Source organism: Nannospalax galili, unplaced genomic scaffold, assembly GCF_000622305.1.
Source record: "Nannospalax galili isolate Female #2095 unplaced genomic scaffold, S.galili_v1.0 scaffold104, whole genome shotgun sequence".
Classification (NCBI taxonomy): domain Eukaryota; kingdom Metazoa; phylum Chordata; class Mammalia; order Rodentia; family Spalacidae; genus Nannospalax; species Nannospalax galili.
The window spans coordinates 959,056-1,031,144 of record NW_008353596.1 but is presented as its reverse complement, the minus strand read 5'-3'; the positions used below and the strand labels follow the sequence as shown (position 1 = coordinate 1,031,144).

At 41.1% G+C, this 72,089-nt stretch overlaps 1 protein-coding gene and 1 pseudogene across 2 annotated transcripts; both read right to left on the bottom strand.

The window, feature by feature from the left end:
* Positions 1-33,711: 33,711 nt before the first annotated feature.
* Positions 33,712-63,291, bottom strand: Gabrp (gamma-aminobutyric acid type A receptor pi subunit). Of its 2 annotated transcripts, XM_008850750.3 has the most exons (10): positions 63,150-63,291; positions 57,038-57,131; positions 55,041-55,159; positions 50,038-50,105; positions 49,105-49,322; positions 44,894-44,976; positions 39,458-39,595; positions 37,061-37,213; positions 36,383-36,570; positions 33,712-34,277 (listed from the first exon to the last, which is right to left on the bottom strand). In XM_008850750.3, exons 2-10 carry the CDS (start codon positions 57,088-57,090, stop codon positions 33,975-33,977), a joined length of 1,323 nt encoding a protein of 440 aa, XP_008848972.1. In that variant the 5' UTR covers positions 57,091-57,131; positions 63,150-63,291; the 3' UTR covers positions 33,712-33,974. The 2 variants fall into 2 exon arrangements, with proteins under 2 accessions (XP_008848972.1, XP_029410728.1); XM_029554868.1 differs by lacking the exon at positions 57,038-57,131.
* On the bottom strand, positions 45,926-46,965 carry LOC103748228 (annotated as a pseudogene).
* Positions 63,292-72,089: the final 8,798 nt, after the last annotated feature.

The following is a 72,089-nucleotide window of genomic DNA, read 5'->3' as shown; positions in this document are numbered from 1 at the left end:
AAGCACAGTCTGGGGCTTGGGTCTCTCATCACTCCAGACCTGCTTATTGTTCTTGGCCTTTTCATGGCTCAGAGCTCAGAAATGCTTTTATTTTAAAGCTAAAATTAAGTTACAAATTTATGCTGGTATTTGAAACTCAAATTCATCATTATAGGGTTTTTTGCTTATCAATTTTCTATTCGTTTTTTTTCCCTTCAAAGTAGAAAATCTTAATTTCCAATGAAACTAATATAATTACTACTTGATTTAGCATATAGTATAAATTTAATTGTTTCAAAACTGTACTAGTAATAACTTTACAAACTATGATTATTAAATACAGTGTAATCCTTCTTTCCTTTTGTCAGTAGAATATATCCTACTGAGGATTACAGTTGAATAATTGTTTTCAAAGTCATTTTGAAATAACTATTCTGAAAATTGACAACTACAAGGAAGTAATTTAGCATTTATAGTTCCTTTCCTATAAGTGCTGTGTTTCAGGCTTACCAAAGAGACATGATAGGCAAGGACACATTTCTTTTCACAGAGATATGCCAATTCATACATGCATACAAATTCTAGAAATTAGAATTTCACCATTTGCAACCCTCACTGAGTTGCAGAATTGATTCTGACAATAACCTTCAGTTGACTGAACCGATTAGTTGAAAGTGATAGGAACTTGATCATAGATGAATCAGATTTTCACTATCTGGAACACTGGCCAGTACTAATTAGCATTATTGAAAATGAGACAGGTAGGCCCAGACTGTAGGAAGTAGGAAGCCCAGAGCAGTTACTGGCAAGGGCTCTTTCCCCCAATGCTGAATCTGAATCTAAACATGTCTTCACAGCAACCATCTATGTATATGAAAGACTGAGGAGCAAAAATGATAAATGATCAGCCTACCTCTGAGGGCTATAGACAAATCCAGAATGTGATTTGAACAAATTACCTTGTTTCTGCATTATCAATGGCATAGAAATCAAAGATGGATGAAGATACCTTTCTAGATTAAAGAATGGTAGGGCAGAGGAAGCCTGCTGGTTGAGTTTCTCTTCCTCACATATATATACTTTCTCCCCAAATTTTAAAGATTTGTTTTATTTTTCATTATGTGTGTATGAGCACCTCAGTACAGGTACCCATGAAGGCCTGTAAAGGGAGTCAGATACCCTGGAGCTAGAGTTACAAGTGGTTGTGAGCCACCCAACATGGGTGCTGGGAACCAAGATCAGGTCTTCTGCAAGAGCAGTATGTGCTCTTAACTGCTAAGTTGTCTCTCTCCAGTTCCTACCTATCTCAATTTATTTTTGCTTATGTCTGTGTATGATGTGCATGCATGTGTATATGTGTTTTCATGTGAATGGGCACATGGGCATGGATAATATACATATGTATGTACATGCATGTAAAGACCTGAGGCTGATGTTGGGAGTCTTCCTTGATTACTTTCCAGCTTACTGATTGACATGGTTTCTCTCAGGTGAATCCAGAGCTTGCTGATATAGCAGGTGTTACCAGCCAGCTTGCTTCAGGGATCCCCTGTCTCTGCCTTCTGGAGGCTGAAATTACAGGTGGGCAGCCACTGTTTATTTTATTTTTAGGTATGACAAAAATATTTTGCTTGTTTTTAAAAGAGTATAAGTTAGCATTCTACGGATGCATTCACAAGTATTCAGGGTGGGAAAAATAGCCCAAGGAAGTCAGAGATTATTTAAAGATATTTTGGCAAAGAAACAAAAAGGAATATTTTCTTTAAACGATTGACAGTAAGGGGCTGGAGAGATGGCTCAGCAGTTAAGAGCACTGGCTGCTCTTTCAGAGGACCTGGGTTTGATTCCCAATACCCACATGGGGTCTAACAGCCATCTGTAACTCCAGTTCCAGGGGATCCAAGGTCTTCTGACTTCCAAGGGCATTGCACGACATGGGTACACTTATACACATGCAGGCAATACACTTATAAGCATAAAATAAAAATAATAAAATATTTTTTAAAAGATGGACAGTAAATGTAGTGAAATATTGATAATCACTGGATCTAGGCTTCATTTTATTGTTCTCTCTACTTTGAATATGTTTGAAAGGTCTTATAACAAAAAAGTTATTATTTGATAGCTCGTGTCCAAACCCAAACTATGTTCTGAGTTTTCTCTCTGTCTAGCCCACTCCTACCTTCTAGATTTATTTATGAATACTCCCACACATGCATACTTTACACAGCAATGGAGGATAACTAGTGTAACAATGATCTGTGCCATGTTGCCTAGGTTTCTACCACGTCAATGTCTTTTCACCCATTATTCCAAGAATGCCCCAGAGACATAAACACACTGATAATAGTAACTACCATGTAATTCAGCACTAACATGGGAATATGTTGACTGACTGACACATTCACCATTAAATAACCCTGAGATAGTCCTCGGCAGGTAAGGAAATAGGACAAAGAAATGAGGCGATTTTCTCATCGTCTATTTATTTTGAGGCATGTATGCTATCTGTTTTATTAACTGTCCCACTGGCTTCAAACTGAGGTTATCCAGAAAAGTTATTTTAACATGCAGATTTGTGAGGTCTGCTCCCTGAATTCAGACCCTTTGGGGTTGCATTTGAACCCTGTAACTGATCTTTTCACCAAGGTGCCAAGAGCTCCCTGGGATCGAGGGTCTTGGAGCCACATTTTGAGCAACACTTCAGTACAGGAGGCTGCAACTTAATGGCATCCCTGGTATCTCTCACCACAGGCATCTAGATTGTAGTGATCAGAGTATACAAAAGAAACAGCTCTTTAAATCTTCTGTTGTCTTAAATATGCAAGGTTTTATATTGCTCAACATGACTACAAAGGAAACATTTTAATACTTCAAACTTGAAGCATTGTCGAGAGAGAATGTGATCTGGATAAGAGACGTCATTAAAATCATTAGTAGGTATATTGAGTGCCTCTGTACATTGTGCAGATGATTCACATACTGAAACTGAAAGACACCTATCTTCATGGAAAGGAATGTTTCATCTTCTCTTACCTTCCACTCCAGATGTTATATTGGATAAACTGAGACATCACAGCACAAAATGATACAAGTTCCAGAGAAGCTCTCTGTATTTTGAGGAGGCAAAGATATAGCATACTTATGACAAAAATGGCTCTCATACCCAAAGAAGTATGTGTGCAGTTTTTCTTTCTTTCTTTCTTTCAGACAGGACTTCTAGTATCCCAGGTTGACCTTGAACTCCTTATATAACCAAGGATGACTTTGAATGTCTGATCGTCCTGCCTCCACCTACCCAGTGCTTTAAGGAGGAGGGAATTGGTGGAGGGAGATAAGAGAGGGTAGAAAGTGTGAGAAATTAGAATGCATTACATACATGTATGAAACTGTCAAAGAACAATTTTAATTAATAAAAAAGAAGCCATGAATAATGTATTAAGTTGGATGAGGGATGTTGCAAAGGGGAACAAATAGGAAAACATGATTAAAAAACAAACAAACATATATCTAAGGGACTTCTGCCTGGAATATATAAAAAGATTGTTACAATTTAAGAACAAAAGGATAAGTGGTTCCTTTAATAATGGAGAAAGGAAGGCCGGAGATAGCTCAGCAGTTAAGAGCACTGGCCACTCTTGCAGAGGACTCCCAGGTCCCAGCACCCACATGACAGTTAACAACCATCTATAACTCCAGTTCCAGGGGATCCAACACCTTCTTTTGGCCTGCATGGAAATGCATGTGGTACACTTACATACATGCAGATGAAACATTCATACACATTAAATAAAAATAAATCAGCTGGGCCTGGTGGCACACAACTTTAATCCCAGCACTCAGGAGACAGAGGCAGGTGGATCTCTGAGATTGAGGCTAGCCTGGTCTACATAGTGAGTGGTTCCAGACCAGCTGTGACTACAGGGAGACCCTTGTATCAAAAAACAAAAACTAACAAAAAATAAATAAATAATGCTTTTTAATGGACTAAGGGTCTGAATAGGTATTCTTCCAAAGAAGGAATAAAAATGGCCAATAAGCACATGAAAAAAAGCCCAATTTTGCCAGCCAGTAGGAAAAGGCAAATTAAAACCACAATGAGATGGTATAATTTCATATCTACTTGGAAGGCTCTAATGAAAAAAAAAACAGAAAAAGACATTGCTAAGTGTGGGTGAGTATGTGGAGAAAGAAACATCTTCGTATACTGCTGGCGAGAGTGCAAATATGTGCTTATGAAAAACACAAATAACACAAAAAGAAATGTTTAAAATGCATATAAGAATAGTCTGGGGGCGCTGGAGAGATGGCTCAGTGGTTAAGAGTACTGACTGCTCTTGCAGCGGACCTGGGTTCAATTCCCAGCACCCACATGGACTAGCAACTGTCTGTAACTCCAGTTCCAGGGGATCCTACACCCTCTTCTGACCTCTGCGGGCATTGCAGAACACTGGTGCACCTACCTACATGCAGGCATTACACTCATATACATCAAATAAAAATAAAAAAAAAATTTAAAAGATAACAAAAAGAATGTTTGGAAGTTTCTCAAGCGATTAAGCAAAGAATTACCATATGATGCAATTCTGCCTCTAGGTATACACCTAAAAGAAATCAAAACATGTCCATACAAAACCTCAAATGTGAATGAATGCTCATAGCAGAACTGTTCTAGTAATTTAAAAGGGGGGGGGGTGGAATCAGTTGTTCATTAACTATTTGGTAGATAGTAGTGTCCATGCAATGCAGTGTTGCCCAGCAATGGAAAGAAATTAAGTACTAACACATGGTACCTAAGGCTCGACTTTGAAAATATCATGTTAATATAAGTCAGTATCAAAGGACCATATGCTGATTCTATTTATATGAAATGTTCATGTATTAGTTTGTTTCCATCTCTATAACAAAATACTCAATGCTGAAAACTTTATAAATAAAAGAGATTCATTGCTGGGCATGGTGGCACACACCTGTAGTCCCAGCACTTGGGAGGCAGAGGCAGGCAGATCTCTGTGAGTTCAAGGCCAGCCTGGTCTACATAGTGAGTTCCAGGACAGCTGGGGCTACAGGGAGACCCTATCTCAAAAAGAACAAGAGAGAGAGAGAGAGAGAGAGAGAGAGAGAGAGAGAGAGAGAGAGAGATTTAGTTCATTGCTTTGGAGGCTCAAAGTCCAAGATTGAGGGGCTTTAGTAGGTCAGTCTCTGGTAAGGGTCATTTTAGCTATGTTACAACATGGTAGATGGCTTCATGATGGGATCTTTTGCATAGAAAGCAGAAAAAGTCACATACCAAAACAGGAATCTAGAGAGCAGAGAGAAGCCAGTCTTTCTCATTAAGTGAGATTGGCATTAATTTGAGTTCAACACTGCCAGGGACCTAATGACCTCCATCGAGGCCACCTCTCTACATCCCACCCTGGGAACAAAGCTTCCCATATACTCAGTGCATATCCTAACCCCAGCAGCTCAGAATAGGAAAATCCACAGACACAGGAGGTAGATTAGTGATCACAGAGCCAGGCAGGGTAGGAGAACCAGAAGGTAATCCTTAAGGAAAGTTTTCTTTTTAGGGATAATGAAAATGCTTTAAAATTGATTGTAGTTAATGGGCATGCAACTTCATGAATATATTTAAAGTCACTGTACTACATGTCTTAAGTGAGTGACTTATATGCATATAAAATATATTCCAACAAGGTATTACCAGAAAAGGACTTTATAAAAATTTTAAGCTATATAATATAATATAATGAATAAGAACAGTCATTAATCTAAGTTCTCATTGATAACAGAAACAAAAAAGACACTTTTGAATATTTATACATCAGGCTTTGTACAATTCTTATTTAACACTATCAGGCAGCAAGACGGGTGTTTTCTAATTTAAAAGGTGATTTCAAAAAAGTTAAGCACCTTATTCCAAACAGATTGCATCTTAAATGACAGAGCCCAGATTTAAACAAGGCATGTTTGTGCACAAAGAAAATATTTTTGTATTACACCATTTGGTCTCTGTATTGTAACTAGCTTTATAACTTTATTAATAATGAAACTAAATCTAAAGCAGGTGCTTTATTCAGAAATGAGAGAGGACTAAAAATATAGCGAATCCTATTTCATTTTTATTTTTAACCTTAAAAAATCATGTAAGGGGCTGGGGAGATGCTCAGTGGAGTTCAGATCCTCAGCACCCATATCAGAACCAGGTATGGCAGTGTGCTGTGGGTTGGGGAGAAGAGACAGGTGAATCTTGGGGGCTTATCTGTCAGCCAGTGTAGCTGAAATGGTGAGCTCCAAGTTTGATGGGAGACTGTGTCTCAAAAAAAGAGTGGAGAGCTGGAGAGATGGGTCAGTGGTTATGAGTACATGCTGCTCTTCCAGAGAACCAGAGTTTGGATTTCAATATTCATATCAGGAGGCATACAACTCCAGCTCTAGGGGATCCAATAACCTCTTCTGGCCCCCATAGGCACCTGCATGATCATGTAGCATACTTACATGCAAGCACACACTTATACATAAATACAATTAATTAATTTTTATGAAAGGTGGAGAATGATAGAGGAAGACACCTGACGTTCATCCACCTCTGGCCTTCACATGCAGGTGCCAAGGGTGCATGCATGTACACACACACACACACACACACACACACACACACACACGTTCTAACCATCTAATAGTTTCCCCAGAGCATATTTTTATTCATTTGGAGGATAAAATGCAAAATACATGCATATGCATATATTGAATTTTTAATTATATGTACTAAAATTCTTTCTGAAAAATGATAGGATGTATCGTTTCATAGTTCACTTTTATCATCAATGATATAATGTCTTAGAAATTGACTTTTCTTGTGCCCATATTTAAAGCAACTATGTGAGTTGCTTTGCTCACTCATTTAACTATTTATTTGTTGTAGTCTACATAGCAATTGATATGAGAGGGCATTGTACAGTTGTTTCACAACTAATGTAAAAGTAGATGGTATTTATGAATGTTATATGCCAGAGCTCCTATATCTTAATATTGAAGCTTTTTTCAATAGGAGTAACCTCAGAAAATCAGAACAGGTCTTCAGTAAATTTACATTATAAGAATTTTTAGTTTTGTCATGGGAAAGCCAGATGTTTAGGTCATGGGTTCTAATTTTTTAAAACATCATATAAATTCTCCTTTTCAAGGGCAAAAATACTATATGTGGCCCTTGAACATATTAGGTTGTCCATATCCAATGAAAAATGAATAGATATGATAATAATCAAACAAAAAGACTGGTATTAAATTGTTGTTTCTCAACTGTAGGGCATGTAGTTTTTACTGTGACACTCATAAAAGGCAGATGGCAGCTGAGCTTTTTTAATCACCAAATTTTTGTCTTTCCTGGTGTTAAAAGCTCTCAGTATTTGGAATTAGTTTTTTCTTTCTTTTTAAATGTTTCTCTTTTAGAAGACATTCTGTGATCACCAACAATGGTACTCTTTTGTTTGGCTTAAATAAATCAAAGCTATTTTTTTCTCTATCCTGAATTGCTAAAGGAAACTGATACCGACTTCATTGTTCAGCTAATACTATGTATCAATCAGACTGACCTTTTGATTTCTCTGCATATTACAGATGTAGTATCCTCATCATAGCCTGTTCTAAAACCACTCATGATAAATCTACCTGTTTTGTCCACAGATGATCTCCTAGACTTTCCAAAATCCAGCATGAACACGTTTAAGCCCAAGCCATCATACCATCCTAAATTACCTACCAAAAGCCCAAAGAAAATCAGATGCAACAAACTCTTAAACCATATTAGGCTTGTATTATTTAGCTCAGGAGCATTGAGTTAGACTTAATAAAATGCAGCCTTAAGTGTATTTTATGAGGATCTTTGCTCGTTGTTACGTGTGTGTGTGTGTGTGTGTGTGTGTGTGTGTGTGTGTGTGTATGTGTGTGGTATATAACTAAGTTCTTTCATACAAATGCAGGTCAATCATAATTACATTGATAAATTCATCACTTTGTAAAGTATGTGAATTGAGACGATTACAGAAAAGTAGTAACGTAGTTAACAGCAGTGGTTTTTGTTTTTTGTTTTTAAAGGCTTGTCACACACCCTATAAGAATCCTCACTCAATTAATTTTCTTCTTACTTCAATTTCAGTTGGCGCCATTATTACCTTTGTGGAAGCCAGAGCATAGAGGAGGTAATCAACTTGTGGTAGTCTGAATGTGAATTGTTCCCTATAGACTCATTTATTTGAGCACTTGGTCCCTAGTTGGTGGTGGTGTTTGGGGAAGTTTTGGAGCAGCCTTGCTGGAGGAAGTACGTCCCTGGGGGCAGGCTTTCAGGATTTATTGTATTGCTCCACTTCCTGTATTCACTCTATTTCCTGAATACAGATGAACATGTGATCATCCAGCATCCTGCTCCTGCCACCATGTCATGCTTTCCCTGTCATGAATGGACTCCATCCCTCTGGAACTATGAGCTAAAACAAACCCTTTCTTCCTTAAGTTGCAACAAAAAAGTAAACTGCACACATAAAGTATGGTAAAAAGCTATTCTAAATAGTTGCTATCACTGGTCATTTAGACTCATCTCAGTCTAAAGAACTCACAAATCACACTGAGGTTACATATCTATGTGTAGAAGTAATGTTGAAGATTTCTGAAAACTAACTTGGAGAACTTCAAAAGTGATCATGGAAAAACTATTATAAATTTTAAATTAAAAAAACAGATCCTGGCTGAGCATGGTGAAATATGCCTTTAATCTCAGTGCTGGGGAGGCAGATGCAGGTGGATCTTTGTGAGATCAAACCTAACTTGCTCTACACAGTGAGTTCCAGAACAGCTAGGGCTATGGGGAGACCCTGTCTCTGAAATAAAAAATAGAAACAGAAAATAGATCCTGAAAGGAAAACAGCCTTCTGCGTAACCATTAATAATAAATGTGAGAAGATCAGGGTCTCTGGGCTTACATGTTATCACTGTGGTTCTGTTTCTACGGACAAAATAACTCTTATTTCTTACAACAGAATAAATTCCTAGTAATAGGTTAAAGCTAACTGGAGATTTTATTTTGAACATGTGGATCTTAAATAAAAACATGCTCCCTGCCCAAACTATATAATTCTCTATATAGGAATGGTGGGGCATTCCTAAAGAGGGGACGTGTTGATGAAGTCTTATTTCATTCTGAGAATCTATTTCTTGGGGCCTCAAATGTTCACTTGTCAGACATAACTGTAGTAGGGAAAGTTGCACCCGCAGATGACTTTTGGAAACCAAGTGAAATGACCATATCTTGAAATATGCATTTTTTTTGTCTTTTTGACACAGAGTCTCCCTGTAGCCCCAGCTGTCCTGGAACTCACTATGTAGGCCAGGCTGGCCTTGAACTCACAGAGAGATCTGCCTGCCTCTGCCTCCGAGTGCTGGGATTAAAGGCATGCGCCACCACACCTGGCAACACTGGAAAATCTATAAGAAATTGGAGTGCCTTGGTTTTGAAGAATAAATTATACTAATACAGGGCTGTAAAACTCTCTCTGTGAAACTTGCTGTTATAATTGCTTTATTTTTCTTCATCTTTCCCAATGAGTATAGAAGTTTTATGTTTACTTTGACTTCTTTATCCTATCAAGGAAAATGTAGCCTTATGGAGAACTTTATTTTGTCTTGTTATGGCTTTTTAGTGCACCAAAATTAATGGAAATGATTTCCCATTGACATAGGAAGTCTTTTCTACTCACTTAGCAAATGATGAGGATTTACAACCAATATACATCTGCTTATTTCAAAGGATAGAAGTTTCTGGCTCTCGCACCAAAACAAACTTTCATCCAATTACTTACTTACTATGTCTGTAGTCTCTAAAATGTAAGGACAGCATAGATATAATCCATGTTTATTAAAGTGTTTACCTTTTACTGTTGCTTCTTATTTTTAATTCTATCTGAATATCATTAAATAAGATTTTAGCCGAGTTTGTGCATCTGTAGAAGTGGAACAGAAAATTCTGTTATTGTTTTAAAATGCAGAAACACAGAAACATTTCCTATTACTCAGTGAGGTCATACAGTTAGATCTTATTTCAATTTTCTGATCCCTGTATAATATTATCTATGGAACACTGAATCAAGCTCTGGACAGTTAACTGCATATCTGAATATCTGAGGATTTTAGATCTGCTAGAAACCTGGAATTTAAGCCAGATTATGATCATGTCATAGACAGTAGGCTTTTACCTCACTTCAGCACACATTGTCAGTGTTAGCAATAGCAATAGAGAAACACATGCAAAGAACTAGATACTTGATCATCTAAAATTCTATTTCATGGTGTGAGTATTGTAGATGAGTGTCAGTGTCCTTTGTACTTCATTCTGTTACTGGTACTCACTTGGGTGTCTGGCTCCTTGAATTCACAGACATTTTAACAGCTTTGCTTCTGTTTTGGTTTTTTCTTCGTTTGTTTGTTTGTTTTTTAATCTAGGTGACATAGATGGTTTCTTGGGACACAAATCCAACACAGTCCCAGACAGAGAGTTTGGAGACTGGAAACAAAGGTCTAAATTACACTTTGCAAATCATCACTCTTCCTCCTCCAAGTAATCTCAGCCAGTGCTGAGGGCACAAAGTGGGGGAGACTTTACAGAGCACTTAGCCAGACTGGAAACACTCTTATCTCACCACAGTCTTCATGGCCAAGGCACTGGATGACAGCCTCGAATATTTGCTTTTCAAAAAAGGGACTCATGTCTTTTCTTCTGCTCTTTTTTCCCTCCAAGACATTTATACATAAAAATACAGTACAATAACATCCAACAGAAAATTTTAAGTTAGTATTGGTATCAGATTCTAAGTCAAGAGATGATAAATAGCATATTTTAAAGCCCGTAAATGCTCTTCTGGGATGCAAGTTTTATAAGGACAGCTTTTGGGTTTAAAACAAACTGTACTCTTGACAGCGGAATTGTAATTTTTGCCTCCTGGGTGGTTTTGGAAGCCAAATCCCAAGACAGTTATTGTATGAGAATAGAATTGCTTTACTGCCTAATAGTGAAGCCTGGGAAGTATTAATGAAGAAAAATTATTTAAAGTATAAAGTTTATTATCATGTGTGATTAAAAAATTATTTTAAGGAATGACTTTCTATCTTCCCTCCCTCCCTTTTTCCCTCCCTCCCTCCCTCCCTTCTTCCCTCTCTCCTTCTGACTTAGCCATAAAACTAACATATACAATACATTGTATGAAATACTAGGGGTATCTATGGTCCAGCCTAACTAGCCTCTGTTTACCTGAGGATCAAATGGGGATCTTGGTCATTATTTAACACTATGTGATTCCAAGAGAACTACTAAGTAGTAATGAAACAGGAATTCTAATGAAAAGTGTTCTGACATGGATTTCCATTTTCTCCTCAAATCCCACTAAAATGACACTGAAGGAATTAGAAAAAACTAACAAGAACAAAAGAAAAAGACAGCTCTACTCCATGGTAAATATGGGTATTTAATACAGTGTTGGAAGCTGGAAAGCAAAACCCTACAAAAAGCAGATAGCAACTGAGGCGGGGGGATAAGGGGACCAGGGGGCAAGTCAAGAGGCCAGCTATATTGCACCATAGAAATCTAAAGTGCACTATATACAGTAAATAAACACACAGAGAAATAAATATACAAGCTATCTAGACTGGATTAATTATTTGACTTGAAGAAATACTAAAAACCTTTGGAAAAAATCTGAATGTGTGGCTGCTGGATTGTGGCTTGGGACTGAGGATGGGAACACTGCGAGTGTCTGGAGATGGAGTTCTGGCTTGGGACTGAGGACAGAATGCTTTGAAAATGACACTACAGAAAAGCAAAATCCCTCTATAGGCAGCTCATCACAAAATAAAAGGAAGACAGAAAAATAGGAAAAAAGGTGTCCAGGGATAAGATGTTGTTCTAGCAAAGTCAACCAAAGTCTGGGCACAGTGAGCAGGGCGACCTGTCTCTCCTTATCCTTCTGGATTCCCAGAAGGCTGCAGTAAAGTTTCATCTTCTGTGTGAAGAAGTGGAGATTCCTTTTCTGGGGACACTGAACTGTTGAGAGAGACAACCTTCAGATGGCACATATATTAATTAACCAAACAAAAATTTTACATTACATGTAATATAACAGGAAGGAAACAGGTAATCATTTATTTTTGGTTTGAATTTTGAATCTGATATCACTAGCTAGTGACTTCATAATTTCATCAACTTGATCTTAAAGTTTACTTTAAGTTAGAAAACCATTGCAGAGTTGTAATGAGGAGGAAATGAAATACATATGTAAAAGCTTCTAAGGGAGCTAGAGACACTTAATAAATAGCATCTTTTTTTCAGTAGTTCATGGCGATCAATAATTAGAGTAAAAGTAAGTCCTCTTGGAATAATTAACTTACTCTGGCACAGTAACCTTTGGCCAAATATTACTCTGAGAAGAATAATATATTGGCTTGCTTTAGACTCTTGCTAAGTGGCCTAGCTGTTGCCTGAGAAACAGTGATTTAAGCTAGACATATGGATTTCTGTCTAAGTGTGATAGATGAGGTAAGATAACGGAGAGAGAAAAAGAGGGAAGCTTGAGGAAGTGGGGGAGAAGGAATTGATTTTGGTTTCCTTCAAAGGGCTGGCATCATTTTTCTTAGATTTGCCATCATGTCTTGTTTGATCATTTGAGATCTAGGTGTCAAATACCACTGCATGCTTCACAAAAGCAGCAGGTTTTACAGAGGCATTTGAAAGGTCTGGACGTAGAGAGAAAAGGAAGAGGTAGTGCTTGCTGTGAGTTGCCATTCTGGAGAAGAACAGCTATGACATGACATGGTGCAGAATGAAGTTAGATAGAGGAGCAGGCTGCGTCAGAGTGGGCGGGGGTGGGGGGTGAGATGGGGACACACTGGGTTCTAAGTCTTGGCTAGTCAGTTTCCTTTGAAACCTCCCAAACCCAACTCTAACCCAAATAGCTAGCTCATGATGTAGCTGTTTATTTCCCTCATTTGACAAATGAGAACATACAAGCTAAGAGGCTAAATAATAATTTACCCAGGGTTGAAATCTTAGCAGGGCCAAGATTTGTACCCAGGTGAATTTTACTTCTAAGTCCGACTACTTTTGCATTCTTTCACCCTCTCTTTTCCTAGACATGACTCATTTTTATGAAATAAGTGCATGCAATCCTTTGTAAGGAATAATAGAGTGTATAAATCTAAGGCATTTTAGGTATTATCTCACACTTGAAAACCAAAAGGCACTTAAAAACCCAGGAACAGTGATAGACACGTAACTCTGAATGCATTTAGTTTGCTCTCTGTTGGTGGGGTAGGCTGGGAAAGGAAAAGAAATATTGAACCTGAAATGGAGACATACGAAGGTGGTGAGTTTTAGTATTTCAAGAGAAAAAACATAATAGTAATATTTCTTGGTACTAGAAATTGCTCCATTTAAGCATTTGCTTCCTACATTACAAAATTATCTAGGTATAGTGTGATCCAGTATTTTACAAGACCAGCTGTTGGTTAGAAATGCAGATTAGTAGCTCACTTGAGTCAAATGTTCTTTGGAAGTGATTCTTTGGGTGATGTGCATGCCCATTGTGACCTTGCCTTCTTTTAGGCTTTTAATAAAAGCTAATGGTTAACAGATAAAAAGAAGGGGTCATGAAGTTGTGTTGTCAGTGGCAAAAGTTAGGGAAGACTTAAAGATTCGGAGACTGAGCTCTCTACCCACTGTTTCCAGGTTCTTGTCTCCATCACTCAAAAGAACTGAGCAGATAAGAGAAAGTAAGGCATCAAGAAGAAGGAAAAAGCCAGGCATTGCAATTCAGGACTATATTTGGCGGGGGGGGGGGGCAGAAACAGAGGGGTTCCCAGGCTTTGCTGGTCAGTCAGCCTAGCCTGATTGATGAACTCCAGGTTCAATGAGATACTATCTGAGGTGGAGAGTGATTGAGGAAGATAGCCAACATTGATCTCTGGCCTCCACATGTACATATGGGCATATGCACATATTCACACAACACCCCAAACAATCTAGTATTTTACAAGAAAGTATGGCTTACTCTTGTACTGTAATCAAGATAAGGGGAAGAAACAGGAGAAACAGGTAGTGGAGGAGTGGAGTATCCTTGCCATGGGCTAAATGGTATTTCTACCCTCTCCTTAAGTCATCTGCACTTCTGATCTTCACAACTGTTGGTAGACCATTATGCTGGGAGCCACTGGTGAGGGTGTGAAGCTAGCAGGTAAAAATTCCAGGATTCCCAGCTATAGCTAGCTACAGGTATCTAAAGGAAACCACAATTCCTCACATCTTCAGGGAGTGAATTAAGAATTTCCACTCTTTCAATTGATTAATCAGCATGTATTTAGTAAATATGTGCTTTGTGAAAAGTTCTATGCAGTATACCAAAATGTAAGCCTTACATTTCTTTCATGATTTAAAAATCTGAACAGAACTTAAGTGCCATAAATAGTATTGGACTAAGGAGTTGGTGCTGCCTGCTGGGATAAGAGGAAGAAATATAATAATTCACTGCCTGTAATTAGAACTTGACAGTGGACAAACTTATCAGAACCAGGGGGAAGAAATCAGTTTTCTAATTTTAGAAGGGTGGAAACAAATTTGGAGAGATTTAATTACTCACCCAAGGTCACTCCTTGCTAGTAAACTGGAAGAGCAAGAAAAAAAATCTGCTGAATTCTATGGGGGAGAATAACACAGATGATAGTGATGGTGCCATTCTGCTGGTGGTGATCATAATGGCAGCTATGAGGATGATGGCACTGGTGGTGATGATAATGGTTAGGAAGGATAATGGAAGAGGAAGACAGAACCAGGTACTCTCTTCCTTAGCAAAGACCATTCTTTCATGAGTGTTGTTTGTTTTGGATGAAGGAGAAAAGTGAATAGCTTCAACCAACAGAAACTCAGACTGACAGAGGGGCTGGGGCATCCTAATGTGCTCTTAGCACATTTTGGGGCTTCCCAGTATGCCATAAAGAGGATGTGAGTGAAGAATCCACACTGTAACCCACAACTGAGGCACACCCCCCCACACGCACACACATGGGAGTTTCACTAAATGCATCTGGCAAGCATTTCGTCTTCCCGTAAATAAAATAAATTCCCTTAATAAAGCCAATGGAGGCAGAGTTGGTGGCGGGGGTGAGGGGTAGAGAGGATGGGCATGATTTATGACAAGGGGAGGAGAGGTCCTGGATGGCTCCGAACTGTCTATTTAGAACTGCTTGGCTCTAAAGACACGTTGTACGCTGGTTTCTCTTTTTGTGCCAATCTTACATTTTTTTTTAGAAATATAACTTTTATGAATATCATCATTAGGGCTATAAGCATAGGGAAGTATAAGTTAATTCTACAGTAAAGTGATTATTAAATCCATTAGTCATATACTGGGAATCCATAATTAACTTATTCTCCAGCATCAAGTAAATGATTCTACTGTGTGCTTTAAGAAAGCAATTGTTCACTAATATACAAAATACAGCAGAACTATTAGATCATAAAGCTATGCAATCTTATAATTAAATTATAAATTTTACATATTTTAATAATGTGCTTTATATACTTTAATTGTTTTCTACGTATGATTAAAAGGAGGTGCCACGGTTTTTCTCAGACATATTATATCTTGACCTGAACTGTGCAATACTTAATAATAATTGATGAGTATCTCCCAGGGATGACAGCAGTCTTTCAGCAACATCAGATATTTTTTTGGTTATAGTGGAGAACTGAAATGAAGGTAAGCATTAGTCTTAAGTGGAGTTGCAGCTATACCCTTGGGCTTTCTTTGTTTCCCCATTTTTTTTTTTTTTTGCTCTTATAACAGCCAGAGGCATCCACATTCTCTTTGCAGGCCACACAGATGGACTGGCCCCCATTCACACTGCCTTGGTTGTACATGTGGGTAAAGGCAACATGCACATTAAATTCTCTGCAGGGAACTTGTGCACCCACATGAGCAATCTATTGTTGTTATTGTATTCTAGATTAAATAATGATGCCATTATTTTCCATGTGCAGAATTAAATGTATTTGAAAGAACTGGGAAATAACACAGATCTGTGCTAAGGGGGGTTGCCTCTATTTTTCTAAATCCTGATTGCTGCAGAGGGAACTAGAGTGCTGGTTCTCCTTTCTCTGTCTTTGGATAGAGCTAAATTCCCCCTTGGTATGGATACTCTAGTCTAGCCTGCTTTCTAGTTTCCAGAAGTAATGTGCATAGAAGATGCCCTCTGCACACGTAGAATAAATGGCTCATTCAGTCCTCTGTTCGTTTAGCAAACACTTATTGAGAATATACCAAATGCTCAGCCCTGAGCTCAACATTAGAGGTGGAAAGATGAAAAAAAAGGATGATGTTATTTGACTTGGGTCCATGAATAGATATATCAAAAAGGCTTCCATAGCATGTTAAGCATATTAATTTCCAGGGCTAACATAACAGGATGATTTAGCAGAAATTCATCTTCACAGTTCCAGAAGGGCAAAGCATTGGTAGGGTTTCTCTTGAGGGCTCTGTTAGATGGCTATGTTTTCCTTGTATCTTCATTTGATCTTTCCATTGTATCGCTCTCTGTCCAGATCTTCTGTTTTTAGTAAGGAGACCTTATAAGGTCTACCCTAATGACCTCATTTTAAGTCATTTACTCCGTATGAACTCTATCTCCAAATACATGCCAAGGTAGTTGGGTTAGGACTTCAATGTAGGAATTTTAGGGAGCACCATTCAGTAGCTAATATTAAGGGATCAGCAAAGTAGAGAACTCAATCTAGCTTAGGGTATGAAGGTATGGTGGTTTGAACAAGAATGTCCCCCATAAGCTCCAAGTATTTGAACATTTTGTCCCCAGTTGGTGGTGCTGTTTTGGGAGATCTTAGAAGGTGTGGCCTTGCAGGAGGAAGTACATCACTGGGGGCAGGCTTAGAGAGTTTTTAAGCCTTACTGGATTTCCAGTCTCTCTCTGCTTCCTGTGCTTCAAGATCTAGGTGCTCCTCTGCTCCTGCTCTGGCCACCTCCTGCCACAATGTCTCCCTGTCATGACGGACTCTGATTCCTCTGGAGCTATAAGCTCAAATAAACTCTTCTTTTATAAATTCCCTTGGTCATGGTGCTTTATCACAGCAAGAAAAGTAGCTAATACAGAAGACTTTTAGAGATACAACTCTAGCCTGAGTATGTAAAGTGTGCAGGTGAGGTGTGGGGAAGGGGATAGGCATCTCCTTCCTGTAGACAGGCAAATGTGTGATTTGTCTTAAGTATGGTCAAGCTGATTGTGCAAGGGTTGGGGGAAAGGATTGACACCAGGTGGAGTCTGGAAGAGGGGGTCATTGTTTTACAGATGCAGTCCTCTTTATTTTCTTAATGGGAGTCAGTAGGATCTGCTATTATTCGATGCATAATTAAATAATATGGTCTATCCACTCCTTAAGGGCATGGCCAGGGTGGTGTGTTGACCTCTCTGTCTTCTACACCTAACACAATACCTCATGCATAGTAGGTGCTTGATGTATGTTTGTTAAAAGAATGAGTCATCTCAGTGTGGGCAACCCATGGCTATTCAAACCAATAAGTTGACTGGAATCGATGAAACTAGGACAGAGAAGTTTTAGTAGTGATAAGCAGAGAAGTGAGGCCAGTCAGAGGTGAAGGGAGGGAGGCCAAAGCAGCCAGAGGAGCTGCCAATGGCACTGGATAGGGGCGAGTGGATAAGGAAGGATCAGTTGAGGTAATACACACAGAAATAACTTACAAGCTATATCTGGAAGCTAGAGGACTATTGGATCTCACTTCTACCACTAGGTAGTCACATGACCTAAGGGAAGTGGCTTGTCTTTGTCCCTATTTCCTTCTCTTGAAATGAGTCCTTACCTCTTAGGTTATAAGGATTAAATGATTTAATTTAGCAAAATTTTTTTCAACAGAATCTAGCACATCATAAGAATGGCGTTGATCTTAGCAATTTTGCTATTCAGAGGAAGCAAGTTTAGTTCCTTGATGACTCTGACTCTTGCTTCCATTTTTATTTATATTTATTTATTTATTTATTTTTGATTCAGGGTCTCACTATGTAACCCTGGCTGACCTAGAACTCTATATGTAGACTGGGCTGGCCTCAAACTCACAGAAATTTGCCTGCCTCTGCCTCTCAACTGTTAGGATGAAAGGCGTGTGGCACCTGCCCTGCCCTCTTCCGTCTTCTAAGTTGCTCCTTTCTTATCCACAGTACTGTTTTCTGTAGTTTCATTATCCATAGTCATCTGCTGGCCAAAAATACTAAATGTATATTAAGATAGAGAAGGGGAGGGAGGGAACACATTCATATAATTTGTTATAGTATATTTTTAAACTTTCCCATTTTATTATTGTTGTTCTTAATTTTAAATTGAATTTTGTTACAGGTATGTATTGGAGAAAAATAGTATATATAGGTCCAGCACTACCCATGATTCCAACATCTTCTGGGAGTCTTGTAACATATCTCTCGCAGAGAAGAGGGGACTATTGCATTCATTTTCTAAAGTCAAAATCATGGTACTCCCCTACTTAAAAATTCTCAGACTTGAATAAAGGAATTGTGACTTGAGCTCAGATTACTGTACATATATGGCTGCCATGTTCCAGGCCCTGGAACTAGAGATGCAAAAACTAAATATTAAGTAAGTCCTTGCTTCTAGAAAAACATTCTACTGATGGTTCCACACTGCTGTGGCAGTGTTTCTCAGTGTGGTCCAGACACCTTTACTTAGCATTTCTGGTGCTAACTGTAACTAGGGTGATTCAGATGCCTGCATATTCAGAGAAGTAAGGCTGTGTTGCAAGGCCAACACAAGAGAAGCTTCTCAGGAGAGAGAAGGCTTTTCGGCTTTGGAAGTCCAGGGCTTGACCCTGCGCCGTAAGGGTGTGGAGAAAACTGTGGAAGAGTAGAAGTAGGATGTAGGTTGCTGGATACCGAAGTGCTCTTTTTGAAAGAATTAGTCATGTTATAGTGACCAAAAGAAAGCTACAGAGGCTGAGGAAGGGCCAAAATTTTGTCAAAAGGAAAATGTATGAAGAATTTAGGCCCTTTTAGGCTTCCTTACTTAGATCCTCCTATACTGTGGCTATCCAAACCAAACTTGGCTTCCCAGAATTGGCTGACAGAGCAAGAGCTTGTTTAATTTGTGAGACTTGGACACAAAATCATTCTTTGTGGCAGCTCCGATATTGGCACATAGGAGATTTAGTTCTGTCCTGTTTATATAACAGCAGTTGATAGATAGTGACTTCATAGTTGGATATTTATGAGAGATTTCATTTCAAATAATATAGCTTTGGCCCATGGCAATGCTAAGGCTCTTACCCATTATTACGGAGAAGCTAAATCTTTAGGATATTGTAACTATAACTGCAGGGTCCGTTTGATCTACCCGGAAGAACTGCAAAAGTTAATATTTTTCAAAGCAATGAAAGCTTTATTATAAAAAGTCTCATTAGGAAGTTATCTACCCCTAAAACATATAGGCTACCAGGAGGTCAGATATATAAAGAACAACTTTTCATACTTTTCTTTCACCTTATGACTTCTTCCCCATAACAAGGTAATTAAAAACAAAAACAAAACAAAACAAAACAAAAAACCAAAAAAAGTCTCTTGCCTTCCATTACAAAATCAGGTACCAAATGCCCTCCAGGTAGGTCCTAGTTCTAAGGGAAATTGGCAAAGTCCATCCTTCATAGTTTAAGGATGATAGCTCTTGCTGTGTTAGGTACTGAGGCCTCTGCCAGCAAATGCTGTCTTCACCCCTGAAGACACCCATCACATTATGGGTAGCCTTCCTTTGCTCCAGCTGTGAAAGACTGATTATCTTATTTAAGACTATTGGGTAGATCTTTGGGATTCTGTTACTTTAAAATCTTTTTAAAATGATAGGAGATCCTTGGCAGATGGGAAATTGCTGTGTCTGGAAAAGAAGGCTTGGTTGGATGTTACAAAGACCCTTTACTGATGGACTCTGGGAATCAGTAGAGAAGCAGCATGTTGCTCTCTGCAGCTCCCCTGGAAACAAAAGGAATGAAAGGACTTGAGGCACATGGGTGCCCTGGGTTTGGGAAAGAGAAAGCAAGATCTAAAATGGTTGGAGGAAAATTAGACAAGAAATGAGGGCAGCAGATAGCTTAGTAGAGGGCTTAAGCTTTTCTCTTTTGGTTTTATAATGCAGTAACCCCTTACCCTTTTGAGAGCTCAATGAGAGAAGTTACACTTATTGTTTGCGTTGAAGTCCTAACTACCACCACCTCAGACAGTGACTGTATTCAAAGATAAGGCCTTTAGAGAGTTGCTTAAATCAAAGTGAGGACATTCAGGTGGATCCAAATCCACAAAGACAGACTGTTGTCCTTGTAAAAAGAGGAAATTTGGTTGGGGCTGGAGAGATGACTCAGTGGTTAAGAGCACTGACTGCTCTTGCAGAGGACCCAGGTTCAATTCACAGCACCCACATGGCAGTTAACAACTGTTGGTAACTCCAGTTCCAGGTGATCCTCTGCAGGCACTGCATGACACGGGTGCACTTACATTCATGCAGGTAATACACTCATAAGATAAAAATAATAAGTAAATTTTTTTTTAAAAAAAAGAAGAAATTTGGACATAGGCACTTAGAAGGAGAAGGCCATGTGACAGCACAGGATAATGACAGCTACCTGTAAGCCAAGGACAGAGGTTTTAGAAGAAACCCACCCTGCCAACACCTTGGACTTCTACCATAATGTGGTAGCTACTTATCTCCTTGCTGTTACAAAATGCCTAACAAAAGCAACTAAAGGAAGGAAAGATTTATTTTGACTCACAGTTTGAGAATATAGAGAGTACAGTCCATTGTGGCAGAAAAGTCATGACACAGGAGTTTGAGGTAGCTGGTCATATTGCAGGCCCAGTCAGGAAGCAGAGAGAGATGAATGCTTGTGCTCAGCTCACTTGCTTCTTTTGATTTAGTTCAGGACACCAGCCTGGGGAATAGTGCTGTGCCCACATTCAAGATGGCTCTTCCAACCTCAGTTAAACTTATCTAGATGATTCTTCATACATGTACATAGGGCATAACCTAATCTAGATAATTCCTAATGGACATGCCCAGAAGCTTGTCTCCTAGGTGATCCTAGCCTCTGTCAGACTGAAAACCAATATTAACTATCACAAATAATGAGTTGAATTGTGGGACAATAAATTTCTATTTTTGGAGCCACCCAATCTGTGGAACCTTGTTGTGGAAGTGCTAACAAAGTACGAAGTCATTTTGAGGAAGAACAAGAGACAAGAACTTTAATCTGCAACTGTGCAAATCATCACATACAGGTGGTACCTCTTTTCTGTTCTTTTTCTCTTTTTTAAAAAAGATTTATTTTTTTTTAATCATGTGTGGGGGGTAATGTGCACATAGGTGCAGGTGCCCCCTAAGGTTAGAGGCATTGGATTCCCCTGGAGCTGGAGTTATAGATGGTTGTAAGCCAATTGACTTGGCTTCTGGAAACCAAGCTCAGTTACTTGGCAAGAGCAGCATGTACTCTTAACCATTTCTCCATCCCATGGTACCTGTTTTCAAAGCGTGAAGCACTAAGTGTTGAACATGTCCATGTCTTATGCTTGGACTCTTCAAGCTTCACCTATAGGATCCATTCTCTGATGCTACAAAGTCTAGTACCTCACAGTAGGTAAAAGGTTAGACTTTAAAGACTTCAAGTCAGACTTTTATTTTTCATACATCTTTTGTTTTATTAATTTGGTTTTAAGAAAGAGTTATGTTTTAGGTTTTCTTAATATTATACCTTAAGAAAACATTTGGTTCCAAATATATTTATATTAAAGAATCTATTTTAGTATTTCCCAAAGTATGTTTCATAAAGGATCTATGAGGTTCTAATATAATTTGCTCATATACCTGCATTACTGTAGTCGATAATATTTGAAGACTTGTCTGTTCAGGAAAGAAAGGCTTCCTTGGGAACTGGAAATTAAACTACAAGTAATTCTCTTAGGACCCAGCCTGGTGGATGACATTTAACAAAACCTTTCATAAAAACTTTCGTTTTAATTTTTAGTGCAAAACTTTATAGGGCTGCTTGGCAGCCCATGGCTTGTTTCCCTTTTCCACTTCCTTGCCCAAATGTCTTCCATTTATTTGTGCCAAGGTAGCTATTTTAAGGTGCGGCTATGCTTTGTAAATGGGTTAAATGTGGCTCCTAAAGGCTCATGTGTTGGAACCAGGTCTATCAGTGTGGCCATGTTGGGAGATTGGAGACTACCTTTGGAAAAGGATTAAGGAATATTATGCTCTCACAAGTGTGCATTTTAATAAGAATAAGCCCAAGCTGTTCATTCTCTTGCTTCCTGCTTTACAGTGTGATCTAGCTTCTCACGTGATCCTACCATGGCCATCTACCACAATCGGAGCATTCAAGAGGGGCCCTTGCCAGAGTTTCTCTTGCTGCTTGGATTTCTAGTATCCATACATGTGAAACCCATGTCTGTAACAAGTTAGTCTGTTTTAAATATTTTGTTATAATAATACAAAAATATACTGATGTATTTTCTTTCAAGGATATATCTGCATTTTCTCTTGGAGTAAACTATATGCAAAAAGACTGAAGGTCTAATAGACTTTCCTTGGACAGAAGATCCACATAGCGTTTATCCCCATCTCAGGTTGTAACCAGGCTGATATTTTATTTTCAGTAGTTCTATTGGGTTTTTGTTGTTTTGGGTTTTTTATATATAAAAAGAAGAGTTTGGGAATGGAGTTTGGGTGTAAATGAGGGTTAAGAGAATATTATCTAAAAATAAGTAAGTGTGGGATGTGCAATTTAGGGCCTGACATACTAATTAGAAATTCTAAGAACTCTTCACACTCTTAGTGGCACTAATTTTCTACTTCAACTGTCAAGAGGAAGCAAATGGGTTTTATTTTAAGCCATCAGACCAACTTTAGTGTTTGCTGAGCCTCAAGAAAAAGAGCATCTGTTTTTGGAAATAGAAACCTGGTGGTTGATATCCACTTTTTGTTTTTAAGACACTCTTAAATCAAGAGGTATAGAGCTATTAGGCACCAACAAAAACCAGTTAAACCAGAACCTGTGAGTTTTGCTTTGTTTTACCAATAATGTGTCTTTTATTTTTATATAGCAACTTCACAGCAAAAGCTACAATAAAAAGAGGTATCATTTACTGAGCATGCAGCAGTATGTAAGGCACCAAGTTGAGAATTCTGCATACTTTGCATCATTGTGTGAACTGCATACATTGAATCACTGAAGCCAACGAGGGTGTTTCCTCTGTTTTACAGAGGAAGAAATAAAGCTCAAAGAGATTAAATTAGGTCACAAAATTTTATATGATAAAAGGCAGAACTAGGCTTTAAACCCAAGTGAATGCAGGTCAATCCTGAACTCTTCCAGTATACAGCTTGAGTTCCTCATAGAGTCATTTTACTGCTCCCTGTCAGCCTGGTGAGTTATGTTTTGGAGATGGTGAGTCCGGTGGACATTTCCCAAGCAGGAAGGAGGGGACATGTTCTTCTTATTGTTTGGTTTTCTTTCATTCATGTTGTCTAACTCAGCTTCTGATTTTGGAGACTTCTAACACCTTTAAGAATGAGGCAAATGTACTGGAGGAAACACTGGTCCAAACAGCAGGTTTAAATCCTAGTTTTGCTGTTTCCCAAGTATATAATCTTTAACTGACTACCTAATCTCAGTAAGTCACTGCTTCCTCATTTGTAAAATGATAGTGTCTATTTTAGAGGGTTATAATCAGGACAAGAGATAGGGCAGATGAGATACATGGTATATGGTTGGCATTTAATAAATTGTAGCTGTTGACCAGCGGCTATGCACCCTGGACTCCGTTGTTTTATGTGACTCATAATGTCAAGTCTATCTAAATGATCAGAGAAGAAGCAGAATGAGAAAGCACTGATGGACTGCATTGTGGTGATTATTCTTAATGTTTTCCCCAAGCAAACTGCATAAAAGTTATTTTATGCTGGTGTTCTATTTGGAAAACATTATAAAACTTTGAGGAGACAACAGTGCATGATAACACAGTGCTTACCAAAGCACTGTATGCTTTTCTGATAAAGATATAACTTTATTGCCCTTTATGTACTCTGTTGGTTAATACAGTAACAAATAGAAGATAATTTGAAATACCTTTACTGTCATTTACAGTGTCAGAACATACAACCTGCCCTTAAAAATGCAAAGGATTCATTGCTGGCATTGTGTATATAACAAGTACATTTTAAAACAGTTACCTGTGTAGTAATTTTGTTCTAAGGTCTCTCCCTCACAGTAATGAAATAGGATGTTCTTGCTGTATTCTTGGAGCAGTTAAGCCAGGTCAAAAATATCTTTTGTCAACTCTGTAGGGACTTCCAGAAGCCAGGGATGAAAATCTGAATCCTCTATGCTAAAAAAAAAAAATTCCTTTTGAGAAGAATGCTCTGTTTGGTAACAAAGATTCCAGTGATGCTGCTGGTTTGAATTTCTGGGGATAGAACAGTGCTGGCAAAGTGAGAGAGACTGTTGAGACACAGATCACAGATAATTGCACTGTACCTCAATAGGGTTGTGACTTTCAAAAAAATATGGAGATACTTCAATATCACAACCCTGTGTTTATGTAGGCAAAGCTTGAGCTGAAGGAATGGAATCATTTTGGGGGAGATAAAGGGATCAATGAAAAGAATGCTAGGCTTGGGGGGCAGGACTTCCAGTCCTGGCTGTGCTCTGTGTTTGATCTTGGAGGTATCTTGTGGTATTTTTGACCCTCATTTACTGATCTGTCATATGTGAATTGAACTTCATGATGTTCCAGCTGTTTCACAATTTAGACTTTTTTTGAGGTGTGTTGCATGTCCATGATCACAAAACCATGTGTGTGCATGTGTGCACATCTAATTAATTAGGACCCATTTGTATGACTTATGTCAGGTTTCCACGATGCCTACATATTTTTAATCTCATTTTTAACCCTACTACAAACCTGTAAGGTAGGATGGGTGAATACTTTTGTTTCATTTGCCATATTAAGAAACTTGGGCAAATAGAGATTAAGTTAATGGCAGAGTCCAGGTCTCCTGACTCTCATTTCTGCGCTCCTACACTAAATTAAACTCAGATTAGTCTTTTGGGATATGTGTGAAAGAGTATGCAACTGAATTCTTTGTGGAAAAGAATAACTTGATAAATTATATTAAATTATTACAGTAGATAAAAAAACAAAACTCTATTTCCCTTGTTGAGAATTTGCCTTTGAATCCCACTGTGAAATAGATTAGAACGTTTTGTTAGGATGTAAGCAATATACAAACCCAGAAAAGGTACATCTCATATTCTTTTAAATGGATAATTTCTCCTGGGACTTCTTTACATTCTGAAAATTCACTTTATTATTGCATTCTAAGGTTTGTGGCTTTAAATGCCATGGCATCTGAGTCTAGCTTTTATTGGTGATATTTGTGGTTATCACTTTTCCACTGTCGTTCTCTCTGTTTCCTTTGCTCCATAGATGTGATTTGATTTATGAATGAGAGCTTTTTGATTCTTCAAGATATATTTTGGTGAATTGGTTCAATAACTTGTTATTGAAAAGCAAAATCCATCAGAGACATATCTGCCTACTTCCTCTAAAAAGAAATTTCCCATAGAAACTAGCTGTTTATTCATCAGTCATGCCACAATTTTGGATTTTAGGAAGATATAACCATATTTTTTGTTTATTAAAGATGTCTGTAAAAGTGTTCACTAAAAGACCAGCATCATGATTTCCTCTAATATTTGAAAAATTAAACTAATGTCTTAATTCATAAGATAATATGCACAGTACAGTCCAGATTGGCAAGGCCTTTGCCTTTGGTGCAGTACAGAATAAATTGGCAGGTCAGACTACAAGAAGACGTAAGAATGAGGAAGGAATCTGAGTTTGAAGATTCTCTCTTCTGTCACAACTCTGAACAGTGCACAGTTCCCAGAAATGCCCCCTTCCTTCACCTTTAATTTCTCCCCTTCATTTTCTTAATGAGTCTTGCAAAATGTACCCAACCTATTCAAGAGATATCTTTGAGGTATTCAAGTCAGCAGCTCTTCCTACCCACTGTAGAAATTGAACTCTGATCATAAGGAATCCAACTTTTTGCTTCCCTGGGATGGTTTTCAGTTTCTTTGCATGACTTATGACTTGGTGTCTAAATACTGGGAGCTGTAATGAAAAACTGTTCCATCCCTGTGCACCGGTTTCACTCTTCAATTGCTGTTTTATCATTGGATATCTTATTGTCATTTGAGACTTATTGGAAATAGACACTTGCCTGCTTCTTCTTGGCACTAACATAGAAGATTCAATGAGACAAAGGAAAAACCTTGCTTCCTGCCTGCACTGTTCATTATTCATATATTCAGCTAGACCCTTCCATGTGGCAGACCTACTGTATGATCCTTTCCCTAAAAAGTTCTCTGAAAGTAGTTTTTAATCCAGCTGTTTTTCTTTTATCCCAAAGCATTTGGCATCTGTTTTCACCCCACAAAACATCTGGAGAACTTTGAATATCTACAGGCCTTGAGCCCATCGGTCTAGGGTAAGACTCTGGGATCTGTTGCCTACAAAGCTGCATTGGTGGGTATATGGTTATCCAGATTTGGGAACCATGGCTCCAATGTATGTGTGCTCAAGTCCCTACCAGCTTCCAGGTTGGGTGATTTATTAGGAGGACTCACAGGACTTAGCATATAGTTGTATGCATGGATATAACATCAAAATGAGAGGATCCACGGCTAAAGAGATGGCTCAGTGGTTAAGAACATTGGCTGATCTTACAGAGGACTCAGTTTTGATTTCCAGCACCCATATGGCAGCTAACAACCATCCATAACTCCAATTCCAGGGGAATTCAACGCCTTCTTCTGACCTCCACAGGCATTGCACAATAAGGATGCACTTACATGCAGGCAATGCATTCATACACAAACAATAAAAGCAATAAATAAAATATTTTTTTAATGAGAGGATCCACAGCAAAATCAGCAAAGGGAACAGGATAACAGGCAAAATTCAGAGGAGAAAGACACAAGTTTGCAAGAGTCTTCTCCCAGGATGTGCTTAATTCCTCTGGCAGAGAATTTTGGCAGCTATGGGATATTGTATACCAACAAGCTCATTAGACATTCAGTGCCTAGGATTTGTACTGGGGCCAGTCATATCGCACCTTCTGCCTGCTGTGCACCAACATTCTGGACTCCTGGAAGGAAATCAAGGCTTTGCAAACAATTTAGGTACATTATCCACTTTTATCAGCTAGAGAATAATGGAAACCTTCTCCAAGTCCAAGCGCTAGCTGAAGTCCAACCATACGAACAACATTCTAAGGGTGGGAGTTCCAGACTTACTCTTTCATTGTTTTTCTACATAACTGTAAAGAAAATAGATAAAGAAATAGGTTCAAAGTATGTTAACTAAGTATGTAAGCAGCCATGCATACTTCTGTGTGGTTACGACTGTAATACCCAACAGAAACAATTTCAGGGAGGAAAGATTTGTTTTGGCTCTTGATTTTAGACATTTCAGTTAGTGGTGGGGAAGGCAAAACAGAGTTCATGGTGGTAGAAGCATGAGGAAAAGCTCTACACATCATGGTGTAGCAGGAAAAGACAGCAGGCTAGAATCCGGGCCAGGTTTAACTTCCAAAGGCCCACCCCTAGTGACCTTCCTCTCCCAGACAAGCCCTACCTCCTAAAGATTACTCACTCCCCCAAAGTAGTGCCATCAGCTGGAGGATGAGTGTTCACACAAGCCTGTGGGGGACATTTCATATTCAAGCCATAAAGGGTAGAAAAAGAAACTTTCAAATGAAGATGGCAATCCCACCGATGAGATATGAATCCTATTTCTTGAGGGTATTTTTTAATTTTGGTGTATATCTGTATGTACTTGCTTGTGGTGTATGTGTGGGAGTGTGTGTGTGTCCATTTGTGTAGGTCGGAGATTAACTTTGGATGTCTTCCTTAATTGCTCCCCACCTTATTTTTTTTGAGATAGCATCTCTCACTGAATCTGGAGCTTGCTGATTCAGCTATACTGACTGGCCAGCAAACCTCAAAGAGCTTCCTGTGTCTGCCTCCCAGTGCTTGAACTTTAGCTGCCATGTTTGGTATGTGTGTGTACATGTCATATATGTGTGTATGTTCATGTGTATGTATGTATGTCAGGTGTCTTGCTCTATCACTGTCTGCCTTATTCCCTTGAGACAGGGTCTCTCACTGAATCTGGAATTATGCTAGTAGCCATGAAGCCTTAGTCATCCTCCTGTCTCAGCAACACCACCCACAGAGCTAAAGTTATAAGAGTGGATGGCCATGCCATGCTTTATTATGTGGGTTCTGAGGACTGAACTCAGGTCCTCATGCTTGAACAGCAAGTGCTCTTATCCACTGAGTCATCTCTTCAATCATATACCTAGCTTTTTAATTTGGATTCTGTTGGATTGAAATCAGGTGCTTATGCTTTTGTGCCAAGGAATTTCTCCAGTTCTTGAGGATGTTAAAAACAATATCCACCTGCCCTATTCAAGTAAGAAGCAGAACATGAAGGAGGAACATGAACCACCCAACTCTTCAAGACATCTTGGCTATTCATTTAGAGAAGAATAGCTTGCTTACAAATACATATACCCTCAAAGGTCATACATATGCAGATGAACATAGCTAAGAACACACTGCTTTTTCGTATTTTTGTACTTTTGTGTATGAGTGTATTGCCTGCATTGTAGGTAGGTGAGCTTGTGCAATGCCCATGGAGGTCAGAAGAGGGCATTGGATCCCCTGGAACTCAAGTTACAGGTTGTTAGTCACCGTGTGGGTTGCTGGGAATCGAACCTGGGTCCTCTTCAAGAGCAGTCAGTGCTCTTAACAGCTGAGCCATCTCTCCAGCCCCTAAACACACACTTCTTAAGAAACATTCCTATTCCAATTGCTTTTCTCTAATTTTTAGAAAGGCACTGTTGTAAATAAATAAATTGGATGGATGGTCATCAAAAGCTTTGGGTCACATGACTCCACTCTAAGTCTCCCCAAATAAATCATCATTATGAAGCTCAGCATCTTGGCCCACCAGGAATATTCAAAGGCGTTTGTTTTTATGTTAGCAATGCTTTGTGTGGAAGTTTAATTTTTATCCCTCAGAAGCACCTCTCTGCATCTAGAAGCCTCCAAAGATTACCTGGTAGAGTAGAGCCATCTGCTTTTAGGCAGGTGGATGGTAAAAATCAAGAAGAAGTGGTGATTGTTTATTCCCAAGGGAAATCTCCAGATGGAGGATCTGAGTATTTCATTATTCAGCCAGCACTCTTTCTTCCTTCTAAACAATTAGACTTTCTCTTAAGTACATTTATGTGTACTTATTTGTATCCAGTTCACTGACTCAGGTGACTAGCAGAGCAGTGTGTCCCTCACAAAACTCTTCTAGAATCTATCAACAGTCACAGTCACTCAGCCTTGCATTTCAAGGTGCAAAACCCCCTTCTTATTAGACTTGTTTTCCATGATTTTAAGCATTTCTGTCATTTTTCTCTCTTTTCCCATTTCTGTACATCCTTCTTCAAAGTTTGAGCCAGAACTGGACTCAATGATCTTCAAACCAAATACACTACAGTCTGATACACTTCTTATATGCAATGCATACCTTTCTTTATAAAATGAATTTAATATATTACGTTTTTTATGTGCATGAGTGTTTGCCTGCATATATGCATATATGTGCATGTTGTGTTTGCCTGGTGCCCACCCACAGAGGCCAGAAAAGGGCATCAGATCCTTTGGAACTAGAGTTACAGGCATCATGAGCTGTCCAGTGTGGGAGTTGGGAACTGAACCCAGGTCTTCTGCAAGAGCAACAAGTGTTCTTAACCACTAAGTATTCTCTCTAGCCCCTAATACTTATATTTTTAAAATTAAAAATAGATGAAAACATTTTTTAGCAACTGTACTGACATCCTGGAATAGTTAACAACAGAGTCGGCATGAACCAAGCCCAGAAGGCCAGCCAACTATCGGCTGTTGTTTCCTTGTGCTTGCCTAGGTGCCTACCACTGGAGAAACATATTCATTTTTAAAATGTCTTTTTAAATCCCTGCTGTGGTGCAGAATTTATATTAATCATATATTGGTGTGTAATTTACCTGTACATTGAATCAATTAAAATGTATTTTTTAAATATTTTATTCATTATTTTTATTTTATGTGTATGAGTGTGTTGCCTGCATGTATGTGAGTGCACCCATGTCGTGCAATGCCGCGGAGGTCAGGAGAGGGCTTCGGATTCCCCTGGAACTGGAGTTAAGGATAGTTCGTAGCCTCCATGTGGGTACTTGGAATTGAACCTGGGTCCTCTGCTAGAGCAGTCAGTGCTCTTAACCACTGAGCCATATCTCCAGCCCTAAAAATGTATTTTTAAGAATCAAAGGGACTGGAGAGATGACTCAGCAGTTAAGAGCACTGACTGCTCTTGCAGAGGACCTGGGTTCAATTCCCAGCATCCATATGATGGCTAACAACTGTCTGTAACTCCAGTTCCAAGGGATCCAATGCCCTCTTCTGACTTCCTCGGGTATTGCACGACATGGATGCAGTTACACACATGCAGGCAATGCACTCATACACATAACACACACAGATAATAATAATAATAATAATAATAATAATAATAATAATAATATAAAGAATCAAAAGTCTCTGCTAGCAAAATACAATATGGGATAATGGAAATTCACTTTGGGCCAGCAGCTGAGAACAGCCCTGCACATGTCAGATCAATACCCAGCACTGAAGAAAGGCCATGTCTGAACCCTAGAGATCCAGTTCCTGCTAACTAAAGGTGACTGTCCTTGCCTGGCAGTGAATGCCCATATGGCACCTTTTCTTCCCAGGATGGCCCTTGCATTGATGCTTGTGGTCCATGGTAATCACAAGCCCTTTCTGCTGTGCTTGCTCCTTCATTTCTCCCTGTCTTCCATTTGCAATGAACCTTCTGTCACTTACTTGTCACTGAATACCTTCCTGTATTTACAAAGCTCCCTGGATGGAGACTTTGCTAGTCTCAACATCAAGATAGGAAAAATCGTATCTCCATGACTTAGAATATTCCTAACCCACACCTAGTTACATTTATCTGGGATATTTGATAAGGTTGTTTCAGCTGTTTTCACCTAAAACTAAGTATTTTGAATAAAGTCTGGGACTACTTTGGATAGGTAGGGTATGTGGGATAGTTGTAAAATACTAGTTTTAACCAGGAACTTAAATGTTGTAGCCTACTACCCAAAGTGCAGAGTGGTACAAAAACCCAAAACTCGTTTACTATGTCCTTTATAGGAAATAATACAATGAGTGTGTGCTTGTGCATATGTGCATGTGTGTGAATGTATATGTGTGATGTCTGGGGTTATGGGGGGAACATGAAGACAGAGGAATGAGCTATTGAGTTTGCAATGTAATACATATCTTTTAGATTTATTTATTTTTACTTATGTGTATATGTGTGTGTGCCTTCTTGTCTGTATGTGTACCATGTGTGTGCAATGCCCACAGAAGTCAGAAAAGGATTAAGATCCCCTGTAACTGCAGTTAGAGAGCACTCTGAGCCTCCAGGTGGGTACTGGGAACTGAACCCAGGTCCACTGGAAGAGCGGCAAGCACTCGTAACTACTGAGCTATTTCTGCAGCCCCACACTGTCATACATTTTTTCTAAGTAGAACCTGTTAACACACATTCCACAAATGACCACTTGACTTGGTAGGTAACTCTTGCTGTATTTATTTCATACTTTAACATATTTACAATTGTTGTTATACAGTAGCTTAAGTGAAGCTTCAGAGAAGATATTTTTAGCATTTTTATAAAAAATCACAAATTGAATCATTCAACCACATTTCCCGTCTTTTACCCACCTCCCCTTTAAAGATATGTGTGACAAATGTAAAATATGAAGAGATTTACTAAGAACTCTGATGATGTCACTAAACCTGGCTTAAGGCTGGACTTCAATATAACAAAGAGAATTCTTAAGTAGAAACCTTTTGTTAACCACCAGTCAATCAAACCCATAGAAGCTTAATTTTGAGATACATTGTAACAGCAAAAAGAACACAAGCCCATGGATGTGGAAAGAGAAAGACCTTCTAAAGCTCTGATTTGGTTTTAGAAAGGGGGTTTGGCGAAAATGTACATTCATTAGAAAAGCCAGCTAAGGGTCTGAAGATGGTGAGAATCTTTAAAATAATTAAAGAGACTGAGACTGAAAGCCTTTGCCCTGGTACACTGCAGGTCACCACTTATAGTACTGCTGGATGAACCTGACCAAAGGAGCAGCAAGAGAGGTACATGTGGGCTCCTATGTCAGAGTGGCACTAACTGGTCTTGGAAAAGACAGCTCACATAGATTCTGTAGCATGTCTTACCATTGCTCAGAATATTCAGGAACTCAGGTCAACAGTCTCCTGTTTATAAAAGATGAGCCACTCAAAGTAGTCCAGCTAGAAGGACCGGGTAAATCGATCTACTTGGTCTAAGCCCCTTGTACCTGGGCAATGTTGCTCCAGGTATCACTCCTGCCTAGTCATTGGAGCACACAGATGAAGCCTCTCTTGGCAAGATATAGGGATCTGCCACTGGCAAAAGTTTGCTCAATGTGAGATCAACAGAAATGACAGGCTGACAGAGTACTTGTCTACTTGGTATGCAGTTAGTATGTGAATAGAGGTGGCTAGAAAGTAGATTTGACCCTGAAAGTCTTCATGACAGCATTCTGCGTTAAGAACCCTGGAATAAGTTGAAACACTTTCCCCCATTTTTCATGTGTGGGAAAAGGGCTTTTGCATTGCTTAGGGCAACAATAAAGTGATAACACATGTAGAAAAGGGCAGTAAGGCCCTAGAATCCTTCCAGTCTGGGGGAACCATGTTAAGGTATTTGTGTTTAGATTCCTGGTCCACTAATTTTATTCATTTACATTTGATTTTTCAGTGATAGGACACGTTGGAATTGGAGATGATTCTGCTATGGTATTAAATAGTACTTAAAACTCATCTGGTATTGAGTCAATGTAGTGACTACCAGTGAATTGACATAAACTCACATCTCATTTCAGTGGAAAGCAAAAACTAGAAAATGCTACACCCTAAATAGGCAACAACATATTTTACAAGCATTTCAGAGATTTAGTAAATATCATGGATGATTAATTTAGAAAACAAAACTAAAAGTCAAGGATTATTTAATGCATGTAACAATCTTTCCCCTATATTTTTTTGCAGTAAATGCAGACCAGGGAGCCATGGGGCAAGTAGCCCTGAGTAGGTTTGCAGTCTTGGGCTCTGTGATGATGTTGTTTCCAAAGATGAAGAAGAAAAGGTTTGCTTTATAATGTTTCCATCATATTGTAACTGATTACTGCTGGGTGAGGAAGAGCTGATCTTCCTAACGTGAGGGACTCTAGATAGGCTGACTAGACCTCAGTAGATGAACTTGCACTGAGGAACGTCTACTAACTTGACACAACAGGCCTTAACACAAATGACAGAATGTATGAACTCCAGTGGTGGGGGCTATGGGAGGGTGCCAGTGGGGAAGGGAGTATAAAGATGGTTAAGATTGGTTGAGATGTTCTGTTTGAAATACACAAAAATTCAATTTAAAAAATAGAAAAAAATTATAATGTTTCCATCAGAGCATCCTGTCATGCTAGGATTTCTACTCTTAGAATAATTGTTTGGTGTTCACTCTTTGAAGAGGCATGCTCAAACATCTTACCCCATTTGTAGCACAGTGGGTGAGGGAACACATTTGGCCTAGAATACCATTTACATCATTATGCTCTTCTGCTAAAGACACATGGCATGCAAATGTTCAATGTCATCTCAAAAATACATGTAGTATGCCCAGTAAAATACATTGGCTAGCATAAAAATCAAAGGAAATAATAGTTTGGAATATCGATCCACATTGCTAGGGTTTTGAATCGTGAAATAATCAACAATTCTGGCAATCTTTTCTCGGAAGACAAACTTGAACTTGTCACTGGCTTTCATTGTCAAGTTACCATAATCGACATTATCACCAGAAATTTCAAGGCTAGCAAAGCTGATCTTTCGTTTAAAGCTGGAGATGGAGCTGTTGATGATGTTAGAAATATTGACTTCTTCCACTTCCTTCACTGCCCCCTAGTTCAGAGACAGTATAGTTAGCTTGGAAGACTGAACACAGCAACACACATGTGTAGATGTTGTGCAGAACAGTGTGCTATGAAGTTAGAAGCCCTGGGTTTAAATCATATTTATTCATTCTGCTACTATTGTGAAACTCAGTTACTTAAATTCCCATGGAATCCGACTTCTTTGTAAATTGGTGATGAGAGTTATCCCTATGTCATGAACTAATTGGAATATTAAGTGGTATAAATTGTGTTAAACACCTAGTAGGTATTTGTAGGTCTGTTCTATTCCAGGGAGAAGAGAGCAACTTATTAGGAGACATAATACAAACCAGTTGTATCTTAAGGTCTTCTCTGCACATAGAAACAGTGTTGCTCCCTGAAAATCCAGGGAGTGTCCACTACACTACACGATGCCAATGACACGGAATGTGCAGAGTATAATGAAGTCAGAAAGAATGAAGTTTAGCTTTTTGCCCAGTCTATTAGGTGCGAGGTTTTGGGTAAATTGCTTCACCATTTTGAGGGCAGATATCTCAATTATAAACTAAAGATAATAATGGTATCCATTTTACTGAGTTTTGGATGCCCTTGGAGAGATGCTAACAGATGTTTAGGATACAACACATACTCCATACATAGTGCATCTTTTGGTATATGTATAACAAACAAAGGCATACTGGTATCTTCAGTGGAGGAGCTCAGGAATTCTTCAAACCCCATTTGTCAATCTAGCAAACCTGTGTGTGTGTGTGTGTGTGTGTGTGTGTGTGTGTGTGAGAGAGAGAGAGAGAGAGAGACTTCCTTTCTGTTCATTAAGGAAGCCTACAGAGAATAAAATACATGAAATCCATAGTCTCCACTGGCTCATTTGCCTTTGGTATTTGGATAACATGGCACGTAAAGCATTGCTCACAATACCATACACAAGGACAAAACAACTTGCTCTTCTGACGCCCATCTCTTCCCTTTAGACCCACTGTGGTCCTGGCACAGTGCTAAAGGTGGGTACTTTTCTGAATCAGATCCCTATCATTTTCTTGTTTGTTAGTATGAACTTTAGCACGCTGTCTATCAAATTTAGTTTCCAAATAACCCCAGGGTTCTATGGGGCTGTGGAGAGTAATTTTTAATGGGCTGGCCTGTTGCTCACTGTATGAGGGGAAAACAAAATGTGTTGGACTCTTACCTCTACCTCTTACCCTCTATCCCTGGGATAAGTCAGTTATCCTTATTGTATAATTGTAAAATTGATGATAACTCCTTCCCTGGACTGTTGCGAGCAGTTCAAATGATATACAATTTATAAAAAGCTTGTTAATGTTTGGCACATGTAAATGCCCAAAAACAATAACATTAACTATTATTCAGAGAGATGGAATATGGTGTTCTATGACTAAATGAAATAATGATAGTCTTTCTGGATTCACAGAAAAGTGTGCCAACCAAGACACATGTAACAAGGTAATTTCTTCCATATTTTTTGGATAGAACACTATTTGTATAATTTAAAAATATGAAGTTGTATTAAAAAAGAATTAAGTAATAACTACATGCTAGTCTGAAACTTGTATATAGCTGATCATGTCTGGTTTGATACTTTTTTTTAAACAAATTCTTGTTCTTGTAATTATAAGTTTTAAAAAATGATCTATTATTTCAATTTTATGTGTATGAGTGTATTTTCTGCATGTATATAAGTGCACCTGTGTTGTGCAATGCCTGTGGAGGTCAAAAGAGGGACTGGAGTTACAGATGGTTGTTAGCTGTCATGTGGATGCCGGGAATTGAACCTGGGGTCCTCTGCAAGAGCAGTCAGTGTTCTTAACCATTGAGCCATTGCTCCAGTCCCACTTGTAATTATAATTTTATGATGCATATGGATGACAGCTATTTTCTGCTAGAAAATCAAATTTTGATGTCCCATTTTGTTTGATGAAAAGAGCAATCTTTGTCAAGGGGCACCATGGCTTCCAGATGTGCTCACCCAAATGAGTGCAAGAATGACTAGAACAAAGTGAATTACTGGGGGACTAGAACCAAGTCTAGCTCACCTCTACAGGGCAGCACGTGGCCTAAGTGATGGATCAGAGACAAAGGCATCAAAATTCTTACCCTATTTTTGGCTGCCATCTGCTGTAAGGAGCTGTAGTGAGCAACCGCGTACTCCAGTAAGGCCCCAAACACAAAGCTGAAGCAGATCCCCAGGTACACATCGATGGCCTTTATGAAGCAGTTGGTGTTGGGTAGAGATGTGCGGGACCCGATCATCAGTGTGGTCATAGATAACACAGTGGTCACTCCTGGGAAAACAAGCAGGAAATGTCCCAAGCTGGTGTCCTGTTAACCCTCTCTGGGCAAGTGACTCCACTTAGGAGCTTGCAAGATGAGGACAGACTCAGAAATAGAAAAGATCTCATTTAAAGAGTCTGCCACCTTCTGGAACAGGGTCAATTTATTCATTTTGAACAGACATAAGTGATGCAGCTAAGTATTTTTACCTTCAGTCTTCTCCGCAGGGAAGGATGGCCAATACATAAAATAACTGACAATGGACTATCTAATCACAATTTTACCTCTTCTGTCACTGTTAAACAAGTTTTAAAATAAACTACCCCTTATAGTCTCTCTCTCTTTCTCTCTCTCTCTCTCTCTCTCTCTCTCTCTCTCTCTCTCTCTCAGAAATTCTCAAGAAACCAACCCCTTGTAAGTACCCTCTATCAATGAAAATAATGGTGGGGGGAAGTTCCTGATTAACCCAGTTCTTAGGAACTGCCTGTTGCAGCTGCTTACCAATGCAGGTTCTTGCAGGAACTGAATCGAGGGAGATCCAAAAGGAAACCCAGGATAACACCACCAGGAAAGTGGAAGGGACATAAGTTTCCAGAATAAAATACAGGACATTCCTCCGAAGCTCAAATTGCAAAATCAATCGTGTGTAATTTCCTGACAGGTAAACAAGAGATGAGAAATTGGGTCTGTTTGTGCAGATGTTTCAGTACACTACAGTCACACGAAGTCTTCCATTGTTCACCAACACTGAGTTAGCTATGAACTACCATTATGGTTCCACAAAGGGCCTTATTGTTACATAGAATGGGATTTATAGGGGTGCTGCTACCCAGCCCCACATTTATGTTCTTCCTGTGCTTTCTTTTATCATTGTGACCACTGATTTCCTTGCCTTCTACCTCACTAGACTATGAACCCCAAGGGAGCAAACCCTGTACCTCTCAGTTCTACATTCACAGGTTAAGTTGGTAATGAATACCTGTTTGATGAAAATTACCTAATAGACCTACTACATATAATTTCATGCTTTGTGTAGGTGCATGTGAGCACAAATGTATGTGGAGACCAGAGGATAACCTCGGATGTTGTTCAGGCAACATCTGCTTTTTGATTTGAGACAGGGTTTCTTCCTGGATTTCAGAGGTACTGTAGACTTTACAGTGTTTCCTGATCATCCTTAGGAAACTACCAATATATGTTAGAATGTAAACAATAGGGAATACAAGCAATAGGAAGAGATCATTAATACTATTTTTTGTTGCTGTAAATAAGCTATTGTAGTACAAAGCATGTGCCCATGGGTTCAAGTACCAAGCTGTGTTCCTGTAGTGATTTTGTGAATGGGAGGTCAACAAATAACAGGGTACTGCTTGCTTGGTAGGCTGGGTGGAAGCTTGGAGAGGCTGTCTTCTTGGGACCAGGAAAAGTCTGCTCAGACTAGAGTAGGGGAAAAATAGGGGAGCAGATGGGAGTGGGCCTACCCCAAATTTAAAGTTGGAAATTAAAAATTATACCATTTAATAGTCAAAGATCAAAAATAAATGTCACTGGAGAAATATAAGATCAAAATATACCATTTCAGAGCCTGAAGCAGCCCTAGAGACCAATTATGTTACTTTAGTGGAGGAGAAATGGAAACACAGGAAGTTGGAGAAACTTGGATAAGGACCCACAGCTGATATTAGTGAGATTAAAAGCCAGCTCTTTTGTCTTTTGGTTCAGTTATGTTTCTACTAGTCTATAATCTCTGATTTATTACCTCCATTTTGAAAGTCAACCTTTCAAAAAGGATCAACATTGAACTAAATAATCTTTTCTGGCTCAAGTGGGTGTCTGCTCTCTGGTATTAAGTGATTCTTAAATCTGAAATCATTTTTGCATGAACTCAAATTGAGAATTCAGATTGATAAATTATGAAAAGATAGCCAATTTAAAAACTTGCTTTAAAGAATAATGTGTGGGACTGGAGAGATAGCTTAAGAGTTAAGAGCATTTGCTGCTCTTGCAGAAGACTTGGGTTTGGTTCCCAGCATCCAGATGACAACTCACAACCTTCTGTAAATCCAGTTCCAGGGAATCCAATACCTTCTCCAGGCACACATGTGGTGTACACACATAAATACATCAAAATACTTATACACATAAAATAAAAGTAAATAAATCTTGTTTTAAAAAACCCTCAAACTTTGTCCTTATTCTTTTTTAAAGTGCATTCATTCATCCACTATAAAAACACTAGGGTTGGAGAGATGACTCAGTGGTTAAGAGCACTGACTACTCTTGCAGAGGACCTGGATTCAGTTCCCAGCACCCACATGATGGGTAACAACCTCCCATAACTCCAGTTCCAGAGGAATCTGATGCCCTCTTCTGTCCTCCATGTTGGCATTACACAACATGGGTGCACCTACCTACATGCAGGCAAAATACTCATACACATAAAATAAAAAATAAAATGTTAAAAGAAAGAAAATATTCAAAACCATCAAATCCAAGAGCTCTACCTCTGGTAAATGGTGAACAAATACCTTCAAGAATGAGATGTTTATGCTCTTATGAAGCCTTACAGCTGTTTTCTCCACCTGTGACCAGTGTGCTCATTAGAAACATGAGTGAATTTTATGAATGGGGAGGCACAGCATTTGAGCAGTCATTAGAAAATATCTGGAGGTTTCAGAGCTAGTTTTCAGAGCTGATTCAGAGGGCTGCTCTCTAGGACTATTTCAGCCCTGGATATAGAGTACACAGAAGTACAGACCTTACTTCCCTGACCCCACATCACTGACAAATGCCTGCCTGCCACTACTCCACAGGAATAGAAATGGAGAAGTGATATTTCTGATTCAGAATGCAAGCTTCTAAGTATTTTTATTCTGTGCAATGTGTCACAAGAGTTACCTGTCTCCTGCTGTGATATGGTGACTAAGGTGAAATACTGTTGAATGGTGTACTGAGCAAGTCGCAGATTTTCAAGCCCACGCACAGAATCGTTCCCTCTCAGCCAGGTGAACTCCACATCACTGCCATCATACCCCCCTGGCAAACAAAATTGAACCCTGGTCAGTGCAAGGATGATGCAGATGAATCTGATTTGGGAAATGCTACAATAGAAACAGCACGAGCTCTGTCCTGATGGCAGTTAAATCCAAAAGACCATGCCATGCAAAAGTTGGCAAGGCTTCTCAAGCGCAGCAGAATAAAGACAGTTGCTAGGACCATTTGCCATCAATTGAGAACTGGTTCTATGCTAAGAATTATCCTAGTCTGATGGATGATAAGTCTTAACAGTGGCTTCCTTCACTACTAAATGATACCTATTAAACATGTGACCATTAATACAAAAAGGCACCTGCTAGATTCTGCTTTTCAGTACAGTCTAAGCTTGGATGATGTTTTCATGGACTTTGGAAGTGGTTTGTTCATATTTCAAATTGCTATAAATGTAAAAATTACCTTAAAAATCCTATAATCAGTTACTTTATTAATCTGTCAACATGTGCATTTGATAAATATTAAAAGTAGTTTTACTAATAGTAGTTGATAGTAGTAGCAATAGTTACCTTTAAGGAGACATTTATATTGTCCCTTACATAATATGTCTTTAATGTTCTTAAGATCTTGCAAGATAGACATTTCTGTATTTCTTTAATTTTAAGATGGGCTTTTTTTTACATTTCTGAAATTGGGGTTGATCCTGCAATCAATTTATATATTCAAAGTAGAACTTGCATTTTCTCCTAAAATGTGGTTATTCAATAAATATTGTACCTTAGATGTGAGCAAGTAAACACTTGCCTGTTATATGTGAAAACTATGAGATGCTTAGGGGTTTCTTCATTTTCTCAGGATACAAGACAAAGCCTGCACTGTGCCTCATTCAGGAAAACTTAATCTCAAAGCCCATGGATGATGGTGATAATAATTATAATATCTATCACTTAGTAAACAGTTTCTTTCTAAGTGCCTTAGAACATTATCATCTTTAATCCTGTTTGAGAAGATATATGAATGGTTAATAAGCACACAAAGAGGTCCAACCTCATTAGTCATTAGGACAATGCAAAGCAAAAGCACATACTACTTTACACTCATTAAGATAGCTGTAATAAAGAAGGGACAATAAAAATGAGGATATTGACAAACTGGAACTTCAGTGGTGGGCATGTAAAATATACAGCCATTTTTGAAACTGGTTTGGTGGCTATCTAAAAACCTGTATATAAATGTATCATTTGACCCAGAATTCTAAGTGTCTGCCTAAGAGAAATGAAATCCTACTCACATAAAGACTTGTACATAAATATTCATAGCAGCACTATCTTCAGTGACCAAAATGTAAGAATAAACCAAATGTCCATCAATTGCTGCACTGGAAAGTAAATAGTACTTAGCACCAAAGAGGAAGTACTGGTAACATACCACAGCATGTATGAATCTCAGAAATAGTCTGTTAAAAAGTCATATTCAAAAGAGAACATCATATTGATTCCATTTATATAAAATATTCAGAAGTGGCAAATTCGTATAGGCAGGGTGTAGGTTAATGATGCTGGGAGCTGGTGGGTAGGAAATGGGGTGATTGCAAATAAGTAAAAGATATCTCATTGGGGTGATGGGAATGTTACAACAGTGCAACTTGTAAATAGTTACACAATCTGGTAAGTTTACCAAAAATCTTTGAATTGCACACTTAAAATGGGTGAATTTTATTATATATAACTTATGTCTCAATAAACCTGTTTTATAAAAGTCAACTCATTGAGTCAGACACTGTTACTTTTTTGATTTCACTGAGAAGGAAACTGAGGTTCAGAGAGGTTTGTTACTCAAAGTTATACAGCTAATGGTGGAGAAAGTCCTGCTATCTCAGCACCTGTGGTCTTAAACACAACAATCTACTGTCATTGTTTCAAATATATTGAGAATATGATGCCAGTGTTGGGACTAATATTGTGCCAAGTATCAACTATGGTAGTCAATGTCAAGGAGGCTTTGTCTGATAGTGCTTGAGTTCCTTCAGGATATTCAGGTTAAAATCATAGGTTATCCCTTGGAATCATCCAAAAATGTATGAAAAGCCAGCTGTCTAAATTGAACTGGGATCCCAAAGAAATGAAAAAAATCTATAAAAATGAAGAATGTACATTTCTACCTGAATATTTTGCTTTCACCATTAGTAAAGGCTCATAATTTTTATTACTATCATCCTCTGTCCCTGGGTGAACATGGGAAATTGTAAGATAATATCAGTTCCTTTTTAGGGATGGCATTAAAAAAAACTCTTAGTGAGGTTTCTATACCTAAATACATGGTAAGAAATCTTCCGTGGAACCTTCCTTTTCTCACTAGGGATGGTTTCTGTGCACACAAAGTGCTGAAGTTTCCAGGAGGATCTTGCTCCTGGGACTTGGGATGAGCCCAGTTGACACATGGAGGGCAATTACTTCTTCTATGTGGCACACAAAATTAGTTTCCTTCTTGATAACCTCAAGTTGCATTCTGCCACTGAACAGCTGTATTGCTTCAAGAAGGTTTTGCATATATTTTAGCATAATTAATCTGTCTGAATCTTTAATTAAATGTCTACTTCTGAAATATGGCTTCTGTCTCATAATGATTCTGTTCTCCTGGCATTGCCCTCTAGTGCCCTTATGTATAGAATGCCCATTGGTCCCTGGAACTTGGCTATAGTTTTTTTCCTCTTATGAGCCATACTTTGATGCCTTAATGAATCCTATTTGTGGTATTATTTCCCTTTCTCAGATGCCCAAATTTGGTGGGTGTTTCAAAGCAGCTTTCTAAGGAGCAATGGAAATTATTTAACAATCCCAAGAAATTAATTTGACATGCATTAATTTAGAGTGAACCTTTATTTCTCATTATAATAAATTCCCAGATTATAATTTAGATTGTCATATTAAATTTTACATATACTAGGTAGTCTCTTTTAAAAGTTATGTGATAAATATAAGTGACTGCTTTGTGTATTTGGTTTTGTCTTCTCCAGTGATGGGGATTGAACCCAGGGCCTTTCACATGCTAGGCAAGTGCTCTCCCTACAACCGATAACCTTTTTTTTTTTTTTTTTTTTTTTTTTTTGACTTTTTGAGTAGGGTCTCCCTGTAGCCACAGCTGGCCTGGAACTTGCTCTGTAGACTAGACTGGACTCAATCTCACAGAGATCCACTTTTCTCTGCCTCCTGAATTCTGGGATTAAAGGCATACACCACCGCGTTCAGCCTTTATTTTTCTCTTTTTAACCTTTTTTATGTTCCCTTTTGTTCCTGTGCTAATATTAATACTTCTAAGTCTTATGCCCTTTATTAGATGGTAGACTTCTTGAAGACTGTCATATTGGTTTTTATCTTTGTATTGCAAACATATACCACAGTATTTATCACAGAATAGTCATTTAGTTGTTGAATGGATGAACTAAATGTATTTTAATGTGGGTAGACAGATGGTGCTCAACCAGTCATCCAGACTAGTCAGAAACTTCAGTGGGAAAATATGTAGAACTGAAGTATTAAAATGAGTCAAAATATTTTCCTTAGGACACAGAGGAAAGGAAAAACATTGGCCTTGATCCTAAGTATGGAAAGGAACTGGCATTGGAATTGCTTGGGACTGTTGTCTGATAATCACATTGTAATTCAGCTTAACATTTGGCAGGATTTGAGAAACCCAAACAAATATCACATGGTTCCTCAATCTGGGAGTAAATGATGATTACAAATGGGCACTAGAGACCCTGGAATTCCCCATATAACTATTGGAAACCACATAATGGTATATTCAGGAAAATGTAAAACTCAGATCACAAAGGAGCCACTGAAACAAAATCCTCACAAGACTCTCCAGTCCAGTAGAAGAGAGCCATTGGGACTTTGGGCCCCTCTACCTGGGTTCCAGCCCTAGTGTTCCTCCTTACCACATCCCTTTAGGAAAATGCTAAATAAATTGTAATAAACCTTAATTGTAAAGTGGGAAAACACAGGATTGTTTGGAAGTTATCTAAGAAAATCCTTGACACATGGATGCAATGGTATTTACAAAGAAAAGAAAGTTGCTATTATTTTTCACTGTTCCTAATGGAAAGGTGGTTTGGTCAAGAAGACCAGGGCAACAGCAGATTAAGATCATAACATATGCTGTCCCTCCTACTTATAGGATCATCTGGAAGGTATCTATGAGAGCGCCTGACATGGATACAATGGTAATTACCAGGAAAAGAACTTTCTTATTTTCATTGTTGCTAATGAAAAAGTGGTTTGGTCAAGGAGACCAGGGCAACAGCAGAATGAAATCATAACATTCTGTCCCTCCAACTCAGACTTCCCCACTAGCCTCTCTACTTCTTCTGCAGTTGCATAGTAAAATTTATTTAGCAGCCACACAGTACAATTGCTTTAGGAACAGAAGAAAAGAAAAAAGAAAAAGAAAACTTTTGAGGCTTTCTGGGCCTCAAAGGATAGCTTGAAACATATTTACAGACAAATGGAAAGGGGGTTGATGGAAGGAAAGCCTGTGACCTCTTCATCAGCTTCTATAGAGACCTGGGGTTGATTTGGTTTTGGTAGAACAAGAGTGGGTGCATGGATGAAGGTCCTAGCCATAGAATGATTCACAACGAACTCACCTGGAATCATAGACCCTCTGAGGATTAGTAGCCTGATAGATGGCATAAATAAAATGTTACAAGTTTAAGTTTCAGGTGCTAGTCTAGATCCATTTTCATCAAAATGTTTTCTATAAAATAGAAATACTCATGAAACAGATTCCATGGTTATACAAGTTTGGGAAATGGTACCACTCCTTGGAAATTCATGAAATTGGGCCTCCTGAAAGTTCTGCAGTAACAAAGAATGTTACTATTTTAGGCTTTGTAGGCCACACAGTCTCTATCACAGATACTCAGATCTGTTATTACAGTTTGACAGCGACCATAGACAATACACAAATGACTGGGCATTGCTGTGCTCTAATAAAACTTCACTTCCAGAAACAGGAGAAGGGCTGGATTTCGTATATGGGTGTAGTTTGCTGACCCCTGATTTATACAATTAGCTACATTAAAGCATTTTCTGATTGTTTCTCTGCTTGAAGCTGGAGACTGATGCACAATGGTCCTCCCCCAAAGATACAACACTAGTCAGTTTGCCTTTGAGAACAATCTACATCTGTACAGGTTGAGTGACTCGATCCACTGTGGATCAACATCAAGAAAAAAAGTTCCTAGTTATGGGATACTCAGGAAACACAGATCCACTCAGGAAAGTCACCTCAGGGGTCTGTAGGAAAGTCACCTCAGGGGTCTGTAGGAAGTATACTCACAGCTCTCTAGCTGCAACTTGCACGTCTGTGTGTCCATGGGGTATTTAGACAGATCCATGTTACACGCAACAGTTGTTGTGATTCTAAGAAAGAAAAAGAAATGGGTTCAGAACGAGTGTTGTGAGGAAATGATTGAAAGTATACGTTTCCTTCCAAAGAACATTTCAAGAGGCTTTCGCTCAGATGTTTATGAGGATATGTAACTTGGAGCTTGCATCTAAAGCATTCTTGAGGTTTTCTGTGCTCAACAACACTTGTGAGACTCAGATAAGCTGGATCTAGAGTGGAAGAAACTGCAGTGCTGGCAACTCAGAGGCAAAATGTCCAACAATATTACAGAACAAACATTTACCAGCGTGTTAGCGATGCTTTAGCAGTTTTCAGTGTAATCTTCACGACAAACCCATGTGGGGCTAAGCAGTGACTTGCTTAGATTCACAAAGTTTTGAGTGGCAGGGCTGGGACAGGAGCCCTGATCTCCTGGATCCTTGATGGGATCAGGATGCAGAGCCCCTGGAGAGTACCAGGCATTCTTGGGGTTTATTCAAGGATGCTTAACTAAACACCATCAAAGCCCGCACAGTGGAAGGATAGGCCTATTTCAAAAGATAGGCTTTTATATTCATTTTCATGGACTTACACGTTTTACTAGGTCCCCTTATGTATTAATCACAGTGCTAGGTACTCTAGGAGGCAGATGTGTTCATGGCACGGTGTTCAACTTGAGGAAGCTCTACATTCCCTTAAGAGAATAACAGCTACCTGTTACTGATTGCTTACTGCAAGCCAGTTTCTAGGCTGAGTAATGAGCATGAATTAATCATTTGACTAGCTCTATGACGTAAGAACTGTTAATATTTTCATTTTGTTGTTAAGAAACTAAGGCTCAGAGGGTCAGTAACTTGCCTGAGGTCACAGAGCTTCTAAGGACAGAGCAGAAACTCAAAAGCCAGGCTGTTAATTATTAACTATTAACTATGATTCATTTGTTACTTTTTTTTCAGACTTATTTATTTTTCTCATATAAAAGTCCTAGGTGATAACCACAGCTGGATCCTGGGTTCTCTGCATGGAGACTCTTGTGTGGGTTTTCACAAGATGGTCAGTTGAATTCCTGATAGGGACACTTGGTGAAGAACAGCTCTTTCCAGAGGTCAGGGGTCAGGCAGTGTATGTGTTAGAGATGGCATCAAAGGTGGCCTTGGCGAAGTTGCCCAGGGTGGCAGTGCAGCCCCAGGCTGATGTGTAGCAGTCATTAATGCCAGCCATCAGCAGCAGCTTCTTGGGCACAGGAGCAGAGACGATGCCAGTGCCTCTGGGGGCAGGGATGAGGTGCACCAGCACAGAGCCACAGCGGCCTGTCACCTTGTATAGGATGGTGTGGGACTTGCCAATCTTGTCTCCCCAGTAGCCTCTCCTCACAGGGACAATGGAGAGCTTGGTCAAGATGATGGCCCCTCCAACTGCAGTGGCTACCTCCGGAACATGTAACACCCAGACCAACATGACCGTTGTAGTCCCCAATGGTGACAAAAGTCTTTAACCTGGTTCAAGGCTAGCCAGGCTGGGTCTCCTTCTGCACTAGCATGATCTTTAAAACCTCATCCTTGCCAGACATGGTAGCGCACACCTTTAATCCCAGAACTAGGGAGGCAGAGGCAGGCGGATCTCTGTGAGTTCAAGGCCAGCCTGGTCTACACAGTGAGTTCCAGGACAGCTGGAGCTACAGGGAGACCCTGTCTCAAAAAGACCAAAAAAAAAAAAAAAAAATCCCCACCTCCATCCTTAAGGGATGCTCCCAGGAAAAAGTCAATAATCTCAGATTCCTTAATGGACAGGGAGAACAGGTAGATCTCCTCCAGGGACTTGATCTTCATGTCCCTGACCAGGTGTCCCAACCTTGTGACTGGGATCCACTCCTCTTTCAGCTTTGCCTCCAGGAGCCCCACAGCCAAGACCATGGCCTTGACCATGGCCTGACCGCTACCAAATCCTCCATGGAAGCCTCCACAGCCTCTCAAGCCTAGGTCTCTGGGTCCTCTGGGTCCCACTGCACCGGTGTCATCCAACATTTGGTGTTTCCAGAAGAAGAAGTCATTTGTAATCTATACACAAAATGATTGTGCTAGGTGCTGTAACACAGAGTAGCTGCATATGCATGCACACCAGTTCACGTACAAGTACACATATTCTATGGGAACACAGCCCCATGGAAACATGGAAAAATGTAGATCGAGGTCAATGGAGAGTTAGGTTTCTTGGAAGAGGAGGTTGAGTTTGGTCTAGTCTCTGCAAAATTTAGTGTTTCTGAGGCATATCCAGAAATTCCATTGATTGGTTAGTTCAATCCTTGTAACTTCAGGTCCTTACTATGTATTAAAATATCAGTCCCACTCATATTTGGTTCTTGACTTCCTCCCCAAGGCCTCAGGGAACACAGGTGTGCACAGCCATTGCACAGTCCTTGCAAGTGTAAGTTGTCTGCTATAAGCTACTTCATGCAGCACTTTGGGAGCCTCTTTCCTATTCCAGCCATTGAGGGGCTTCATGAATAATTAGGTGGAAGGAACTTTAGATCTTGAGAATCCGGGGAGGAGAGAATCTATGGGTGCAAGTAGACAGAGGCTTTGGGAGCATACACCTGGCTTCTTTGTACAAACATGACTCAGATAGCAGAGATGCGATCTGGATCTCCCTGCTCCACTGAACCTCAAGAAAGGAAAATTCCTTGTATCTAATTCTCTGTTCATGCCATTGCCCTTCCTTCTTCTTCATCATCTTTGTGTGTATGCATGTCAGGTGTGCTTGCCCATGTGGTTGCATGTGGAGGCCAGAGGCTGGCACTGGGATGTAGTCTTCAATCACTTCTCCACTTTATTTATTTGTATGTGTATGTGATATGTGTGTATGTCTATGCATGTTCCTGTGTGTGGGAGCATATGTGTGAAGGTGTGTATGCACATGTGTGTGCATGCATATGGAGTCCAGAGATTGAAGTTGAACATTTTCCTTGATTGTCCTCTACCTTATATATTGAGGCTGGGTCTTTTACTGAACCCGGAGCTCATGGATTCAGCTAATTTAGCTAGTCCCCTTCCTTTGGGGATCCCCTGTGTCTGTCTCCCAAGGGCTGAGATTGCGGGTGGGCTGCCACACCCACCTGGCACTTAAATGGATGGTAAGGATTATAACTTCAATCCCCATGCTTGGGCAGGAAACATTTCATTCACTAAGCCATCTCCCCCGAGTCTCCATCTTATTTTATTTTTTTGAGACAAGATCTCTCACTGAACCTAGAGCTTGTTGTTTTGGGCTAGACTGACTGGCCAATGAGTGAAAGTATCTGCCTGTCTCCATCCTTCAGCACTCAGGTTACAGATATGTGCCACCAGCCCCAGCTTTTACATGGGTTTTGAGGATCTGAACTCAGGTCCCTATGCTTATATTATACAGCAAGCACTTTACTCATGGAGTCATCTCCCCAGGCCTTTACTTTTTGTTTGCTGCTATTTTTTCTTAATCTTTAAGCCTTAGTTTAGAATCTTGTGAAAGCATCTTCCAACATCATCTCTCAAGCCACAAAGCTATTGCTCAACTTTGGTCCTAGCACCCAGAGCTTCCTTTGTGGTTCTTGGGAGCCTGGCAGGTTTTACTCAGCTCAATGTCCTCAGTATCCAGCATGGGGCCTGGCATAGAGCAGGTGCTCAGAAGATGCCAGATCGTACTGAGAGAGGCCCTTCTATAATGATGACAGGATATAAGAGAGTAGGAACATAAGAAATACAGGAGCACAGGGCTGGAGAGATGGCTCAGTGGTTAAGAGTACTGGCTGTTCTTGCAGAGGACCCGTGTTCAATTCCCAGCACCCCCAGCACAACAGCTCCTTTTGGCAAACTGCCTTCCATGTGGCTTTGTCTTTTCTGTGTCCTCTTAGGTTGGTCTCTAGGGTGTTAGTTTTCATCAGGTGGCTGACAGTCATCTGTAACTCCAGTTCCAGGGGATCCAACACCCTCTTCTGACCTCTGAGGGCATTGCACAACATGAGTGCACTTACACACATACAAGCAATACATTCACACACATAAAATGAAAATGATAAATAAAATATTAAAAAAAGAAATACATGTGCTCAGAGTGGCCACATCAGTGTTGGTCAGAACTACCCAAGATATATGTATGCTTCTCCCTCTAGTTGTTCCTCATTCACATACCTGAGAGCATACAGGACCGTGCCATTGGAGAAGAGGCGGATGAGCCTGTTTCCCACTGTGACTTCATGGAGGAAAGACTTCTTGGACTCTACAATGTAAGTATCTGGTACCCAGAGGAACTCCACAAGACGGGCATCCAATGTGAAGCTCTTATTACCTTCAAATACCAGCCGTGGGTCTGTCCAGCGCTGCCGGAGGTATATAGTGGCTGTGTAGTCCTAAGGGGAAAACGGGGAATGGAAATGGTAGAGAGGAGGAGGAAGACTCCAAAAACAAAAGAAAAGGGGTTAAGTTTTTCCCCCTTTCCTACCTCCACTTAGGGCAAGAGTACACAGACATGGTGAATTATATGATATGATGGGGTAGTTCTCTGCAGCAATGAGAGAACAAAGTCCATTATTTATTCTATATAATAACGTCCACTGTCAAAATGGAGCACACCTTCGTGGCCTTGACCTTCTTGACATATAGCTCACATTGCCCTAAAACAGTCTCTGTCAAGCTGCTGAGGTTTGGAGTGGGTCAAGTGCCTAGGTTACCCACCATGCACAACAGCCCCATTTGGCAAACTGCCTTCCATGTGGCTTTGTCTTTTCTGTGTCCTCTTAGGTTGGTCTTTAGGTTGTTAGTTTTCATCAACTTTTTCTCTTCTCTGAAAGAACATGTGACATCCAGGCCTCCGGATCACACTTTCTTTTCCCCCCAATTTTGGTTCCTTATAAACGCACCCACTTCACTTTCTAGTGTCTCACTTGGCCTTTCGGTCTGTTTTCTTCCTGATGCTCAGAAAACCTATTCTATAAGCATCTTCTTTGTCTTGATTTAGGGGACAAGTCTCTAGCACTGTCCATTCTGCTTCTGAGTAACTTGTAAGTATATCACTGTTAAAAGTAAGGAGAGGGATTTGGGGTGGAATGCCAAGGGTTAACTTACCATGTTACTCTCTGAAATGCTTGAGATGCTTGCAATGTCCAGAGTCAGCGCTATCTGAACTGGATGGCCTGAGAATAATGAAAAATAAAAAATTTAAAAAAACCCAAATTAGAAAGACTTACATAGAAACAAACACACCTCCTCCTCCTCCCAACCATCCATTTCCATCTCCTGCCCCTTCTTTAGATATTGTATAACCAGTGCATATACATTTCTGTTTTAGAAAACAAAACTACTAAAAATTATAAGAACAATATTCATTTATTAGAAATATTTAAATAATCTAGAACTATAAATTTAAAAACTGATTTTATCTCCTCAGGAGAAATCATTTTATATGAAAAATATGCTCAGATACATAGGCACATATTGATACCCAAGAGAGGCCACACTGCTATTAATTAGTGTGTGTGTATATATACATATATATGTATATATACAAATACACACCCACGCACACACACCCCCCCACACACACATATGTCTTTTTGAGACAGCATCTCCCTGTAGCCCTAGCTGTGCTGGAACTCATTGTGTAGACCAGGCTGGCTTTGAACTCTCAGAGACCCACCTGTGTCTGCCTTTCAAGTGCTGGGATTAAAGGCATGTGCTACCACACCTGACTAATTAGTGTATATTTTAAATATTAATTCATCTGTGTGTATGTATGTGTGTGTATGTAATTGCATATGTGTATATCACAATGCACATGTGGAGGTTGGAGGACAACTTTTGAGGCAGGCAAAAGTCAGTTCTCATCTTCTATCTTGTTTTTAAGGCAAAGTCTCTTTGGTTATTTTTGTACTGCACAGCAAACTCCAGGCCAGCTGGCCTGGGAGCTTCTGGACAATTCTGTCTCCATCTCCTATCTCCCCATAAGAGTATTGGGATTACAGATATGTGCCACTGCACCTGGCTTTTACATCAATTCAAGGGATTGAATTTAGGTAGCCAGGCTTGCATAGCAAGTAGTTTTATTCACCGAATCATCTCCCTGGTCCATTAGTGTGTAAAGAAGCTAGTGGTCAGATATCTGCTCCTTCTTCTGTAAAGATTTTTCCTGTGGTGCCTGCAACAGGCTAATCATGTGGAATGTGATAAGGATTTTCCAACGTAATTATGCACAGATAACTTTTCCCTTCCCCTTGGTTAGTAAATTTACCACAAGATGGCATAGAAGATTGCTCATAGCTAAACTCTGGCTGACCCCTGGCACTTTCTTTCTCTTCCTTTATTCTCCAGGAGCTCTAAAGTTTTGGAATTCTAGAATTCTAAGTTCCCCTTAATTAGTCTTGTGCAAAGAGCTGATAGGCCAACTCAATCCTAGAGTTTAGGCAGATGGGAAAACTCAAGAGGGAGCTGGTCTTTGCTCTAGAGACTGGAATGTCAGAGCCATTACTTTCAGAAGCTGGCCAGGCCAGGCCAGTTCCTCCTCTTTGGGTTGGAGATATGGAATAAAGGCCCAAGAGTGTGAAGCATATGAGTTCAGAGCTCGGTTCTAGTATCTCCTTGCTGAAGTTTTCTCACCTGCAAGTGTCACTGCAGGGCCATGGAGAGAGTTAAATGACATTAGAAGCGTGACAGTGTTTTTGCCAAGTGTTAGCAAGAGAGAATGTATGTGAAGTGCCATCCCATCCCTCCTAGGAGTGCTTAGAAATGGTTACCCTCACACAGGTTCTAGCATTACATCTGTCATGTTTTAACACATGCCGCATCAGTGGTGTTTTCCATTCCTTCTCACTCTTTTCCATAATCCTAGCTAATGTTGGAGAAGGGACAGCTTTGTTCACCAAGTTAATGAATGCAGTAGATTTCGCTTGCAATAAGTAACTGAGAGAGCCTCGGGACAGTGGCAATGCATTAAGCAGGAAGAGGAAAGGTGGAATTCCAAAGAAGCTAGAAAACATCAAATTGCTCAGAATCAGACAAAGCAACTTAATAATTAAGTAATTGGTAGCCCAGGAAAATTAATCCATAGTATGTAGGTAAGAATTTGGAAATGGGGTTTTAGAGTCAATGCAATAAAAAGATAAGTGACTGTTAGAAGTTGGTGGGAAAGGGGAAATCTTTGAGGGCAGAGGTTGTTAAAGGGTGCAGTACCAAGTGGTTTTCTGCCCCTTGAAACAGCAAAGTGCAGCATCAAGAAGAGTTTGGAGTGAGGAGAGCGATATCTGAATCCCAAGCAGTCTTGTGACCTTGAGCACATTACTTCTGTGCTGTCATCTCATGTGTTAAATAGAGCTACTCCTGCAGTCACAGTTCAAGTGTTTGTCCCCTCCCAAATGTGTATTGAAATGTAATTGTCATTGTAACAGTATTAAGAGGTGGGAGATTTAAGAGGCGATCAGGTCATGAGAGTTCCACCCTTATGGGTGGGTTTGGTGCCATTAGGAAAGGGTAAATTCACTCCATCCACCCTTGTTTTCTTCAGCCCTCTCACCTTCTATCATGTGATGACAAAAAGAGCCATTGCCAAATGCTATTATTCTAATATTGAAGTATAAGCACACGAATCTGGGTTTGTTATTAATTAGCTAGGCTCAGATAATTGTGTTACAGTAGTGCAAAACAAATAAAGGGCATATCATAGAGGATTGAGTTAGGGGTCGAGGAAAACAGTAGGTCACGTTAGCTGCCCTCTCTGAAGACCCAGAGCTGAAAGTACACATGAACACTCTAGTTCCACTGTGTTTTTGTTTAGTTTTTTTCCTAGTCCAGATCTGGCCACAGTTGGCTGTTTTATGGACCAGAGCTTATTTTCTTCCCCTGAAATTATAAAAGTAAGCTGTGCCACCAGAGGGCACCTTTCTCCTAAGAAAGAGGTCAAAGCCAGCACCTGGGAGTATGTGTAGTGTGTCCACTTGAAAAGCTCTGTCCCTCTAGTCTTGGGAAAATCCTGGGCCGGGGGGGTGGCGGGAGGTTCTTGTCTTTCAAGGACCTCAGTGGTCAAGAAACTAAATGTACAAATATTACAGGAAGCAAGGGCACTTTCATGGGCCTCCAGGCTGCTGAGGGATACAGATTCCTTTAAGAAGTAGAGGGTCAAAAGTCACCAAGCAAGAAATGTGCTTCCTGTCTATTTAACTGAGGTCCCTTTGCCCATTAGCTCAGGTAGAACTTCAAAATCCCTTAAGGCCATCGCAGGTGTCCTGTTCTCAGAACAATCTCCTGGCCCAAGACCCCTGCCTTTGGTTGGATTGCCATTATGCAAACATCAAGGGCAATGTCCTCACTTAATTGTTTGAGGTTTAAGAGGCAAGAGAAATTGACCTGAGCCTGACCTGAGTTCAGGCTCACAAGCTTGTTGCTAGTGTTCAGGAAGGCCTGGGAAACCCACAGCATGTGGTGGCTGTCTAGGTTCCTTGACATAAGGAACTCAGATCCTAACTGCAGAGCTAGGCAGATTGCCTAGATCTCCAACTGAGCAGGTGAAATTGCCTAAGGGTCCCTCTGCTGTACTCTGGAATCCATCGGCATCCTTACTCCGAGGCCCTGCAAATGGGTGGTAACATGGTATGCAGACACTCAGTGACCTGAACACAGCAGAGATAGTAAGGCAGACATTCCAGGAGGCCTCAAAGCAGAGGCTTCATCTTCTGCTGGGAAGCTTTGCTCAGGGACACCAAGCTTTCCCAAACAAATTTAGACCTATATTCCTGCCTAAGACACTTCTACCTTCCTTCCTGCTCTCTTTCCTCTGGTGAAGTCAGACCTACCTTATAGCCTGAAAGCTCTCCTGTCTTCCCTCTCTTTCCTTACTCTTGACAACCAAACAAATACCTTGAAGAGTTAATGTCCTCCTGGAGGCTGGCCTCAGTGGACCTGGACTAACACACTAGTTCTAGATCTGACTTGAGAATGTTACCATCTGAAGAGAGAAGCAGGAGGCAAAGGGACTGAATTTACTACAACCAGTCCACAGGGAAGACATACTGCTTCGTGTTTACCCACTTCATCCACTCTTGTAAGGGAGATGGGATGTCCCCATTTTACAAGAAGGGAAACTGAGGTAGAAAACACTGAGGTACTTGCTAAACAGCAAAGTGAGGAGCCAAACTCAGGTTTTTTTTTTATCTCCAAGACCCTTTCTACTACTTTCTTTTGTAGTTGGTCTCATTCACTTTCTCCTGTCTCATTTTTTTTTTTTAATAAACACCAACTGACAACTCGCTCCATGCTTCTGCTGGAGTGAGCGAGGTAAATGAACAAGTATCCTCAAAGGGGCTGCAGCTTAGACCTTTAATAGACATAAAGCCTGGTACAGGAGAACAGGATATGACAGTGATTCAGAGATGTAGTCAAAACAAGGAGATGGGCTGTGGTGGAATCAGGGAGCGCTTCTCAGAGGAAGGTAGCCTTTGCTCTGAGACATGTTGGGAAATTGGCATTATTTCCAGGAAGACAAGTTGGAAGAGCAACTCAAGGAAGATAAGGAGCATCTGTAAAGGTACAGAGGCCCGGGAGGCTAAGGATGCTGGTGGGCATTTGGGGCATACAGTGAAACATTGTGGGAGGATGAGAATGGCAGACTGATGGACAGAGGAAGAGCTGGGAAGGGCCTGGCATGCCTGGACTCCAGGTAAGGATGCTGGGGCACATGCCTATGTTCTGAGCAGGCAAATTACACAGGAGGTCATCCAGGGAGCAGTGAGGGGAGACAGCTGTATGGTGGCAGGCTGCAGGCAGGAAGACCAGCTGGGGTGCTGATGGCATATGGTTAGTTCCTGAAAGAATGACCCTGGAAGAGAGTGTGGCAGAGATTGCTAGAAACTGTTGTGATAACCACAGTGGGGGAGAGTAAGTCTTTGTCTTGCAAGTGGAAAGGCAAAGTTCTTCAAGACAGCATGAAAAATCGTGGTCACACACTCGCATTCATCCCCACCAATCCCTAAAACAGCTGCAGATCAGAGGCCAGAGTTGGCAAAGCCTCCTGAAGTTCTCTGTTGCATTTTGTCTGATTCTGACCTTTTTAATTGATGTCCTGGTCACAAAGGATAACTTACCACCAAAATTGGGCCTGAGGAATTTGTTATATCCTGCAGTGAGGTTCTCAAAGCCAGGCAAGGAAAGCTTGTCACTTCTGCTGGCCTCCACATTGAACTGGTTTCCCCAAATGCACATCCTGGAAAAGAAAATGGAGTTTGTTGCCTATCTGTGTTAATAAACATAGATAGACGTGACTTGAATGTATGCAGATATGAGTGTTTGTGTGCAGTGACTTTCCTAGGGAGAAATCTCTTTTCAGTGAATGAATTATTTTTCAGTGGGTAAGTTGTCATCTCCATTTTATTACCCACTTGCCATAGACACCATATAATAATTTAGGAAATCTCTATGTGCCTTTTCTTTCTTTCTTTCTCTTTTTTGACAGGGTCTCCCAGTCACAGCCCACCTGGAAGTCACGATGTGAACCAGGGTGGCCTCTCCCAGAGATCCACCTGCCTCTACCTCCCAAGGGCTAGGATGAAAGGTATACACCACCACACCCGGCTAAGTGCCTTTTCTTCTATCATCTATCTATTATGTATCTAACTTCTATCTATCATCTATCTACCTATCATCTATTTATCTATCTATCTATCTATCTATCTATCTATCTATCTATCTATCTATCATCTATCTATCTATCATCTATCTATCTGGCATCTATCATCTATCTATCTATCTATCTATCTTCTATCTATTCTGTGTGTGTGTTTGTGAGTGTATACACACATGCTTGTGTGGGGTATGCATGCTTGTACACACATGGAAGCCAGAAGATGGAATTGGGTGTCCTCTATTACTCTGCCTATTCCTTTAAAGAAGGGTCTCTCCCTGAACCTGGGACTCATGTTTTCTTGGCTAGGCTGTCATCCTCCCTACTTGGAGCTGGGGTTACTGGTATACGTGAGATGCTTGGCTTGTTCCATGAGCACTGGGATCTGAACTCTGAGCCTTCTGACTGCATAATATGCATTCTTAACCAATGAGCCATCTCTTCCTCCTTTCTCCAAGTATCTTTTCAAAAAAAAAAAAAAACACACACACACACACACAAGGGGTTCACCTATTGTTGCGGCCCCCTGCTGTCTGGGTCGCAGTCTCTCCATGTCCGAATAGCCCAAGGGGCTCGGCGTTTCATGCAGAGACTCCCCTTTTCAGCAGGGCGCCTCCTACTTTCTTCCTGACTCACTTTGAAGTGGCCGCCACAGATGCCTTACCTGAAACATGACCTCTGGCATAGAAACTACCGGGTTTTTTCTATATGATAATCAGGCATTGTCTGACAGCCTGATTGATAGAAGCCCACCGCCACATGTAAATAAAGCATACTACAGAGCACCTATCAGCTGAGGCTTTTGCTACTGCCTCCACACTATAAATCTTCTAGTTTTCACCCTAATAAACCAGAGCTGTATCACTGAGTCTAACTGAGCTGTATCACTGAATCCGACTGAGCTGAGTTGTGTTTCACTGAGCCTGGGACCAGCCTGTGAGCAGTCTTCCCGGAGGAGTTCCGTCAACACCCACTCGCGAAGCTTCTGCGTTTGTGGTTCCTGCACCTCCCCGCCCTTGGTTTGGTGGCCAACGACTGCAGGCACAGGGGGAGCATCCCGCAGCTAGCCTGAGCCTCCCGCAGCTTGGCGCAGAGCCCCCTGCAGATTGGCGCAGCCCACCTGCAGCCCGCAGAGCCCGCCCGGCAGCCTGCCTTGGCGCAGAGCCTGCACTCGCCACCGTCACAGACCTGCCTGATCTGCAGAGCCTGCACCCGGCAGCCGCCGAGAGCCAGAGACCCGCCCAGCAGCGAGACCCACACCCAGCCAACAACCTATCTGTGACAATTTTGGACACTTTCGTTCTCTAAATATAATGAATCACAGAAATTTACTGTTCTGGTGTTTCAGGGATGTTAAGAGACTAGCTATTGCCTTGCCTAAGAAACTCCTGCAAGCCCTTCTACCACATGGTCACTCACAGAGCAGTTCACACTGGGCCATTCTGGGGTAGCACAGCTCACCTTTGAATGAAGAGACTCAGACACATAAAGGTCAAGTGGAGGCTGATGCTCATGTTGAGGGAGCTATTCACACAGAGATCAAATGAAGAGCCACCTGGGGAGACAGGACAATGTGAGGGAAACAGTTCAAAGGCTCAACTTCTTCCAGCCCAGCTGCTCTCTTGAGTTTTTAGTCATAGTATCTTCCCAACATGCACAGGAACAGCCTCTTTGACTCCTTCTGGTATAGCCCCTGCTCCCCATGTGTCGTTTAGGAATGCTGTCATTTGGAAGGCTAACATTTTGAATCTACCCCAGATATAGGTGGAGTCCTGATGTATGCAATGAATGGTTCACCAGAACTAGTAGCTATAGCCAGTCTGTATATTTGGGGAGCCCCACACTATCTTCACCTTGTCCTTGTCCTGACACCTCCCAACACTACATTCATGCTGACCCAACACTGTCCTATTTATTCCAGGCTCCAGGCCTTCTAGGCCAGTTGTGTTCTTACTAATTTTCCTCCTGGCCTTGTGGAGTAGGTGGGCTAATCCCTGTTCCATGAAGAGAAAACAGGTTCCTGGAAAGCAAAACATACTAGTGAATGCCAGAGGTGAGTCTGAGTCTGGCGCTGACTGCCTTGCCTGCCAGGAATCTCTTTCTTGAGAATCAGCAATGGCCTGTGCTTTCCTTGGCCTGAGCATGCACACCATTCTCATAAGACCTTCATATCCAAGTTGTCTGGCTGCTGTGTGCTAGTGTGCACATGAGTACTGTTCAACAGGCACAATCCAGAGGCCTAGCCAACTCAGATGTGGGAACCGACATCAGATGCCCCATAGAGAGCAGACCAGTTTCAGACTGGCTATGCTAGCAAGATGGCAGAATGGTGCCCTCAGGCTCAAGCCCCTTCCCAGGCAGCCTACTTGGGGCCCTCCTTTTGTAGGGTAACCTGAGTGAGTCATCCCACTTTCTAAAATCTAAGCAATCTGGAGTTTTGGGTCAGATCCAGCCATTCATTGAATAATATGTTACTTACAAAGCCAATACCTACTCATTGTAGAAATGAAAACAAGTCAGAAATGTATAAAGTTAGATTTGCAAGCTGGGCGTGGTGGCACACTCCTTTAATCCCAGCACTTGGGAGGCAGAGGCAGAGTCCCACCACCAGCCAGTGTAGGTTTATAGATGGTAACAAATGTATCCCTTTGTTGTACAATGCTGATAGCTGAGGTGGTTGTACATGTGTGAGAGGTTCAATTTTACTATAAGCCTTAAACTGCTCTAAAAAGTAAAGTCAGTAGAATACCTGGTAGGTTGACCAGACTCCCAAGAGCACTTGGGAAACACAGATTAGATTGAATAGGCCTTAAAAAAAGACAAATAAGGCTGGAGAGATGAGTTCTTAACTCAGTGGTTAAGAACTGTGGCCATCTCTCATGTGGGCTCATGTGCACATACCTACACACACACACAAACACACACACACACACAGACACACACACACAAACACACAAATACGCACAAATAATAATGGAAGATATGGAGTGGGGGTGGTAAGGTGGGGGTTGGGAGAGGGAAGGGGATCTGAATATGATCAAAATACATTGCATGAAATTTTTGAATCAATAAGAAATTTAAAAAATAAAGTCGATTTGAAAAGACAAAACAAAGGAAGTGTTAAGTCTCTCCTTCATTTCTTCTTTCTAGTCTTATGCTTCAGATGTATCCATCTTTGACATTTGAAATATTTTCATTGATTCTCTGAGAATTTCATATAATGTATTTTGATCATATTCAGACCCCTCCTTATCCCCTCCAGATCCACTCCCACCTTCCTAGCCCCTCCCCTCTATATTTCATGTCTTCAATTTTTTAAGGCCTATCGAGTCTAATTTGTGTTCCCCAAATACTCCTGGGTGTGGGTCCATCCGCTGGAACCTGGCCAACCTACCCAGGATCACACTCTTAAAAAAAAACTGACTCCTCCCAGCAGCTATCAGTTGCCAATAGCTCCTTAGCTGGGGCTGGGGATTCTTATCCATGTCCCCTGGCCATGTTGGGATTTTGTCTGACTTGGACTTGTGCAGGTCTTGGGCATGCTGTCACAATCACTGTGGGTTCATATGTGCAACTGCCTTGTGTCCAAAAAACAGTTTCCTGGTAGCCATCCACCACCTCTGGCTCTTACAGTCTTTCTTCCTCTCTTCCGCAAAGATCCCTGAGCCTCACCTCGGGAGGAGAAGGTGTGATATAGATGTCCCATTTAGGGCTAAGTACTCTGCAATCTCTAATTCTCTGCACATTGACCTATTGTGGGTTTCTGTTTTAATCATCACCTGCCGCACTCAACTCAACTGCACAAAACTCAATTCCAAATGAATCAAGAACCTCAATATAAGACCTGACCTGATACCTGGAATTTGGTAGAAGAGAAAGTAGGAAGTACATTGGAACTTATAGGCACAGGAAAGGACTTTTTGAACACAACTCAGATAACAAAGGTATCAAGACCAACGACTGACAAATGAGACATCATATCAAAGGACACCATAATTTGAGCGAAGAGACAACCTACAGAACAGGAAAAAAGTCTTTAACAACTATAAATATGATAGAGGGTTAATATCTAGAATATATATAGTAAAAACAAACCCTAAAAAGACTAAACAGAAAAACAGAAAACAAAAAACCAAACCAAAACAAAACAAAAACCAAACAAACAAAAAAACCCCCACAACCCAGTTAAAAATTGGGTCAAAGAACTAAACAGAGAGTTCTCAAAAGATGAAACACAAATGGACAAATGGTTGAGAAATATTTTTTAAACGTTCAACATCTTTAGACTTCAGGGAAAAACAAATTAAAACTACTTTGATATTTCATCTTATCCCAGTCAGAACAGCTAGGATCCAAAAGACAAATGACCAGTGCTGGCCAGGATATGGGGAAAGGGAAACTCTTATTCACGGCTGGTGGGAATGCAAACTGGTGCAGCCACTACAGAAATCAGTGTGGAAATTCCTTGAAAACCATTTTTAATCCACACATGCACATATATTTATGCACACATATTTCTGCAGATAAGAAAAATTAAAAAGGAAACTTGGGGTGGTAGTATATACTTTAGTTATTACTTTTTTCCACTTAAGTGTAATAGAAGCTATTTATGGAATACTTTATGCGTGTTTTCCTGAGCTAAGCAGCTCTACAATCTTCACACATCTTTGAAGTTATTAAGAACATTCCCATTTTCAAAGGAGAAAGCTGAGGCTTTGAAATAAGGTGACTGATGTTCCCAAGGTTACACAGCCTGTGAGGGGTCAGCTTAAATGCAAGAGACTGACTCGAGTCCTTTTAATCACTGTACCATGTGAAACTTGCTTTTCCTGTCATTGGCCACACCTTTCCAAGTCAATGTCTGTAGCTCTGCCTTATTCTTCTAAGTGGCAAGATGGCTCATACTATGAATATACCAATGTTTGCATGCCATGTGTCCTCTTTACTTGCATACTGTTACTTACAAAACTTTAACTGTTATAAAATCAGCAATGAATCTTTGCACATAAACTCTTATGCACAGTCTTGTTTTTTTTTAAAAAATACCTTTCCTTCTCAGTCATCAAAAAATACCAGCTATAAAATCAACACTATCAATCTACTGTGACCATATTTGTACATTCTTTCTTTAGTCCTTCTCCCTGATTCCTCTTCTTTGCCATGTCCCTAGCATCAAATTTAAGAGGTTCCATGGAGTGGGTTCTACATCCCCCCATCCCTTTATTCAACATTCTAAAGTTTGAATGAGCTCCTTATATGAGCCAGGCACATAAGATCAGCAGAGATCTTGACTAATGGGCAAAGAGGTGTGCCAGCAGTAAGTCACATGCCCCATTGCCACCCTACACCAGGAGCCCAGGCAATGGGATGTTTGGTGTGCCAAGAAAGCAAGTGACCAGTTCCCCTCAGGGGGATGGAACAGAGTCAAAGTGGAAATCACAGAGACATTCATCTGGTTCTGGAAGACCCTGTAGCACTGGCCAGCAGGATAAAGAAGGCCAGGGGTCTTGAGAGGCTAAGACAGAAATGGAGGCTTGTCCTTGCCCCTAGAACCCATTCACACCCAGTCTCTTCCCTCAGTCCTTGATATCTGGAAATTCCTCCTAGTCTGGCCCAGACTGGTCCTGTTCTCATTTGGGGATATTCCAAATCTTCCACCTTCTATATGAAAGTGCCCTTGATCCCGTCCATTGTGGGGAACCTTCTAGTCTTTATCTTCAAGAGTGATACGAAATAGGGACTTGCTGGTGACCAAGCCTATATTAGGAAGATAATATTTGGGTTATGGGCCTTGAATCACCTCCCAGAACTCTCTGAACAGCTTTGTTCAACTGAAGGAGTGTGACTGCATTCTATCTGCTGGCTCTGCTAGGGGCTGAGCGTGTCTCATTGTAGAATGGAAAAGCAGTGGGGAACCTTTTAGATACCATGTTTGTCACTTAATCCTTTAATTATCATGGTTATCTGGTCCAGGAGTCTAATCTCAGACTTGTGAAGGATTTGGCTGAGATCACACTGCAGTTATATGGCTGTGATTTGAATCAGCCTTTTCCAAGTCCTTGGGCTTTGCCCAGGGCACACTTGGCACCACTTTCCTTTTGTGATTTTCTTGGTGAGGGCTGTGTTACTAAGGCCTTTCCTCATCTCCACCCAGCTCAGGCTCCATGCCTACTTCCTCACAGATGACCCTGAGCATGCTGAAGTGATTGAGGACAAGGAAATAATGGTATAGGAAGGAGCCTCAGGAGTGACATGCTTGGTCCCAAGTTCCCCAAACAGAATAGGATCACACTTGGCTCTGCTCCTTATGCAAAACCCACTTTGTGGAAGCAGTGCTACATCTAGTGAACAAGCAGGGTAGCAAATTCAGCTGGAGTCATCAGTCCACGTGGCTTACAAGCCAATCTTTAAGTGCTGGTCTGAGTGGAGGCTCAGGCCTCCTACTTGGATATAGACATTGGAGTTGGTACTTAGTGGTGTTGCACAGAACCACGGGAGGGCAGTGTCCTGAAGGATTTTGCTGTCTCTATAGCTGCACCTGCAGATTCTGGCTGGAACCCTGGAGCCTTTTGCATCTCCTGTGCACAAGGAGTAGGTGGGCAGCGCTAAGAAGAGGCAGCTTTTGCACCCTTGCCCTTGCTGAAGCTCTTTGGCTAAAATCTCATCTCTATTTGTAAAGGGTTCAGAACCTGAACTTTGGACTCAGACAAACCCAAGTCATATTCAAGCACTCAACCTCATTTTCCCACTTGACAAATAGGAATAAACACACACACACACACACACACACACACACACACACACACACTAGTACTTTTCATTACCCTTTGCCTTCTGTGTCTTCCTTTGCCTTCAGTAATCTCAACATGACTAAGAAAACCCCAAGCTCAAGTTCTTTTTCATACACCCAGTGCTGCCACCTTGGGTGAGAACTGACATGCTTCAGGAAGGACAGGTCAGACACAGGACATCAGTGTTACCTGGGAGGCCTATGGCACTTTTTCTGGACTGGCTCTGAGAGTCTTGGGGTGATTCCAAAGGGGGTTTTCACTCCCATTTGACCACATAAACAGTATGAAGCCCAAGTGTGTCATACCCGAGCATCCTTCCTACATATACCACTGATCCTTGTCTCCAGTCACTTTAGCAAGTTTTAAGTCATCTGGGGGAGGCAGGCATGAAGCCCGAGTTAGGGTGAGGTGAGGAAATGCATGAGTGCCCTGGGTCCTCCCCAAGAAAATTATGAAGATAAATTAGTGCTAGATGTTCCCTGTGCCTGTTGGTCTTGGCTGGCAGCACAGAGACAGATAGTTACAACTCCAGCACCAGACAAGAGGAATGCTCATCTGGACTCTGTCACTTGTTCTCAGTTTGTTTTGCTCATCCCCTAGGCTTAGTTTCTTCCACTTTAACAGGGGGCTCATATTATATGGTAAGACCCAAGACAGAGTTAAGGCTCCACAGATTCTAGGCCTGGCTCCCTCCCTTCCCTTCCATCCATTCCAGCAGGTCTTGCACCTGGATCTCCTTCCTTCCCTCTCTCCAAGAACCAGAGGGCCAGCAGTTTTCTTACCAGGTAGTTGTTGGGTCTCTATTATGGCAGGTACTTGGGGCGTCCAAGAAGGGCTCTCAGGCAAGTCATGGTCTTCTGGGTTCCCAGGATCCTCTCCATCTCATCTGGGACCCTTTGGATGTGGGTATGCAGCCACTCTGATATTCTCTCTCTCTCTCTCTCTCTCTCTCTCTCTCTGAAAGGTGGAGCTGCTGAACCAGCTTCAGGTGGGTGGAGATTCCTCTGGCTCCTCCTTTGGTGGAACTCCTACTGGTCCTGGATTGTTTGTAGGAATCAATTGGCTCCTGCTATGACTACTGACTGCCAGAGGTTTGATGCTATGTTGGTGTCTCAGCGATACTCTCAAACTACAGCCAGGAAAGACTTCTGAGATTTAAGGCTCCTAGGAGTTAAGTGGGCGGCCCCACCCCCTATGACAAGTTCTGCTTTTGGAGGGCAGCCCTCCATCCTGGCATACAGGAATAGGAATTCCATTATTACAGTGGTTAAGCTGAGGACTCACTTCTAGTCCTCAGCTTCTTGTCCACAAAGTAACTAAATCATTTCTATGAGTCTCATTCCTGGCTCTGCATTGTGTGCATTTGTCTGAGATGAACAGAGAACCAGTTCTATCTTGAAATATGCTTTCAGGTCTCAGGACTTTCCAGACTGACAAGTTGCAAAGAGACAGAAAGGTGATGGGATTGGGGAAGTGAGGCTTAGCAGACCGATGAGGGAAGAAGCGGGAGAGACTCTGGGAGGAATTTCGCCAGACATTCCTACCTTGTGTCCTACCCTTTCTGTATCCCGAACCTCCCACAAAACATTCTTTAAGTCCCCACCACGTCCCTGTATAGAATTTCCAGGGATGGAGGCTTTCTTCCTCCAAGGCCAGCTGAGCTTGCTGACAGAAGTGTTTCCACAGTGCTCCTTCAGTCTTCCCCTATAATAGCTAGGGGCCCAGGACCTCATTTGACTCTATCCTCCAGAAGAGAAGTCCCTAGGAGCTTGGTTTTATACCCTGAGAAGGCCGGGAGCAAAAGAGGGAGTCAGAGAGAGAGGAACAGGGAGAGAGCTGAGGCTATGGTAGGATGTTCAGAGGCACCCTTCTCTCCTGGCAATGTCAAGTTCAAGCTCCTGTGTAGACCCTGCCATCCTGGAGCTGGGAGGTAGAATACACAGAGAGGCAAGAGGGCTCACAGGGAGCTGGAGCTGCAGGCAGCAGAAGGAAGTGGGCGGGAGGGGAAGCTCTTAGCTCACAATGCACAGTAGATGCTGCTGGCCCCAGACCAGCTTCTTTAGTGTTCTTCTGGAGCCTGGCCAGCCCCCAAAGCATCTCAGTGCAGATGGAGAGGGAGTGGACTCCGACAAGAAAGCTCTTTCACATCCCTTGAGTGGCTTCACTTTCACCTGGCAACCTGAAGGCTGCTAGAACAGGAATGACTGAGCAGTGGTTTCAAGTTCTCCATGAATGACAGTGGTTTAGGGCTATTCTCAGAATTTCCAAGAAGTTCTCACACAAACAAAGGTTCAATAATCACAAAGACAATTCAGCGTAGGAAGGCCTCTTGGGAGGGAGTAACTGGGAACAATGAGGTTTAGATGTAAGATCCTGGCTGGCTAGCCCACAGCTTTGGGCAAGTTGCTTAATTTCTCTGGATTTGCATCCTCTGTGACAAGTGGGGGTGACAATTCTTCCCTCAGGGTAGTAAGTTGAAGGGACTGGTTTTTGACAGGTATGGTGCAGTATCTCAAAGTATCTGGCACAGAGGACCCTGACATGCTGTAGGTACTCAATAAACTGTTCTTTCCCCCCAATAGTAGCTTCTCTCTCTCTTTTTTTTTCCTTCTTAATTTGTTCTAGTTAGCTTTCTGTTGCTGTGATAAACACCGTGAGCAAAGTGACTTGGTGAGGAAAGAGTTTATTTTAGCTTAGAGGTCTATCACTGAGAGAAGCCAAGGCAGGAGGGACCCAAGGCAGCAGCCTGAAGCAGAACACCTGGAGGAATGTTGCTTGCTAGTTTGCTCTGTGGCTGGCTCCTAGTTAACTTTTTTTTTTTTAAGATTTACTTATTTTATGTGTATGAATGTTTTGTCTTCATTATGTATGTGCAACCACATGCACACTTGGTGCACAGGGGGACTAGAAGAAGGCATCATATCCCTTGGAACTGGAGTTACAGATGGTTGTTAACCACCATGTGGTGCTGAGAATCAAACCTGGGTCTTCAGCAGGAGCAGCAGCAAGAGCTCTTAACCACTGAGCCATCTCTCCAGCCCTAGCTAGATTTTTATATATAGCTCAGGACCACCTACTCAAGAAATAGTTCCACTCCTACATCATTCAATAATCAAACATTTCTGTATAGACATGCTCATAGGCCAATCTGATGCGGGAAACCCTCAACTGAGGTTCCCCCTTCCCCGGTGACTCTAGATTGTGTCGTTGATAACAGAATCTAACCAACACAGTACTTACCTATTTAAGCTTACATCTACCCATGTATCTATATATGTGTGTTTCTGTCTGTATATGTATATGTCTATCTTTAGCATCTTGATATTATCTAACTATCTAATAATTTATTATCTGTCATCTAACTAACGATTAATCTTCCAATCAGATTGTTGGTGCTTTTATTACTCAGTTTTGTAGTATATTTCTATGTAGACAATCAAGAATATTAGTGAACAGAGTACACTTGGGAGCTAAGGCAAATTGGATTTGAAGTTAATAAAGTAGATGCGATAAGGTAAAATTCTTATCTTTCATTTCAAATAATGCTTCAGTGTAGTGCCAGCTTGTCCTTGGATTTCTTTTAGATCTGAAGAAATTCCCAGGTGGAATTTCCAGGAATTGTGTTGACTTACGGTGGTCGCAGATAACCTTCCTCCTGGGCTCCAGGACCCCTGGCAGTCCCCTGGTTCCAACTGTGACCTCTAGTGTCAGGATACCTGAGGTCCCTGGTATTTCAGGATGTCCAACTATGCAGATGGACTGCCCACATGTTACTCACCTCAGTGTCCACCTCCCACTCCACATGGCTACACGCCCTCCTAGAATGTGTCCCATAAAAACAAAGAATGAGTCAGTGTGAACCTTGTGTACCTGGTCCTCTGTCACAATGTATTTGGCATACTGATAGGCCATAATACTGCCATGCATTTGCATAGGACTCTGCAGTTCTCAAGCCTTTTACTGTGCACACCTCTTCTTTCTTGAGCTATATAATAGTCTTATGAAGCAAAAGGACTTGCTTCTTTCCTTTTTAAAAATTACTTGAAAGAGAGAGAGAGAGAGAGAGAGAGAGAGAGAGAGAGAGAGAGAGAGTTGGGGTACATACCAAGAGTGCTCATATGGAGCTTAGAGGACAACTTGTGAGAGTCAGTTCTTTCCTTCCACCGTGTGGGTTCCAGAAATTACACTCAGGTCATCAAGACTTGGCTATAGGTACCTTTCCCCGCTTAGCCATCTCACTAGCCCCAGGGCTTGTTTCTTTATTCTCAGTTTTCAGATGAAGACACTGCATGATAGCACCCAGCTATTAAACATTAGAGCCAGCATGGTCGGGAAGTCAGGTCTTAGGCTTCAGGTTAACTGCATTATTACCATATACCCATTGTTCCTGCCAGGCCTGTTGGACTCAACAGCTATTGGCTTGCCCATCTCTGTTACTAAGCTGAGTGCTGCCTGAGTCTAGCTCTTATTAACTGGCATATCTCTAACACCAAGGTCAGTCCCTTGGCCATTTGTGAGTCCTTAAGACATCTACAGAACTAGGGCTGAGGATGCATCTTAGCGGTAGAGCACTTGCCTAGCATATGCAAGGCCCTGGGCTCAATCCCCAGCAACTAATCAGCCAACCAACCAACCAATCTACAGAGCTAATGAATCAATGAATGAATACAACTAAGTCATACAAGTGAACCTGGGCAATAGCAGCATATTATTTGCTATTTAATATCTTCTTCCTCCTCCTCCTCCTCTTCTTCCTCCTCTCTCTCTCTCTCTCTCTCTCTCTCTCTCTCTCTCTCTCTCTGTAATCTAGGGCTTGAACTCAGCTCTTGAGCAGATACTCTATCACTGAGCTATAGCTTCAACTAATTTTAATTTCTAATAATAATACATACATGTGCACCTTTCTGTAAGCCTCCTTAGTGACAGGGCATACATATTCCAACTATGCTTAAAGGACCAGAAAAAAAAAAAGAAATAGATGAAAATTCTTTCTGGGCAATGTCACCACACATCAGACAAACCATGCAGATTCCCCTGTATGATTTTCCCAGAGGTGTCTCTACCAGAAAGAAACCCAAGTGTACCTCCCTCCCCAGGGTATTAGCCCTCAGAGCTGGGGATGGAACCTAAGGCCTCAAGCATGCTAACCAAAGGCTCTAGCACTAAGTTATGTCCTCAGCCCCCAGGGGTAGTCTTTAAAAGTGCACATCCCTGGACCAGGGTGATGGCTCAGTGAGTAAAACTGCCTGCCACCACAAGCCTGACAACCAGAATTTAATTCCTATAATCCAGTAAAAAGCCAGATGTGCAAGCACAGATCTGTAATTCCAGTGCTTTTATTGGAAATGGGAGGCAGAGACTGGAGAAACACCTGGAAGTTGCAGGCCAGCTAGCCTGGCATATGTAGTGGCAAAATATCAACAAGAGAGATGCTGCCCCAAAAACAAGATTGGGGGGGGTTGGAGAGGTGGTTCAGTGGTTAAAAGCATTTGCTGCCCTTACAGAGAACCTGGTTTCAGTTCCCAGTACCCACATAGTGACTCACAACCTTCTGAAACTCCAGGTCCAGGAGATCTGCCCTCTTCTGGCCTCTGCAGGCACTAGGCATGCCCATGGTACACAAATATACATGTAGGCAAACATTCATACACATAAAATAAAAATAAATCTTTTAAAAAAATATCTTATTTATTATTTTTATTTTATGTGTATGAGTGTATTGCCTGTGTGTGAGTGCACCTGTGTCATGCAATGTCGTGAAGGTCAGAAGAGGGCTTTAGATTCCCCTGGAACTGGAGTTAAGGATGGTTCGTAGCTGCCATGTGGGTGCCGGAAATCATACCCAGGTCCTCTGCAAGAGCAGTCAGTGCTCTTAACTGCTGAGCAATCTCTCCAGCCCCAATAAAAATAAGTCTTAAAAAAAAGCAAGGTGAGAGGGTGAGGACCAACTCCTGAAAGATCTCCACACACATGCTATGGCCCATGTACACACACATGCACACACACACACACACACACACACACACACACACATACACTGAACATTCCTGATTTCCTCAGAACTGCTGAGGCTTTGAATTTGAATTTTGGTAAGATGCCCAGATAAATTTTATTTGTCTAGATATTTCAGGAGTACTGTTGTGAGACAGAGATCCATTTTATTCACTCATGGATTTTGTTACTAAATATTACTAAATGCCTATGTACGCCGTGCCAACCATCCTGGGCTGAGTGCTGATAGAATGATGCCAAAGTTTATTTACAGCTGGGCTTTCCTTTGAAACATACAGTTTTAATATCTAATAAAAATATCCTTAAGTAAAACGTGTGATAAGAGCTTTGTAGGAAATAAATGCTGTCACAACGGAGATAAGGGACTTGCTGGCCTGGGTTTAGATGGAGTGACCCAGGAAAAGCCTTTGGGCTGAGACAGTTAAGCTGATCCCTAGAGATTGAATAAAAATCATGCATTCAGGAAGGCAGAAGAGGCAGGATGGAGGCCGGACAGAAGTCAGAGGCAGAACTGTCTTGGGGACTCAGAGGGTAGCTTGTCCAGGAACAAATGTTGACTGGAGGAGAAGTCCAGGGTATACTTCCTTGTCTTCTTAGGCATCTTCCTACTTCCAGCTCTCAGAAACTCAAATATCTACAGCAAGTAACAGAACACTGGAGAGCCTCAGAATCCTCCGGTCTTCCAGTCTTCACCCAGACTCTGACTGTCTGACAATCCCGAAGCCTAGGAGATCTCCTAGGCTTTACTAACACTTTGGCTTTCCTCAGTCAGAGCATGTGTTTGCTTCTGAGATGCGCATCTGAGAGATCATCCATAAGACACAAGTTACCTGTCTGTGAGCCACAGGGCTGGGGAAGGAAAGTAGGCTGGACCACCTGAAAGCACACTGAGTCCCTCCTGAGAGTGAACCTTTCAAGCACAGTTTTTAGTGAGTGCAGACAAACAGGAAATAAACTTTAAAATCCATAGATGTAATAAGACCTATGGAGAGATGTTAAGATGGTGAAAGGGGAGTGGTAGGGTGGTAAGGTTATTATGTTAAATGAATAGAAACTATTGATGGGGGGGGGGCGCCCTGAAGAAGGGTCAGGGTCTTGTCCCTGCTTTCTTCTTCCAGCCTCATTCCCCTCTGGTCAATATTCTTTCTAAAACTCTTCCATCAGATCACTTTCCTGCTTAAAAATCCTTCAGGGTGTATGTGGGTGTGTGTGTGTGTGTGTGTGTGAGAGAGAGAGAGAGAGAGAGAGAGAGAGAGACAGAGACAGAGACAGACACAGAGGCAGAGAGAGAGAGAGAGAGAGAGAGAGAGAGAGAGAGAGAGAGCACCAATGTGCCATGATGCATGTGGTCAGAGGGCAACTTTGGGGAGTAGGTTCCCTTTGAGAATCTCTCTTGTTTTGGTGCTATACAGTGAACTACAGACTAGCTGGCCTGGGAACTTCTGGGTGATTCTCCTGTTTCTGCCTCGCATCTCACCATAGGAATGCTGGGATTACAGATATGCACCACTGCATTTGGCTTTTTTTTTTTTTTTTTTTTTTAAATATGGGTTCTGAGGATTGAACTCAGGTCATCAGGCGTGTGCAGTCAATACTGTTACCCATCTCCCTGGCCCATTATTCTTTGTACTAAAGCCCAAACACTTTTTGGCATGGCATTTGAAATCTTTCAGGATCTGTCCTTATAGTTACTGATCTGTCATTCTGTTGCTCAGCAGCTATGGGCCCATCCATTCTGAATGCACAGCACAAAGCTCCCCATTACTCCCCAGTGGCTCCTCTCTGTCACTTTGTCACCACCTGCTTGCTTTGAGCAGAATGTTCCCCTGCCAGGACCACCCTTTGTCTTTTCCCCTCTGATCTGTCACGCCAACTCCAGTAGGACTCTCAGGATCGTTCCTGTCCTGATCACTCCCCCCCAACACACCACACACACACACACACACACACACACACACACACACACACACACACACCATGTTGACCTCTCTCATGGCATTTGTCATATCATAAACCATAGGATACATAGTTTATATTCTTTTCAGTCTCCACACTTGACTATAAACCCTGGGGAAGTTATCTGCACCCATCCTAAATGCACAGCCTAGAACCACATGCATAGTGGTGCTGAGTGACTTAATGAAGAAAGGTGGAGATCCATGGTCTGTTCTCTATCACCTTATTGAACCCTTCTCTGCGTGGCTCATCTTATTAGCAAAACAAGCAGATCTGGCCCTCTTCTCCCAAACAACATCCTGTCTCCCCACTGCCTCCTCAGTGTCCCTTCTCTTTTGTTCTTTTTCTCTGATACATACTTGCTGCCACCTTTCCTAGCTTTCCTCTACTAGGACTTCACACAGTTGATATCCTTCTCAAACCTCTCCCAGCTCTCTCAGACCTCTCTCCTGGTGACCTAGACTTCCCTCTGAAGTCCCCAACTTAAGACTGGCTACAGGTCCTGGTTGGCCAAACCTTAGGAAGCATCTGCTAAGCCAGTGGGGCTGACCTGAGGGCCAGTCCACAGCCTGGACAAAGGCATGTAATGGAGTTCTTTGTGACCCCAGGTCCTGCAGGAACAGGACCATTCAGCCTGACCACACTGGCTAGAGTCCAGACTTGGCCTTGAGATTTCCTGGATGCTGCTTTAAACACAAGGCTTGGCTCTACTGAACTTGAATTTGTTGGCCTGATGTTTGCTTGATTCATCACTTTGCCTGGAACCTGGAGGCCAGACTGTTTGCTCTCTGGTCATGCTCTGAAGCCCAGAGATGATTCATTTGGATACTTTCCATCATTTAGGACACATTTAGCTAAGGTCAGGCCCTTTACCTGCCCAACTCTAAGTCAAATTTCAATGATGTTTGCTATTAAGGGCCAGAGAGTCAGGTTTTGTGGTCATGCAGTCTCCGTGTTTGTAGCGCATAAACAGGTTCAGATAATATGTAAGTAAATAGATGAGATTGTTTCATTAAACTTTATTTATAAAACCAGGCTTTGGCCCATGCCTATAGTTTTCTGATCTCTGTTATAGGCTGTTAATGACTCATAAACATGGGCCCAGAGCACCACTGTTGTCTTCAGGCACTTTTCAAATTAGGCACTTTGAACATGATGCATTTGTATAATTTTCCACACCAAATAAACACCTATTTCCTCTCTCGAACTATGATGTATATGATATACACATCATATACACACACATGCGCACACACATCTGTACTTTATGTAACAGGTAGATGTACCAGTTCCTACGATTTACTCCCCGAGGCCTTTCTGTCATCTTCTCTTATCCCTTTCCCTTCCCTTTCCTTCCTTCCTGATGACAAGTCTCATGGTTGCTTTTTCTCCTGCAGCCCTTGCATGACTCCTAGCAGAGTTCCCTGTAAGAACCTCAGCAGTATGATCCAAGCCAGAGGTTGTTACAGTCCATCGTGTCAAACTCGAAGCTGGAATTGCCTCCAAAGTGGTGGCATGGGAATTCCTAAAAGGCATCAGTTGTGATTCCAAAGAAATATGTACCAAAGCCAGGATGATGAACCCAAAGCACTCATAAAGGGGGTCTCACAGGTGGAAACCTGCAGCGGCCTTTTTGTTAGACAGAAAGACAAAGCTTTTCTACCTTGGTATGCCTACCACAGAGGGTGGTGTTTGCGGTTCTGTGAGAGTTAGGAATTTGGCTCTGGGCAGGAGCTAGTTTCGACATATGTAGC

Excerpts from the sequence above, each read along its gene's own strand:
- Gabrp (XM_008850750.3), bottom strand. The coding sequence starts at position 57,090 with ATGAGCATCAGCCTCCACTTGACCTTTATGTGTCTGAGTCTCTTCATT. Across the intron at positions 49,323-50,037 it reads GCATTTCAGAGAGTAACATG|GACTACACAGCCACTATATA; the intron begins GTAAGTTAACCC and ends TTTTCCCCTTAG. Across the intron at positions 39,596-44,893 it reads CAAGTTGCAGCTAGAGAGCT|GGGGGTATGATGGCAGTGAT; the intron begins GTGAGTATACTT and ends TTTGTTTGCCAG.